The sequence below is a fragment of the Podarcis melisellensis genome, assembly GCF_964234715.1.
Source record: "Podarcis melisellensis genome assembly, chromosome: 13".
Classification (NCBI taxonomy): Eukaryota; Metazoa; Chordata; class Lepidosauria; order Squamata; family Lacertidae; genus Podarcis; species Podarcis melisellensis.
In genome coordinates this window covers 35,576,603-35,648,691 of record NC_138545.1, presented here as the reverse complement: position 1 = coordinate 35,648,691, position 72,089 = coordinate 35,576,603, and the positions used below count along the sequence as shown (strand labels likewise).

At 45.8% G+C, this 72,089-nt stretch overlaps 1 protein-coding gene across 1 annotated transcript; it reads right to left on the bottom strand.

The window, feature by feature from the left end:
- Nucleotides 1-27,229: 27,229 nt before the first annotated feature.
- DLX4 (distal-less homeobox 4) lies at nt 27,230-59,654 on the bottom strand. The gene is made up of 3 exons (XM_081884410.1): nt 58,840-59,654; nt 37,340-37,533; nt 27,230-29,102 (listed from the first exon to the last, which is right to left on the bottom strand). Exons 1-3 carry the CDS (start codon nt 59,228-59,230, stop codon nt 28,851-28,853), a joined length of 837 nt encoding a protein of 278 aa, XP_081740536.1. The 5' UTR covers nt 59,231-59,654; the 3' UTR covers nt 27,230-28,850.
- Nucleotides 59,655-72,089: the final 12,435 nt, after the last annotated feature.

Genomic DNA, 72,089 nt, shown 5'->3' with positions numbered 1-72,089 from the left:
GGACAGAAAAGTTAAGCTTGGTGTATCAGACCAAAGGTGAGTCTGTTCCAGGGATGGAAAACCAATAGCCCTTCAGATGTGGCTTGACTCCAGCTCTCATCAGCCACAGTAGGCAAGGCCAATGGGAGTGGGGAGTCCCAACATCTGGAGGGCTACATGTTCCCCATCCATTGTGTAGCCCATCACTACAGGCAAGTTTGCATTTAGGCGGGAGGTTATGTTCCAAGACACTGTACGTTTAAGTGAAATCGCATACAGTGGTACCCTGGTTCTCATACTTAATCCGTTCTGGAAGTCCGTTCTAAAACTAAAGCGTTCCAAAACCAAGGCACGCGCTTTCCCATAGAAAGTAATGCAAAATGGATTAATCCGTTCCAGACTTTTAAAAACAACCCCTAAAACACCAATATAACATGGATTTTACTATCTAACGAGACCATTGATCCATAAAATGAAAGCAATAAACAATGTACTGCAGTCACACAATCAACCAATCCGTAGCTGAATTGGGCTTCACACAGTCACAAGAATGGGGGGGGAAAGAGCCGCAAATACAAAAACGCAAAATGGATAGCAAAAACAGACCTCAGTGTAACACTCAAAACGGAAGTGTAGCACTCAAAACAGAGCACGTTCTGCTTCCGGAAAAAAGTTCGCAAACTCAAACACTTCCAGGTTTGCAGTGTTTGGGTACCAAGTTGTTTGAGTACCAAGGCGTTTGAGAACCAAGGTACCACTGTACATTGAAAACACCACTGAAAAAGCCTACAAACACCCTCTAAACCTCTTGAAACCCTTGGAAACCCTTTTTTAAAGAAAACCAAAAATCCATCAAACTCCACCACAATAGCTCCCTCCAAACCTCCTTGCTCAAACTCCAACTCTCACAGGCCTCAAACGTTGGTGCAAGGGCTCCTGGGATCGCACTTGCAAAGGCTTGTGGAATTGCCAGATTCTGTTTTGTGCCATTTTTAAACTCTGTTAGGGCCTATTTTTGCTCCGCATCAATGGGGAGTTGCCTGTATTTCTCCAACAGAGGCCAGCCAATTGTTTTGGAAGCTCACAAAACGCCCTAGTCATAGGCTAGTCAAATCTGAGGCCAGGCCTAGCAGCACCACCAGGCATCCTCAAGCAGCTGACATGGTCCCATCATTAAACAAAAATAAAGATTAAACAACTCCTAGCAATGGACATTCTCCATCACCACAAGGCCCCAGAAGTTGGCTCAACTTGTGGGACTTTGCAAAGGAAAAATGGCCTCCTCTGGCAGTAGGTCAGAGGTCTTCTGTTATGTTTTAACAAAGATCCAGGGCAGAAATGGATAGTGAATGATGCTGTAGAGTACACCTACTAGAGATCCCCAGGAACTCCAGGTGCACAACACATCGTTGTATGAGGAGGGGGTTTCTTTGTTGCGCTCCCCAGTCCTGGAGCTGGCTCTGATGGAGATAACCATTAATAACCCTGAAGCGTCCTTGTGCAATGTAGGGCCATGGGAAGAATTTAAGATTTTCAGTTTGAAGGGCTGCTTTAAAGGACTGGGGGTGTCTGAAAGAAGGCGTCTCCAGAACCATCCCTAGAAAAAAGGGATAGGTAGATAAGAGTTTTCAGAGACTCTTTGACTGCTAGCTTAGCAGACGCCAAAGTGGTCGCCAGCAGCTACTAGATGCAACAGCAGGTAAATCCAGAAGAGCAGGTAAGTCTGGTGAGAGAATAAGAGACATTTGCAAGAGTTTAAAAAAATATATATGTTGAAATAGTGGAAAAACCTCACTAACGCTCAAGGACCCTTGATGGATTTGCAATAATGAGAAGCTGATGTGAGAGATCACTCTGAAGATCTTTACATTGCAGAGCTAAACGAGCTACCATGTCAAGGGGAATGGTATAAGCCAATCCTTGACCTGACTTTCTACATGCATGGTGTGCTTCTGTGTGTACATATTTGTTTTATTTATGGGGAGCATTCAGACATACAAATCGGTGGGTTGAGTACCAGGCTGATAGGCAGCAGGATATCTGAATAATCAGGTCATAGGTTTGGGGCAACTGAGAGAATTGCCACATTCTTCAGCACCTCGGACAGCTCCAAAGTGGCAGAGATGTTGCTTTTGTTGGAAGCACACCTCCACACTGCAAAGCAAAACGTTGCACCCACCAAATCCTCTGGGCTGCCATCTGCCCTCCATTTTAATTTAAATGGTTTCCAATCCCAGGGTGGAGACTGGTGGTGAGCTCAGCCAATTAGATGCCACCTTTGGTGTTGTACAGCCAATGAGAGAGCCAGGATGATGAGTGGGGCTGCTAGAACCTTAGCTGCCAATCCAGGGGTTCAGTTCCTAGCATGCGCAACACCATTTGCTCTTGTCAGCCCTGTATGCGGGAGCGGCCCTCAGCTGGGCAGGTCCCAGACTTGGATCCTATGGTCTGGCCACAATGGCGCCACTGAGAAGAAGACCCATGTGCAGAAGGAAACTTAGGTCCTGTCCTCCCCTCCCCTTGATAGGCCTGGATAGGTGGTCCCAGAATGAGAGTCCAGCACTGAGTCTGCTTCCTTGGAGAGTTCAATGGATCCCCACCCCGACACATTAAATTATAAGGTATGAGGGACAGTAGCAGTATAGGATCGCTGCCTGATGCTGAGGTCATAGGAGCACAGGAAGATGCCTTACTCTGGATCACACCATGAGCTCCTCTAGCTCAATACTGTCCCTTCTGAGTGGCATATTGTCCGTCAACTCCTTTCCAGTGGAGCGGGTGCCTACAGAAATTGGGCCCAAACCCAGCTAATTAGACACCAGGGGGAGCTAACAGCATGCTAAGGAAGTACTTAAGGGGGTATCATCCCCCCCCCACTAAGCAGAGATTTGAGCATACTCACTATTTCATCACCATCGTCCTTCCTTCCTTCTGAAGGTTCCCAGGGCAGTGCATAAAAAGGTAAAGGTAAAGGGACCCCTGACCATTAGGTCCAGTCGTGACCGACTCTGGCGTTGTGGCGCTCATCTCGCTTTATTGGCCGAGGGAGCCGGCGTACAGCTTCCAGGTCATGTGGCCAGCATGGCTAAGCCACTTCTGGCGAACCAGAGCAGCGCACGGAAACGCCGTTTACCTTCCCGCCAGAGTGGTGCCTATTTATCTGCTTGCACTTTGACGTGCTTTCGAACTGCTAGGTTGGCAGGAGCAGGGACCGAGCAATGGGAGCTCACCCCGTTGCGGGGATTCGAACCACCGACCTTCTGATCGGCAAGTCCTAGGCTCTGTGGTTTAACCCACAGCGCCACCCGCCTCCACAGAGGTATACTTAGGCTCATTTGCACCCTTGGCAATGAGCTGCTTCAGCGTTCCCTTCCCCCACCGCCCTTTGCACCCTTGGCAATCGCCAGGTCTCTGTCACATTTTTTGCACTCCCCTGGGCCTGGGCTCTTGGTGGGGGCCAGCCTGTCCCCACCAACAAGACCTAGTCAATAGCCTGGCTGCTATATTGGAAATGTGTTTTGGGGTGGGTATATTCTGCCACGCGCCACTGATGCTGTAGTAGCGCATTTGTGGCAGGTTTAAACTGAACCACGCAGACATCCTTCTGCATTTGGCCTCTGGGTAGGCAGTTCCCCATCCCTGCAATAAGGAAGTTGAATCCCCAGACCAGGAGACTTTTCCTTCCACTCTCCAGCCTCTGAAATGAAAGTCATTCGATTTCACTGCATGCTTTCCATCAGCATCATTTGCCGTCCCTCCTGTAGCTGGCCTACTTTTTTTATTGAGCTAAGTAGCGCTGCGAAGCTCTGCTGGATTGGGGTGGTAAATGTAGCAGAGCGATGGTTTGCTCCTTTGGACCTCCCTGAACCGGATTGGAATTTGTTGCCGTTCACCCCAAACTGACACCTCAGGAAGAGCTGGAAATCCAGATCGGAAAGCAGACAACTGTGTGTGTGTGTGCGTGTGTGCATGCCTTGTTTATGAAAAGTACTCCAGGCAGAGCGGCAGTGTGGCGCAGTGATTAGAGCAATGGGCTGGGCTGTAATAAACCCTGCTTCCAATTTCTCCTCGCCTTTGAAGCTTCCTGTGGAGCAGGTTGGCCAACTCTTTTCTTCTTGCAGTGCCGCCGTGCCTTTGCGTCAGCCTCCCCCAACTGGTGCCCTCCTCTTTGTTGTTGACCTACCGTCCTCATTGGGTCATGCGAGCTGGCACTGATGGCAGCTGGAGATCACGGGGATTGAACATGGGACCTTCTGCATGCAAGGCAACAGCTCTACCACTGAGCTACGTCCCTTCCCCAAAGCTCACTGGGCAATCTTGGGCCAATCACTTGGCCTCATTCTACCTCCCAGGTTATGGTTACCAGATTTTTTTTTCAATGAATCAGGGAACCCTTCCCCCCCTTTTTTTTCCTTTTTGAAGCTGAGTAGCAACAGGGAGTCAGTAGTGTCGATGTAATTCCTAATAAAAATGCTTCTGGTTTTTTAACAAATGTTATTTTTTAAAAAATCATTTCATTATATATCATCTCCAGAAAGCTTTTATTACCTTACAGGTCCACCACATGTGATAAAAGGTACCTTCTTTTTCTTTACATTTCCAGCAGGTATTTGTACTTGTCCTATACATTTTTGCCAGCTTGGTAGGAGTCAAATACCACCGGTACATCATTTTCATGTAATTCTCTTTTAAAGTACAACATGCCGAGTAAAGATAAATAAAGAACCTTCCCATGTGATGCTGACACAAATCCCCACACTTGCACTAAGCGACAGAACGATAGAACAATATCTCCATCTTTTCCCACCTTTTCTTTCTCCTTTCTCTTCCCCCAGCCATAAGATGTCCATGACATTGGTGTCTCATACTGAACATTAGCGAACTGTGAAAAAGACTCTTTGAATCGAAAGTGGAGATGCTCTATGTACTTTCCCTTGCCTATTCGTTTATTTTCTAACACAAGAAAATCTTCAATTAAAAACGAATTTTAAATATTGTATCGATTTGGAAATAATAGATTGTATAAGTGGGTTGTCTTTGTCCATGGCGTTTTCTTGGCAGGGATACTGGAGTGGCTTGCCGGTTCCTGCTCCAGGTGGATCATGTTTGGTCAAAACTCTCCACTATGACCTGTCCATCTTGGGTGGCTCTGCACGGCATAGCTCATAGCTTCTCTGAGTTATTCAAGCCCCTTCGCCACGGCAAGGCAGTGATCCATGATCACTGCAGATGGTGACAGCAGTCATGAAATTAAAAGATGCCTGCTTCTTGGGAGAAAAGCAATGACAAACCTAGATAGCATCTTAAAAAGCAGAGACATCACCTTGCCAACAAAGGTCCGTATAGTTAAAGCTATGGTTTTCCCAGTAGTGATGTATGGAAGTGAGAGCTGGACCATAAAGAAGGCTGATCGCCGAAGAATTGATGCTTTTGAATTCTGGTGCTGGAGGAGACTCTTGAGAGTCCCATGGACTGCAAGAAGATCAAACGCATCCATTCTTAAGGAAATTAGCCCTGAGTGCTCACTGGAAGGACAGCTCCTGAAGCTGAGGCCTCAGTACTTTGGCTACCTCATGAGAAGAGAAGACTCCCTGGAAAAGACCCTGATGTTGGGAAAGATGGAGGGCACAAGGAGAAGGGGATGGCAGAGGATGAGATGGTTGGACAGTGTTCTCAAAGCTACCAGCATGAGTTTGACCAAACTGCGGGAGGCAGTGGAAGACAGGAGTGCCTGGCGTGCTCTGGTCCAGGGGGTCACGAAGAGTCGGACATGACTAAACGATTAAACAACACATAAGTGGGTTAAAATTTGGAAAAATAGATTTTTAAAAATTGGCAAAACACACACACACAGAGAGAGAGAGGTCCTGGGGCTCAAACCAACAAGAAGCCATACTCTCCCTTGCCAGGCAATATTGCACTTCCTTGCCCAGTCCTGTCCCCAGTTGCTCTGAATGCAGGATGAGGCGATGAGTCTATAGAGGAAAAAAAAAGCCCTTGAGGTCTTGCCAGAAGAAAGGGTGTTTTGACATCAGGAAGGCTGACACCACATAAACAAAGAGCCAAACATCTGGGGGCGGCGAGCGCCTCGTGTTTGTCCTCCTGCACCCTCCCCCTGCGGGGGAGGCCTTTGGGCTGTGACTCACTGCAGAGGCACTCTGTGTCCTTGCCCCATGGAAGCACGGCTGTCATCTGCTTCGAAAGCTCTCTGCTGCAGCCCAAGGGTTGTTTATGCACTTTGGAGCTGGCTTGGGCAGGGACAAGGGAATAGGAATGAATGGGGAAATGGCAGGACGGTGGTTGCAGAGGTGTGGGCCTCAGCAGGTGCCCAGCTGTACCACCCCGGGAACAGCTGTAAAACTCCTGGGAACAGAACTATTCGACTTGAGAAAAACAGCTGGAGACCACTCTGAGCCCTAGAGATACACCACAAGAAGAATGAATGAATGAATGAATGAATGAATGAATGAATGAATTGGAACTGACCTCAAAGATCCTCTTGTCCAATGCAGAAAATTTACAGTGGTACCTTGGTTCTCAAACTTAATCTGTTCTGGATGTCCGTTCCAAAACCAAAGCATTCCAAAACCAAGGTGCTCTTTCCCATAGAAAGCAATGTAAAATGGATTAATCCAGACTTTTAAAAACAACCCCTAAAACAGCAATTTAACATGGATTTTAGTATCTAAAGACTACTATCTGTTCTTCTTCTTCTTAATATTCTAGCTATTCTTCTTCTTCTTAATATTTGGTTGGGAGCCACCCAGAATGGTTGGGAAAACCCAGCCAGATGGGCGGGGTAAAAATAAATAATAATAATAATAATAATAATAATAATAATAATAATAATAGTTACTATACTATACAGGGGTGCCAACTTGAATTGGGGGCTCCAGATAAGCCCCACCCTGCATAATCGATCACATTGCGCGCACACAATTTTAATGGCAATGACCATCACTTGGGCGGGGGCTCAAATATTTTATTGGGAGGCCCTAGGAGTTGGCTCCCATGATATTTTACACCAAAACATTCACACATTTCTTTGATTGTCCTTGAATCTTCCCCGCTCCACTTGCCATCCTCTCCTGCTGCACCAGGGTGACATGCCACACCCTTTGAGAACCACTGGGTTAAAAGAAGGGCAGAGGCCTTGAAGTTGCTTATTTACAGTTTGCAACGGGAAAGCAAACTGAGCAAGTGTTCAGGTCACCTCCCTTCTGCCTTCCCCACTGCACCGAGATGTGCTATATTTCAATGACAGTGGTTAATGTCTAAATTTGCATCAACGCTTTAAAATTAGCATGTGCGCATTCACTGCAAAGCTGCTCCCATGTGTGTGTCGCGTTCTCTCTTTGGGGACAATGCCTTAAGCGACCACCCTAGGAAGAATATTGGTGGAACCCAGCAATGTAGGGAAAAGTGTCGATTCCTGCAAAATAATACTGGTCCCCTTTCACTCCTAACTCGAAGGAAGTGTCCACACAAGGCTTTCACCATAGCCCTCGTCTCCCTCCTGCGTAGATGCATTTCTAATGCTGCCCAAAGTTGCACCTCCTGCTCTGGTTAACTTACCAGTTTTACCAAGCCAGCTGGCGTGATGCTGCCTGTCAGTGTTGCAGTGTTGCAATTCTCCCGCTCTGTGTACCGAATTGCAAAAACTGCAGTGGTGCACACATGCTGAGTGCACCTGTTTTCCTCTCCCTGATATTGCAGGGCATATGCTTTTAGGGGTGAAGCTGAATGAACGTTGGAAGGTTCAGGACAGATCAAAGAAAGCCCTTCGCACAGCGCATAGTTCAACTATGGAACTCCCTGCCACAACCTGATGACTTTAAAAGAGGATTAGACAAAATGTGTCAAGTAAATGTTGGAAGTGTAAGCATACTGAAGGGTCATATATATATATATATATATATATATATATATATATATATATATACACACACACACTTGCTGGACATGTAAAAAAGCTAAAGGCTTTGGGGAAATTATACATAATGAATTGAGGGAAATGTTCAAAAAGTCCTGAAGCTTTCAATAAATTTGTGTATGTTTATTCAAAACCTGCCAAGGAGTCCAATTCGTTTTGTTGTCTTTTTAAGTAATTTGTGAAAAGTTTATTGATTGATAACATGGTAGACCGATAATGTGATGATTTGTATAATTTTATAACATGCAGAGAACAATATGGGTTGAGAAACCAGAGAGAGGAGCTGAGGGAAGTCTCGGGGGGGAGGAGGATTTGAGGAGGGGTCGGTGTTTGTCTGCAGACAGCTTTCTGGGTCATGTGGCCAGCATGACTAAACCACTTCTGGCACAACAGAGCACCGTGAGGGAAACCAGAGCTCATGGAAACGTCGTTTACCTTCCCGCCGGAGCGGTACCTATTTATCTACTTGCACTGGCATGCTTTTGAACTGCTAGGTTGGCAGGAGCTGGGACAGAGCAACAGGAGCTTCAAACATTAACAGACTGTGGAGAAATGGCAAAACTGAAGGCAAAAATTAAGATGCAAAAGAGATGAACAGTTTGTGGAAGAGTGGAGACCCTTTTCAGAATACCTGAAGAACTGTTATAGTAAAATGAACATGCAGGCAGGGTTTAAATGATGAGCAGTGGGATGAAAACAATGATAAGTGACATGAAGGATAATTGTTTTGGGTTAAAGTATGTCATATAAAGCAGTAGTAGGAATAAAAACATCAAGGAAGTGAGGGTGGGAAGTCAACATTTAAGGGGGGGAAACCATATTGAAATATAAGTAAATCTGTAAAACCTTTGCAAAACAATTAAAGAATTATGTCTTTAAAAAGAGAGGGTTAGTTAAATTCATGGAGGAGAGGGTTATTAATGGCGACTAGCCACAATGGCCTCCACAGTCAAATACCCGTTACAGTGGTACCTCGGGTTAAGAACTTAATTTGTTCCGGAGGTCCGTTCTTAACCTGAAACTGTTCTTAACCTGAGGTAGCACTTTAGCTAATGGGGCCTCCAGCTGCTGCCGCCGCACCGCCACCACATGATTTCTGTTCTCATCCTGAGGTAAAGTTCTTAACCCGAAGTACTATTTCTGGGTTAGGGGAGTCTGTAACCTGAAGCGTCTGTAACCCGAGGTACCACTGTAGTGGAAACCACAGGAAGAGAGAGCACTCTTGCGTTTGAATCCTGCTTGTGGACTTTCCACAGGCACTTGGGTTGCTATTGTGAGAACGTGATGCCCAGCAAGCTCTTGTTATCCTCAGGGTTTATGTGCCTGCCTGCTAGGGAATGGGAAGAAATTTAACTCCGTTCACGTTTAAAAGCAAACCTACTTAATTCGCACTTTCAGAAATGATTCTCAAACAGAAAGACAGACAGCCTTCAAAATTCACGCCTCTCTGGATTTCGCAATGCAGCTCTCCAACCAAATAAATGTGTTCAGAAAACACAGTGGCTCCGCTCACAGACCACTTGAAATTGCCTTGGCAAACCATGTCATTTCTTCTTCTGTCAGTTGTAAGCAATTGTAATGCAGTTTGCTAGCTGCTGTATGATTTTTACTACAGTGGTAAAGGGTAAAGGGACCCCTGACCATTAGGTCCAGTCGTGACCGACTCTGGGGTTGCGGTGCTCATCTCACTTTATTGGCTGAGGGAGCTGGCGTACAGCTTCCGGGTCATGTGGCCAGCATGACTAAGCCACTTCTGGCAAACCAGAGCAGCACATGGAAACGCCGTTTACCTTCCCGCTGGAGTGGTACCTATTTATCTACTTGCACTTTGATGTGCTTTCAAACTGCTAGGTGGGCAGGAGCAGGGACCGAGCAATGGGAGCTCACCCCATCGCGGGGATTCGAACCACCAACCTTCTGATCGGCAAGTCCTAGGCTCTGTGGTTTAACCCACAGCACCACCCACGTCTCGGGTTGAGAACTTAATTTGTTCTGGAGGTCCGTTCTTAACCTGAAACTGTTCTTCACCTGAGGTACCACTTTAGCTAATGGGGCCTCCCGCTGCCACCACGCCACCGCTGTGCGATTTCTGTTCTCATCCTGAAGCAAAGTTCTTAACCCAAGGTTCTATTTCTGGGTTAGCAGAGTCTGTAACCTGAAGCATCTGTAACCTGAAGCGTCTGTAACCTGAGGTACCACTGTATCTCTATGCTGCACTTTGGGCTGCCCATGTGAGGGAGCAGCCAGCTCCCTCCTGCCCAACCACAGCTCTGCTGCTGGGTCAGGTCTGACCTGGGAAGGGGAGAGAAGAAGAAGAGTCGTGGCAGCATTGCCACCCCTCTCCTCAAACAGGCTCTCGGCACATCCTATGCGCTCCGGCCGGGTGGCAGGAGCGTATGCTCTGTCGCTGCACATGCTGACGTCAGGTGCTCGCGTCCCGTGGTGTGCGTGGCCCCAGTGCACAAAATTGTGGGTGCCCCTTCATGGAGAGTGTTGTGGGGGCCCACACACACCCAGCACCTATGCTTCTTATGTACAATTTTTGGAATAGAATGTCTTGAACTACTAAAGAGTTAATCCAAGGAGTAACTCCACACACACAGAGACACACACACACACACACACGGTTCCACGGAGCTTTCTCCTCTCAGGGCTGCGTGCAAACAGGATCCTTCTGCCGGCGGGTGGGCAGACAATGTGGAGACAGCAGCATATTTTACTACAACGAGGCTGCCAACTAAAGAATATATGAGAGAGAGAGAGAGAGAGAGAGAGAGAGAGAGAGGGAGAGGGAGAGAACAAGAATCAGGGAGTTGACTGACATGTTTAAGTCCATGCTGGGAGTTCGTTTAAAAGCAGACACATACGCACTGCACACCTTTGGTTGTTGCTAAAGATGCTTTGAAGAAGAAGGGCCACAGCCAGGGCCGGCCCTACGATGAGGCAAAGTGAGGCAGCTGCCTCAAGCGGCCAACACGGAGGTGCAAGGAGGGCACAGAGCTGTGAGGCCTGCTGTGTGGCCCCCTAGGCTAGCCTGCTGCCCTCAACAGCAGTGGAAGATGCTGACCTTTTGCCAGTATTGGAATCAGATTGAACCACCCGTCTAATTGGCTTCTGTATGCGATTTGGGGGAGGGCGCCATCTTGTCCTTCGCCTCAGGCAGCAAAATGTCTTGAGCCAGCTTTGCTTGAGGCTCAGTGGTAGAGCACCCACAGAGCTACTGCCAGCCAGTGTAGACAGTATGCAGCTCAATGGATCAACTGCTTGATTCAGCATCAAGCAAGCTGAATGCTCAATCATCCAATTTAAAAGTAAGCAGAATATCTCTGTATGGGTTTTTGGGAGAGGGCAGTGGTGGTGACTTGTATCTTCTTCTCCTTCTTTAGTGATTGAGAGGACAGATTCTGCACATGCTCAGAAGCTATATCATTATCATTACTTCACACCTGACCTTTCATGGTATGCAGAAAACAGGTTGCAGGCCATCTAACTCTTCCGTCCCCGTCCCCCCCCCAAAATGCCCCTGCCTCTCTGCTTTGCATTTCTTGGCCGGCTCCCAATATTTTGCAGGATTCAGTTTGTGTTATTCCTCCGTAGAAATCTCTAGATCTCACGTTCCTCCTGCTCGTCTGCTTTCCTCCACCCATTCCTGTCTCCTTCCTTGTCAGGCGCTTCCTCCGTTTCTCACTTTCGTTTGTTTCATTTGCATTTTTTTAAAACACACACACACACACACACAACAACAACAACACACAATTGAACAAACTCGGAGTGGCCTTCCTCCATCTAGTTCAGCCTTTGCTAACCTGGTGCCCTCCAGATGTTTCGGAACACAACTCATCGTCAGCCCAGCCAGAGGCAGGTAAGGCCAAGTAATTCTAGAACCATCTTTCCCAACTTGTAGACCAGATGTTGTTGGGTTGTAGTTCCCATTATTCCATCCTACACCATCCACCAGAGTCTGGCAACCTCTGGAGAGCACCAGGAAGGTACTGCCCCTCCCCTAATACCTCATAAAAATACTCCAACAAATATCGGGTTCCCTATCCCTGACATAGATAGTGCTGAACTAGCTATACCCATGGTCTGCTTTGGTACAAGGGTGGCGCTGTGGTTTAAACCACAAAGCCTAGGACTTGCCGATCATAAGGTTGGTGGTTCGAATCCCTGCGATGGGGTGAGCTTCCCGTTGCTTGGTCCCTGCTCCTGCCAACCTTGCAGTTCAAAAGCATGTCAAAGTGCAAGTAGATAAATAGGTACCGCTCTGGCAGGAAGGTAAATGGCGTTTCCGTGTGCTGCTCTGGTTCTCCAGAAGCGGCTTGGTTATGCTGGCCACATGAACCTGGAAGCTGTACGCCGGCTCCCTCGGCCAATAAAGCGAGATGAGCGTCGCAACCCCAGAGTCAGGGGGTCCCTTTACCTTTAAGCTTTCTATCTTTCGTGCAGGAATTACAAACTGCCACATGTTTTGAGAGCTCAGAGAACACAGATCATATCAGCTGCATAAGCAGATCATTCCAAGCCAACACGAAACAGAAGGCCCCAGAGCCTTGGGTTTGAGTGACTCAAAGGTGGGCCTGTCGGGTCCCTAATCCACTTTGCCGTTCCTCCTCCCTCCCACTGGTGTCCCCAATGTCCTGCCATGACAGGAAGCTGCTATGACAAGGGAAGAGAGGCATTCTGCCCAGGGGTGACAGCCCAAGCTCACCTCGCCCTCAGAAGAGCCACGTGCCAAACAGAAGTTGCCCAACTTGTTTCGCTGACGAGGCCGAACGGTGACTTGTTACCAAACCGGTGGGACAGAGTGGGTGGCGGCTACAGCCCAGAGAGGGAGAGAGAGAGAGAGACAGTGAGACAACCAGGGTGCGGTTAGCAAAATCCGGGACATCCCCTCCCAGTTGTCCTTGCTTTGTGGGTGTGTTGCTTGCCGGCATGGAAGAACTCTCCCCCTAACTCTGAAATATTTAATAGGCACAGTAAAGGAAGAGGCTGACTCTAGAGTCCTGGAGGAGCTTTGGAAATTAACACATTCTTTTTTTGTCGCCGTTCCTGCTCAGGACGGAACCCAAATAGTAAACCGAATTGGCAGGTGTCCAAATTACAGCTGATTTAGACTGCAGTCACTTGCCTGGGAGTAGGGAATGGCAAATCTGTCAGTTTTCGTTTTCTCTGCTTCTCATTTTTTCCATATTTTCAAGCATGTATCTTTTTTTAAAAAAGTCCCTGTGAGAATTAAATCAGCATTTCAATGTCGAATTTCTCCTAATGCATGCAGTGCAGTATGCAATTTTGCCTAATATACACATTTTTTGCCAGACATTCCCCTAGAATATCACATGTTTTATTCATGCTATTTTAGCTTATCTGTGCATTTGTAATAGAGCCCCAAAGGCCCACCAGCTGGTGCAAAATAGGAGAAGACAGACATAGCAGGCTTACAAATAGTGCTGAGTGAATCTGTAAATTTCAGTTTCTCTCTGTTTCTTATATTTCCCCATCCCAAATCTCATTCTCCCCATTTCCATATCAGTGTGTGATTTGCACTTTTGAAAAGGAAAGGAAAGGAAAAGGAAAGGGGGAGAAGAAAAAAAAGAAACAAAAGGCATTTTGAAAAATTCATCAGCATCTTATTACAAAATTCTCCTAATGTTCACATTTTTATACACTTTTTTTGTAGAGCACGTACTACCGAAATAATGCATTTTGTATGATATTTTCACTAACAGACACATTTTTAATGGGCACTTTACCCCAGTATTTGCATTTTAATATGTGTTACTTGACTGGATAAGAGCATTGCAAAATTCGGAGAAGTGTGAATTTTGAAGGGTGACTTTTTTCCAGGAATAATAATAATAATAATAATAATAATAATAATAATAATAATAATTACCATGCCAATCTGGCTGGGTTTCCTCAGCCGCTCTGGGCGGCTTCCAGCAAAATATAAAAAATAAAATGTCAAGCATTAAGAACTTCCTGATACAGAGCTGCCTGTCTTCTAAAAGTTGTGTAGTTCTTTATGTGCTTGACATCTGACAGGAGGGTGTTAACACAGGGAGGGTGCCACTGCCAAAAAGGCCCTCTGCCTGGTCCCCTGTAACTTCATTTCCCGCCATGAGGGAACCGTTAGAAGGCCCTCAAAGCTGGACCGCCTACTGTTTCAGAAAGTGTGGACAAGATTGCCTTTAAATACGAACAGAATCAAATTTCTCCTCCAGTCCTACTTTCAATTAACTGTGCTCCTAGCCTCCAGCCTGGATCAGTGACTGAGGAGGGGCCAACAGGTTAGAAGGACGGTTTCTGACTGTCATGTAGGACGATAACCCTCAATAATGGGAGACTACAGTCCTACTGGGGGGGGAGTGTCTGCACCACCCCAAGTGAGAGATGGGGTGGGTGCTTAGATGTGTGAAGCTTGAGTCTTGGGTCCAAACGACAGGTGCATTGTCTGGAAAATGGTGATTTTTAAAAAACCAAAAAACCCTGCTTTTTAGTTTCTGTGTTAGGCATTTCTCTCTCCCCTGTTGAGTTTAAAGCTGTTAAATTAGGCTGGTGCACTTGTACTGAATCCATGCAATGTTGTATGGCCTGATTTTGGGGTTTGTTTGGGGCTGCGTGGGTATTATTCATTTCTGATTGTTTCCAATATGTCTTTGGAATGTGTTATACATTATATTCATTTGATATGTCACGAGCCCCTTTAAGCACTGATTTGTCCATATGCCTTCTGTTTTTGCTCTTCAAAATATGGCAACCCTGCCTGGACTAAAAATGAAACGGCGATTCCTTAAGAAAAGCACGCTTTCATTAACGGTGTCTCTGTGCATCTACGGTATGCATATATACTCTTGAAAAATAAATAGTTATAATGCTAGTGTAAATTGTTGAGAGAGGGATATTTTAGAAGAAGAAGAAGAAGAAGAAGAAGAAGAAGAAGAAGAAGAAGAAGAAGAAGAAGAAGAAGAAGAAGAAGAAGAGAAGAAGAGTTTGGATTTGATATCCTGCCTTTCACTCCCCTTCAGGAGTCGCAAAGCGGCTAACAATCTCCTTTGCCTTCCTCCCCCACAACAAACACTCTGTGAGGTGAGTGGGGCTGAGAGACTTCAAAGTGTGACTTCAAAGGTCACCCAGCAGCTGCATGTGGAGGAGCGGAGACGCGAACCTGGTTCCCCAGATTACGAGACTACCGCTCTTAACCACTGCACCACACTGGCTTAGGCAGAGGCGGAGCTAGCGTCCCGCCCACAGAGGCCCCAACGACCACGGCGAGCATCCCAGGGGGTGCAGCGAGTGGCGAGTGTTCCAGGGGACACTGCCTGTGGCAATGTCACCTCCCCTCAGGTATGACACCCAGGGCAGACCGTGCCCCCCACCCACCCCTTCCTCCACCACTGATTTTAGGACCTACACTAGTTGCGATGGTCATTTGTTTTAAACTGTTTTTAATGTTGTGTTTTAGATTGCTCGGACCTGCCCTGGAACTTCATGGTGGAGAACGGGCAAATAATAATAATAATAATAATAATAAAGAATGAATCTTTATTTGTGTCAGCCATTGGCCAGAGCAATAAAACAACAATACGGCATACAAAGGATAGAAATAAAAAAATCTATTATATAAAATACATTTTAGGGTTTTGAATCAGTAGACAAATAGTGGATCTTATTCTAATTGTCCTGGCTAAAAACCTTGCAGCCTTTGCTGTCACCTGCTCATCTTGATCTGCCAAGAGAAAGGACACTGTGGCAGTGGCTGGGTGACCTGGAATGGAGAATAAAAGAGGGGTGATAATTTCATTCCTCAAGGCTTTATAAACAGTGCAAGCCGCCAGAAGGTACTGCCATCTCCACAGGGACATAAGCATATTTCGTGTGGAATCTGTTGGAATCGTCCCTCAAGTACAGCTGAGGGTAATAATAATAATAATAATAATAATAATAATAATTTTTTTCTACCTGTATCCCTTAGGCTGTAGGTTGCAGAGCAGGCCATTTCCATAATTCAATGCAAATGCTCTGTATAGCCCTACTTATTCCACTGCTGGCTAATTATTTGCCAGTTCGCTTCCTAAGATACTGATTAAAATTTGCATTCCATTCTATATTCAGTTGCTCAATCAGATAATTTTTGCTTAATAATCCTGTGTCAGAGATCGGCTACACTGAGGATACACAGCTAAACACTGATCTTTATCTCTGGTTAATGCTCCCGCTAACAACAAAAAAAGACAAATTGATACTATTCCAAATTGCAGACGGTTCAAATGTTGCAAGCATATATACTCTACCATACAAAGGAGCTAAACAAAGACGTCTTCTTCTTTAGTCATAAGGAGGAGAGCTGCTTAAATTGTGCTAAATTGCATTGCACACAAAGACAGCGCACTTTCTGTTTTAGTTAGCCTCATGTGACCTCCACAACGGCACAGGGAGGGAAAAGCAAGGTATTATATTTGGTCTGGTTCAAGATGAACCCACACCTCCAGAACGTTGGACGTGGTCCAGCCAGACTGAAGCACACTGTGGTCCCATTAGTTTTAGAGCAGAATTAAGCGCACACTTGCCATGCTTGTATGTAACACGCTACAACACGAAGTTAAACTGTCCGGCACACGCTCCCTGTTGTGCTTCTCCTTTCATGCAGTTGCATAAGCCAACCATGACTAGGCATGATGTCCGAACCGGAGATCATGGTTTGTTTGGCCCTAACAAACCATGGCTGCCAAGCCAGCAACAAACTTATTATACAAGGCTGGATGGCCATTGTGGTTTCTCAGAGCAAAACAAAGTATGAGCTCAGACCCAGGTGTCTTGCTAAGCAAGCCTGGTGGTGGTTTGTTTACCTCCTCTGCCACCAATGTGATGTTTTGGATCAAAACTCCCATCAGCCCCTGCCAGCACACCCTGGGGCTGTTGGGAGATGGAGTCCAGAGTTTCTGAGGGGGGCGCCAGTTTACATGTTTACATGACTGGATAATGAAAATAGAATACAGAACGGGGAGGTATGAGGGAGTCGGGGAAAGTAGGTTGAGAAAATAAGGTTTGAAATTATACTTGTTGTTTTTGTTTATGTTTGTTTTTATTGTTGTTGTTTTGTTTTTATATGTTCTTAATTGAAACTTCAATAAATATTTTTTTTTTAAAAAAATACATGTTTGCATGAAGGGAGGAGTTCAGTGAGGGACAACCTTTGGGCCTTCAGATTTGGGGCAAACACTTGGGCTGGGCTGGGGGTAACTTTTTAACTCCTTGCACGTTTTCTTCAGGTACCTCAGAAGAATGGGGGTGGGGACAATGAGAAGGAGTCTCTTCCATTGATAGTATCTCTTTCCAGTCCTGCCTATTCCTACCTCCTGCCTACCTAGCAGTTTGAAAGCACACCAGTGAAGTACAGTGATACCTCTGGATATGAACAGGATCCATTCCAGATCCCCATTCGCATCCCGAAGCGAACGTAACCCATGCCTGTGTGTCTGTGCGTGCGTGAGTTGCGATTTGCCGCTTCTGTGCATGTGCGTGACGTCATTTTGACCATCTGCGCATGCGCGAGTGGCAAAACCCAGAAGTAATGCTTTCCGTTACTTCCAGGTCGCCGCGGAGCGCAACCCGAAAGCGCTCAACCTGAAGCATATTTAACCTGAGGTATGACTGTAGATAAATAGGTACGGCTGCACCGGGAAGGTAAACGGCGATGGAGTGAGCTCCCGTTGCTCTGTCCCAGCTCCTGCTAACCTAGCACTTCAAAAGCACACCAGCACAAGTAGATAAATAGGTACGGCTGTGGCGGGAAGGTAAACAGCATTTCCATGCACTCTGGCTTCCATCACAGTGTTCCTTTGCGCCAGAAGCGGTTTAGTCATACTGGCCCCATGACCCCGGAAAGCTGTCTGTGGACAAACACCGGCTCCCTCGGCCTGAAAGCGAGATGAGCACCTCAACCCCATAGTCGCCTTTGACTGAACTTAACCATCCAGGGGTCCTTTACCTTTCTTTCTTTTTTTACACATACATTTACACCCTTTCTTATTCACAAGGGTTTTCTCTACTTGTGGGGCTGTAAAATGGATAGCGTTTTACAAGCCGAAAGTTCAGGCGAAGTTGCGCAAAGAATTAAATCCTTGTTTCTTTGTTCTAGATTGAAGGAGGCTCTGCGTGAATCTTAATATTTTTTCCAGCGCAATATTATACACAGAAGAAATATACAAAACAATGGGCAAGGTGACTTACTGTTGTACCTCAAAATGCCCCAGAATAAAGTTTAAGAGTTGTGCGACATCAGCTCTAGCCACCATAGTTGATAGTCAAGGATGATGGGAAATGCAGCCCCAAAACTGTTGGAGGCCCGCAATCTCTGCTTTAAAAGATGCCTAGGATATAACTGTCTTAAGGCGTTTTGGGTTGTTGCTATTTTCACGTGGTATTTGCAATCACATACCAGCAAATTCAGCTTGTGCAATTGCAGTTGGTTGGTTGGGAGGGTCTTGAGTAACAAACCCTCTTTCCTGAAAGACTGGACTTTTGGTGATAAGAAAAGTGGACTGGGATAATACTATGACCTATCATGTAACCTCCCTGCAAACAAATCAGATTCAATGCTCAATAAACGGATCGTCTAGAAGCACTCTTAATGAGCCTATCTCAGCCCAGGGAGATACTTTTTTTTTAAGAAAACAAAACATTGGGGTACTAAGGCGGCTTGTATGTGGGAGCAGAAAACAGTCCAGTGCTTCACTAGGAACTATTTATTGCTACAAACTGCCTGGAAATTCCAGAGGACGATCAGACTAGTTCTGCGATGGATCTCCTAACTCCTCTCAGCTACTACAGTTCCTGGGACCCTTTGGGGGAAGCCATGGCTGTTAAAGTGGTATAAGTGTGAGTCGAGAAAAAAACTAACCTAAACAGAGAGCAACCCACCTGTTCTTTAAAAGACGGAGGTTGCTTAGACTAGGTTGAATCTATACACATTAAAAAACACTGTGAAAATGCTTTTTTAATCATCATCATCATCATCACAACGTTTTGAAAAATATATTGAATTTGCCATAGCTCGCCATCGCCATCCAGTGTCACATTTGTATATTGCACTTTGCAACACACTTAAAACGTTCTATTTGCAGCTACATAGCTGAGCCCTATATGCTGGCAGGGAGAGCACATTCCATCCCTCGCCCTGATCTCATGCAGATTCAGCTTAATCACATGCGGGTGGCAAAAAGAGGAAATAGAGGAAAGGGAAGGAAACCCCTTTTGGCTCTGGCTAGGCCCACGTTTGAGGTTGGGTCCACCCACTAGCAGCAAGTGGTGCGTTGATCTCCCAGGAAATATGGCTCCTAAAGGAAAAAGTTCCCTCCCCCTGCTATAAACACTTGCCTGGGCCTCAATGGGGCTTCGTTCTGAGTAAAGTATGGGATTTCACTATTTTACACCATATTTTTCTGTGTATAAGCCTAGGTTTTTTGTTTTTACCAAAAAAATAGGTTTAAAATTGGGACTCGTCTTATACACAGGTAGTGCTGAGGAGTGTTTTCTTAATTTGGAGCCCGCCAAAATAGGAGGCATCATACATGGGGGCGTCTTATACATGGAAAAATACGGTATATGTGTGTGCGCGTCCTTTTAAGAAAACAATTACTAGTCCTCAAAGCTAGCAAGCAGGAAACCAGGCTGGCAGAAAGCAATTGAAATAATTCAACCTCTCTTGTTTAAAACCTTGAGGCATCCTCAACACTAAATTTCTTTATTCACAAATAGAGTCATAACACTCCTTAACATAAGCTGGTATCTGTCTTGGGAGAGAATGGAGGAGTCCGCTTTTGGGGGCGATGTCAAACTGTTGGAGAGTTACAGCACCTGCTGTGGCTGTAGAGACGGATGCAGGAGAGACATGTTTTGTTGCAGCTGGGGCAAATGAAGGCGTCTCATTGTACTGATGCAGATATGCCATTGCGTTTCTAACATTACTTGAGAGGAAAATTAGGATGCAGGTTTCGTAGCGTTCAGGGATAATGGGGGGAGGTCACAAATTCATTGATGTCTACTCACAAGTAAGATAAGATTAATATATATTATTTTAATTTACTGTTTCAAAAATTTACTGAAGCCGTAGAAAGCTCCCACCAAAGTTTGAAATTTTTTTTTTTAATGGAAATGCAAAATAGTCCCACCTTGATCAAACGATTAAGAAATGACAAGCACACCCAACCTTGTCATGACGCTTCAATAAATAGAAACATGGAGAGCAACTTTATATATTTTATTTTATAGCCTCTTCTGTTTTAATGCCCCCCACGCTTGTCCCAATTAACTTCCACTCCAGGGAGACATTTATGTTAGATCTTATCTACCTGCGGCATGTCTTTCGCTCGCTAAGGGAAAAAACCAACACAGCAAAAAAAAAAAAAGAAATGTTATCTTGAAATTGCTTTGACAGCTGAGAGAAAGGAATAAACTTTAAACACACACATACGCACACACCTTTCCTCCGTGATGGCTCAAATGAAACCTGACAACTGTGTGTGTGTTAACCTTAGCTCTACCATATTATTTACTGACTATTTATGGGAGAAAGGAGATTATGAAAATAATTTCCCCAATGAAAACAGGGATGTCAAAAGGAAAAGTGGGATATTCAGGGATCAAATCAGAAACAGGGATGGATTCTGTATATCTGGGACTGTCCCTGGAAATTAGGGGGGGTCTGGCTTTATAGAAAACTTGCCCTCCACATGTATTTCAGTTCCGTGGCCATTTGCTACGGTGGGCATATTTCAGCCAAATTTAAGTGCAAGGCATCCTTTTGAGGGTACACTTACGATTACAGTCAGACCTCGCTTGTCAAACGTAATCTGTTCCGGAAGCCTGTTTGGCTTCTGAAATGTTCGAAAACCAAACTGCGGCTTCCCATTGGTTGCAAGAGCTTCTTGCACTCAAGCAGAAGCCGCGTTGGATGTTCGGCTTCCAAAAAAATTTCAAAAACTGGAGCGTTTACTTCCGGGTTTTCGGAGCTTGGGAGCTGGAACATTCCAAAACAGAGCCGTTGGGGAACTGATGTTTGCCTGTATTTATGCTCCTGATTGTATTGAGCCATTTATATATAATCCCACTTTCAATACTGTTACATGCCAGCCTGACCTCCAAGCCAGGGCCGGATTGAGGTTTGATGAGGTCCTAAGCTACTGAAGGTAATGGGGCCCTTTATATGTCCAGCTGTCCTTTGTCAACAACAAATTGCCACTGTTTTTCGTGTTGAATATATGCTATATGGTAATTTATGGACCTAATAGGTATCTAAAGCCATTTGCCCATGTTGCCATGCAACCAGTCCATGCAGAATGTAGGCACCCTATATACAGAAAGGAGCAAACCAGTGATATTTTAGGGAGCAGGCTAGCAGGCGGGGCCCACGACTTACGTCATAGGAGCCTACACAACACCAAATACTATTGCTGTATGTAGGTTTTATTTTATTTGTTTTTTATCTTATATTTTGGAAATGTACATCCTGGTGTTTTATTCCTTTAATTTTTTTGGGTGGGGGGGCAAGAGAGTGGGGCCCTAACCAATAGCTTGTTTAGCTTATATGTAAATCCGGCACTGTCAAGTCCCACAGGGCCCTAGTCTCTTGTGACAGAGCGTTCACAGCCGAAAAAGCCCTGGCTCTGGTTGAGGCCCGTAAGGAGTCTCGCTGCGGCATTCTGCACCCACTGGAGTTTCTGGGTCAGTTTCAAGGGCAGCCCCACGTAGAGTGAGTTACAATATCTAGCTTCTCTATTAATCACAGCTTTGGATCTAGCCCACGGCAAGACATGTCTCTGTCCCCAGCTCTTCCTTCTCTAGCTTCCAGCTCATATGCGCAGCGACTGTCTAGCCCAGCTGCCCTTTTCTGTTGTTTCTCCCCTAGTTGCAGCTACTGCAACCCAGCTCATCCCTTTGAAGTCCTCCTCAGGGCACTCAAGCCGGTCTTTGTCTTCAAAGAAGCTTGCCCAACCAGTTCCCGGGCCTTCCCTGGCCTCATAACAATGCCATTTGTGCTGGCAACAGTTTTGGGGCAGCCGCACTGCTTCGTGTCATAACTTCCTGCTGAAATCCTGCAACTTCTCTTACTGAAAAAACCTCTTTGGAGAAGGGGAATCGCGCCACAAAATCGCTTGAGATCACAGCAGCCCAAATGGCCACTCTTCTCTTGCAATAGAAAACAGGGTGGTTTTGTTCCGGGACACTTGAGATACACTAGGATTGCTTTCTGTCAATAGCAAGGCAAAGACTGGGATCTGATGTTCTTTGAGGGAAGTTAAATGAATTAAAATGTTGGGCTGCAGTCTCACAAATCCTGAGTTCGAATCCCCAAAGGAAAAGTGGAATATAAATGTAAGAAAATAAAATAATAATAATAATAATAATAATAATAATAATAATAATAATAATAATGATGATGATGATGATGATGATGTGTCACTCCGTAGTTTGCCAGGGGGGTTCAATGACATCTCTCCTCTCCGTGTGTGCCCCTACCCCAAAGCAGTACATCTGTTTCCACAAAATATGGATTACAATGCCTGCATTGCTTTTCTACTGTCTAGATATGGCTTGGCTTTGAAGTTTGGAGAGGGGCAGCAGATTGAATTTTTATTTGGTGCCCACTTTACGGCTGTTATTGTCTTCCTCGGCTTTCTAAGTCAAATCTTGAAGTAATTAACTTTTCAATGGCTGCAAATTGGGGGGGGGTGAGGGAGGGAAAGAGGCAGCCCACCTCCCATAAAAAGCTAAATTCAAAAGCCTGCCTGTCTTCTCTCCCTCTGCCCCTCCACTCCCCCCCTCACTTTAAACCCCAAATAGCTGCAACCTCAGTTTCATTTGTCATATGCCCCCATTCAGGTAATTGCAGAGGCCGCAGTGGAGGTGAAAGAAACGAAACTGAGACCGTGTGTGAGGAATATAAAGGTCCTTCTTATTCCAGAAGGCCTATTGAGGGGGGGGTGAGTCCAGTGACCCTGACGAAGTTCATTGGGGGTTAATTACACGGCAGAGATAATTTGGAGGTGTCTGCTCTGACCTGTGAATTATGAAAAGAGCCAATCCAGAAGTTAAGCCCGCCTGTCAGTCTGACTCGAACCCTGAACCCCGAATGGCTCTCATTCTTTGAAGGGGTACACACACCATACATTTAAAGTGCACAAACCCTCCAAGAATCTGTGGACTGTAGTTTGCTCCTCAAAGAGCAGGTATAGGCAAACTTGACCCGCCAGATGTTTTTGAGAGAGAGAGAGCCAGTGTGGTGTTGTGGTTAAGAGCGGTAGTCTCATAATCTGGGGAACCGGGTTCGCGTCTCCACTCCTCCACATGCAGCTGCTTGGTGACCTTGGCCAGTCACACTTCTCTGAAGTCTCTCAGCCCCACTCACCTCACAGAGTGTTTGTTGTGGGGGAGGAAGGGAAAGGAGAATGTTAGCCGCTTTGAGACTCCTTAAAGGGAGTGAAAGGCGGGATATCAAAACCAAACTCTTCTTCTTCTTCTTTTGGCCTACAGCTCCCATCATCCCTGATCACTGGTCCTGCTAGCTAGGGATCATGGGAGTTGTAGGCCAAAAACATCTGGAGGGCCGAGTTTGAGGAAGCCTGAGCTACAATGTACAGCATCTTTAGCAAACTACAGTTCTCGGGATCCTTGGGGGGGCGCTGTAAATGTCCTGTGTGTCTTTCTGTGTGAAGCAATTGCCGGCCTGTGTGTGTGTGTGTGTGTGTGTGTGTGTGTGAGAGAGAGAGAGAGAGAGAGAGAGAGAGAGAGAGAGAGAGAGAGAGAGAGAGAGAGAGAGATGGATGGATTTCTGCCATGGCTACCGGCCAAAAGTCATACCTGCTGTATGACTAGAGATTCCAGGAGCATGGAAAGAGGCTACACAAGTGACTCATTCCTTACACACACCTTCGGCACCATGAGTGTGTGAACAACACCCTCCATAATGAGGAAAACATGCTCTGCATATGATTTGAAACACTCGATGGTTAGGGCAGTTCTTTCCCCCAGGGAGTCCCTCCCCGGGGATTGTGGTGGGGCTAAGAGGAGCAGGTTCTGTAGGGACAACCCAGAAGATGGCAGGCCACTTCACAGTAGTGTCGTACCACTTCAAACAGCCGTGCTTTCCCCCGAAATAATCCTGGAAAATGTAGTTTGTTAAAGGGTGCTGAGAGTTTTGCCACGAAACCCTTGTTTCCCAAAAGGAACTACTGTTCCCAGAGTGCTTTGACAATCAATCCCTCTTTCCAGGCAACTGGGAATTGTCGTTCTGTGAGGGGAATAGGGTTGCAGAACAACTCTCAGCACCCTTAACAAGTTCCCAGAATTCTTTTTTTTGGGGGGGTGGAAATCAAAACTGTTTAATGTGGTAGTAAAGGTAAAGGGACCCCTGACCATTAGGTCCAATCGTGACCGACTCTGGGGTTGTGGCGCTCATCTCGCTTATTGGCCGAGGGAGCCGGCGTACAGCTTCCGGGTCATGTGGCCAGCATGACTAAGCCACTTCTGGAGAACCAGAGCAGCACACGGAAACGCCATTTACCTTCCCGCCAGAGTGGTACCTATTTATCTACTTGCACTTTGACATGCTTTTGAACTGCTAGGTTGGCAGGAGCAGGGACTGAGCAATGGAGCTCACCCCATTGCGGGGATTCGAACTGCTGACCTTCTGATCGGCAAGCCCTAGGCTCTGTGGTTTAACCCACAGCGCCACCCCTGTCCCTGTTTAATGTGCTATTGCAGTGTTTTAGATGTTCAATGCCGATGCAGCCCAAGTTTAAGGTGGAGATCTCTACCCAAGAGAATTTTTATTTTTTATGCATTTGATGCATTTTTCACACACACACACACCTCATATTGTGGCATGCAGAACCCTGGTGGGGGCTACATTGTGTAGACTACAACATTTAAAATGGTCACCACATCCTGTGTGGCAAGCAGACAGGGAAGAGTCACCCCAGCATTGGAGGAGGAGCTTAATTCATTCACCATGTTTTGCATATGCATAACTTTACCAGTAGAAGTCTGTGGCTTGGCTCATTTTCTTAAATTATTTTGTCTTTTTTTATGTGTTTTGAGTTCTCCGCAGTTGAGTCACCAATTGCCCTAGTGCTCCTCATCTGTAAAATGGATAAATGCTTTCTAGATGCTTAATTCCCTTGGCAATATGTGCTGCATGTGTGTGACTTGAGCTGAAGACATTTGTGGCTCAGAGCTCATTTCCTGCATCTTCTGCTTTGCATGTATATTTCATCCCATTTTCTGGATGTGGCAGAGTTGTAACCTGGTTCGGATTATGATCTTGCATGGCCTGCTATCGTACAGTCATGCTATGCCCGGTTACAGATTTGTAAACTCATACACTGGAAGGTTTCATTTGCCAGCAGAACATTTTCTGAGCCTGCCAAGCTCCGCCTTGGGCCCCCAAAAAATTATTTCAAGAACTGGGGATCCTACTTGGGCAATAATTGATTTTGGTGGGTATGAGCGAAAACACCTTGCCTGCCTCTCAAGAAACACAGGGGGTGTCATCATACTGAAGGAAAATCTAAGTACAGTGGTACCTCTGGTTACGAACTTAATTCGTTCTGGAGGTCTCTTCTTAACCTGAAACTGTTCTTAACCTGAGATACCAGTTTAGCTAATGGGGCCTCCCACTGCCACCGTGCCACCAGCACACAATTTCTGTTCTCATCCTGAGGTAAAGTTCTTAACCTGAGGTACTACTTCCGGGTTAGCGGAGTCTGTAACCCGAAGTGTTTGTAACCCAAGGTGTTTATAACCCGAGGTACCATTGTATCACTCTTATTTAGTCCAGACCTTCAAGAAGCAAACACCCCAAAGGGACCACATCTTGTGATGATCTCTTACCAGTTTGCAGGAAGTACTACTCTGCAGTGACGTAGCATGGGTAGCCAGCGTCCGGGGCAAGGCAAGTGTCCTCAGCACCACCTAGCAATAGGCTGAACCAAAGGAGCAATAGCTCAACGACATGCCCAAGTGGCAGCTGTGGTGCCCCAGGAGCATGGAGCATGGCAGAGAGTGGGACGGGGAATGGGTCGGGAGAGGGTATGTTTCTAAAGCCCTATGCAGAGGGTGCCCTATCAACAGGCCATCACCCAAATCCACTTCTCAGTCCGCCCATGCAAACATCGGGAGATTATCTATGTGAGGGGGAGGGCACACTAGGAAGCTGGATAGCTCAGTTGGTTAGAATGTGGTGCTAATAACACCAAGGTTGCAGGTTCAATCCCCATATGGGACAGCTGCATATTTCCTGCATTGCAGGGGGTTGGACTAGATGATTCTCAGGGTCCCTCCAACTCTATGATTATAACTTTCTCTTTTTTCCCCTTTCGAAATTTTGCGCCCCACAGAATTTTGTGCCCAGGGCAACCACCCCTATGGCTCACGCTATGCCACGGCTACACCACATGATTGTGTGTGTGTGTTACAAAGCCAACCATGGGTTTCTTCCTAGACCGTCAATCAACAATGAACTATTAGTAACACTGGTAAATCTAAAACTTCAGTGGTGGGGTAGAATGCAGGTTTGCAGAGATACCTGACCACATATTCTAAAGTAAAGGTCGTGATCCTCTAACTGCTATAGGACTCCAATTCCCATCAGTGCCTGGCAGTCAAAGATTATGGGACCTGGACCCCAACTACATCTGGAAGGTCCCCGGTTCCCCATGCCTCATCGAAACTCATTGGCCTTCCAGAACCTGGTGCCATCCAGATCTTTTGGACTTCAATTCCCATTAGCCCCAACCACCATGGCCAATGGTCAAGGGTGATGAGAGTTTAGTTCAAAAAAGAACTTTCTGACAGCAAGAGCTTTACAACAGGCATGGCCAAACTTGGCCCTCCAACTGTTTTGGGACTACAACTCCCATCATCCCTAGCTAACAGGACCAGTGGTCAGGGATGAGGGGAATTGTAGTCTCAAAACATCTGGAGGGCCAAGTTTGGCCATGCCTACTTTACAAGAACTATAAAGGAGGAGCTTGACAGCGTTTGTTTGTACAAAAAAAAATGATTTATAGTTTTACATTCTGTTTATAAATTGAAAACAATACAATATACCAAAAGCTGTATTTCAATAAATAAAAATGTCATTATGCTTGGCAAAGTGGGGGGGGGGAGGGAGAGAGAGAGAAAAGTTAAATTAGTTTTTTTTCTTTTTTCTTTTAATGGTTTAATTAAATAGCCTCCAGTTATTTGCTGAAGGTGGGGGGAGGGGAAGAGACTTCATGTTGTAGCTGAAACAAATATGAAAGATCCTTTTTTCTTAAAAAATAATAATATGGGAGTGGGGAGAGGATATGGAGATTACATTCCACAAACGTTTCATTGACTGTAAACATAATCCTGGCTTTAGCACAATTTTTAATGAAAAAATATTTTAGTACAGACAGACATGGAAGCAAATTTGGCTTTGAAGAAAGCAGTTGGATATTTTAAAAAATATATATATTTCCCCCCTGCTTTTAGCAAATTGCGGCTCTATGGGGATTGGCTACCTAGAACTATCACCAATTTCTTTTGCAGGTAGAAGGTGAATTGAACCAAATTTGATAGGTACGTTCTTGCCAGTTTTAACCCCATGAGAATATCCAGCCTAACTTGTATCCTTGCCCCCCTCCCCATTATGAAATTATGCCAATATTTAGGCTCTCTTTCCTACAGTGCTTGGAGTGAATTGTTTTGATTTTATAATGTTCACTGAATTGGTTCCAAAATCTCTGAAGCTGAAAGCCATTCCTATAACTAACAGGTGAACTAAAATCAAGTTTGTTTTGGGGTAGAGCTTTGAATGATTTCTGGTTCATTCTCTTTTTTATTTATTTTTATATTTTAGACTCTTTGGGCCTTTAAGTTTATAGAACATGATATTTGGGGCGGAAATAAATGAAACAATTCTCATTCCACTCTCTGTGTGTGCATTGACATTTTCTGAGTCTTAAGTATATTCTATACTCCAGCACCGCAGCTTATAACATTCTGAATCGGTTTATTTTGGTGTGTTGTTGTTGTTGAGGATTTGGACGGACTTGAATTGAACTGTGAACTGAACTAGTTTGTCTTGTAAAGGGAAGAACATGAACTGAAATTACTTCCTTTTTAGACATATAGAACTAGAACTAGTCCCTTAAATAAAAAGAACTCTCCAAGCGCTGCTTTCTTGCCTGTTTGACCAGTTAATCATTCCTTCTCTCAGGTCCTTGCCTGGAGTAGATCTCCGTGCAGCTCAAAACTTTGCTACACTAACTAGGATTGCCAAAAAAAAAAAAAAACCATAAAGATTGCAATGCTCCTGTGCCTTGAGCCTCTGCAGGACAAGGCAGAAATACAACAGATAAAGTCCTCCCGTCACTGAACCTCCAAACCAGCAACACCACTACCTGTTTATTTCCTGTCTTCCATCAATACTGCTTAAGGCACAGAAGCCTTGCTGGATGAGAAGCCTTGCTGGATGAGAGGGGGGAAGAATGGCAAAACCTGACCTCTTACCAACACAACTAGATCTGACGTAAGGTCCATGTCACCCATGAGCCTATCTTTGGAACGAAAAACACACAAGCACCTCTCTTGTAAATTCCCTGATGAAGAGACGCCGATTCAAATGGGACCCTGACCTTCCATTCGTGTTTCAGAGCTGGGGGTTTCTTTCCCTAACTTTGCCTTACACAACCTGCCATCGTTGTTAAGATTTGGTCCCTGGACATGTCCGTTCGAAGTCCATCTCCTGCCAGGGATGTTCTCACCAAGAGGAAAGTGCTGGTGATTCCTTCAAAGAAGCCAACTTCTCCCTCCAAACTCCATACCCTCCATTCGCCTGTTCCGGGGACCCTGATCAGCACTTTGGAGGAAGAGATACATCGAGGATGGGCTGATGCTGCCAACGCCCCTTTCGTCACATCACCGGAGGCCTCCCCATGGCGTCTTGGTGCTGCGGTTGGTGGTACCAAGGTCCAAAACTGTTGATGTAGCTGCTGGGAGGCAGGGGAGGGCCTTTGCAGGCCATGGGGATGTCCCAGAGTGGGGGGATGTTGGGGGAGCAAGGGGACAAGGATGAGGAACTGTGGAGGTGGTCATCTTGGATGCTGGAGCCCTGCTTCATAATCTTTTTGAACTTGGAACGCTTGTTCTGGAACCAGATCTTCACCTGCGATAACAGAGAGGGAAAGGTGTAAACAGAGCATGCAGAGAAGCAGCCTAAATTTATTTCGGTCAATAACCAGTTGAGAGAAGCGAAACAAAGCTAGGGGAAAGAAAGGGAAAAAGTCATCAAGCAAGTTCTTCCTTCTTGAACGCCCTTGCTAAATATATATATATATATATATATATGCAGGTTTTGGTGTCCTCGGGTGTCTTCCCGTGTAAAAGTTGGGGTGTCTAGGCGACGTTTCGACGAGGTCTCACTCGTCATCTTCATGAGACCTCGTCGAAACGTCGCCTAGACACCCCAACTTTTACACGGGAAGACACCCGAGGACACCAAAACCTGCATTCCTGTACCCGTGAAAATCTACGAAAGCAAATATATATATATATATATATATATATATATATATATATATATATATATATATATATTTCTCATCTTAAAGGTCTTCCCCCACTTTGAATTTATGAATAGTGTTAGGTTCAAGAACTGTAGTGCGGTCGAATATTGAATATGCAAGTCAACACTTGCCCCAATTGTCTTAAAGTTCTCCAGCAGCACTCAAGTTGAAACTCAAATGTGAAATCATTGGGAAAATTCTAAAGAGTCAAAATTTGGATGCAGAACTTCTGCCAGGTATTGAATTGTCTTGACATTCCTTTCCCTTTCCAGTCTGTGTTGAAGTTGCCATATATGGACTCAGCCAGATACTGAGACTTGGAGTAACATTCATGCAGGAAGGAAGCCCATTACTGGTCCTACCTGCAGCCTGACTCTGCTTAAGACATCTAATCCTATGCTCCTACGCAGTGTGGGGATGCCTATGTCAAACCACTTGTGTATAATATTCTTGAATGGCACTGTCCTGCTACTGTTTCCACCAAGGGCAAAATCGTGGTGGTATTGCTGGTAGGATTCAACTAGCCCATAACATCAAGACAAAGACTTCTACTTGTGGGCTGGGCCCTTAGCCCTCCAAAAGAGTGATTCTGTTTTAAAATGAAGGTAAAGGGACCCCTGACAGTTAAGTCCAGTCGCGAACGACTCTGGGGTTGCGGCGCTCATCTCGCTTTATTGGCCGAGGGAGCCAATGTTTGTCCGCAGGCACTTTTTCCGGGTCATGTGGCCAGCATGACTAAGCCGCTTCTGGCGAAGCCAGAGCAGCGCACGGAAACACCATTTACCTTCCTGCCGGAGCGGTACCTATTTATCTACTTGCACTGGTGTGCTTTCGAACTGCTAGGTTGGCAGGAGCTGGGACTGAGCAACGGGAGCTCACCCCATCGTGGGGATTCGAACCGCTGACCTTCCGATTGGCAAGCCTGGGCTCAGTGGTTGAGTTGGAGGGTAGGCATGGACACTCAAAGCAGCAGTACAGTAATGTGTGGCGGGGACTGTGCCAATAAAGGAACTGCATCTAGAGAAGGATACCCTAGAATTCATTGCAGCCTGGTAACTATTGGATCGTGTGGCATGGCCTCTGAGGTCAGAAATTTCCAAACACTTTAAGTCAACCTGTGATAAGCCGGTGAATGGATAATCCTGCCTCAAGGCAAGGGGCTGGGGTTCCCTTGCCTCTTGGTGCCTTCCAATCCTCTTTCCATCTGCCTTAATTTCCTAGTCTGTAAAATGGGAATAATCGTGCCCTATCTCCTAGGGCTATTGCAAGGATTAAAGATCAGGGCTTGTGAAGCATGCTGCATATTTTGGCAACCTCCAGCAGCTACTTGCCCCTACTTGCCTTTTTAATACGCTCTGTTGCTGCCTGACCCCAGCTAACTTTTTCAAGAAGTTCTCCTCCCCCACCTTTTCTTCCTTCTTCTCCACCCCCCCCCCCAAAAAAAGCTGGTTGCACAATGGCATTTGTGGAAAGATCAGAGAGGGCAAAGTGTAAACATTGGTCTTCAGGGCATTTTTGAGGAGGTGGAAAACTACTGGAGGGAGAAGCAGTAGAAAAATATGTGATTTATCCCTCCAGAGTCTTCCCTTCTTATGTGCTACATTATCCCCGTCTCATCATGTTGAAAACTTAGGAGTGTAGTGTAGCAGGGGGAGCAGATGGAGTGTCATATATTACTGGGTAATAGTTTAAAATACAGAAGGAGAGAAACAATGGGGGGGGGAGAATCTAGTGTCAAGCACCTGTAACTTTGGGGAAAATTTTTTTCCATGCAAAAGAAGATTCACTGGAGGCTAATCTTCCTAGTAACCGGTTCCTCATAAGTGAAAAGTAGCCAGAAGGATTGGGACTGTGATTCCACTATGATTAATAATATGTATTTTTAATTTATTACCTGTCCTCAATGCCAAGGTCCCAGGGCAGCTTACAACAATTTAAAATGCACTGCTAATACCCTGCCAGCAACGTACACCTCCCTTTTGCCCCAGCTGGGGCCACGAGGTGGTAGAAAATATGTAGACTTATTGTACACCTTCCATTTGGTGAGCTTTTAAAATAGGTGCCGGGGCTAAAGGCCAGGTTGAAGCTAATGGGTCATAGCTCAATGGTTGAGCATGCATGTTGCACGCAGGAGCTCTGAAATCCAGGTCATGCTCACATCTTACATTTAAAGCACTCTTATAATACTTCAGCAGTCATGGCTTCCCCCAAAGAATCCTGGTAACTGTAGTTTGCTAAGAGTTCTGGGAACTGTAGTTCTGTGACCAGTGGTGTAGGAAGGGGGGGTGCGGGCCGCCCCGGGTGTCATCACGTGACAAAATGGCAAAAAATATGTGTTTTTGAAAAAATAACTCCTGCACCCACCACACCCCCCTTCCTACGCCAATGCAGGAACACTCCCCCCTCAAGCGATTTCCAGAAACCAGAAGCATTATGCCTCCAACTTTGCAGGCAGAGCACAGTCTTTATGGCTAGTAGCCTTCGACAGCCTCCTCCTCCATGAACCTGCCTAATCCAGAGCTGTAGCTAGGTGAGGAGGGGGGCACTGGGCATCACACCACGGGGCCTGCAGCGTGCCTGAGCCATGCGTCTCTCCTGAGACCCCAAGCACCCAAGTGGCTAGCTAGGCCGCTGTATGTGACAAGTCTCTTAACTACTCTCTGCAACCTCTGCAAATTATGGCCTCCCAAGATTCCTTGGGGACGCGGGTGGCACTGTGGGTTAAACCACAGAGCCTAGGACTTGCCGATCAGAAGGTCGGCGGTTGAAATCCCTGCAATGGGGTGAGCTCCCGTTGCTCAGTCCCAGCTCCTGCCAACCTGGCAGTTTGCAAGCACGTCAAAGTGCAAGTGGATAAAGGTAAAGGTAAACGGCGTTTCTGCTCTGGTTCACCAGAAGTGGCTTAGTCATGCTGGCCACATGACCCGGAAGCTGTATGCCGGCTCCCTCGGCCAATAAAGTGAGATGAGTGCCGCAACCCCAGAGTCGGCCACGACTGGACCTAATGGTCAGGAGTCCCTTTACCTTTAGTATTCTTGGGGAGAAGCCAATGTGGTATAAGATATAGTATGGATGCAACCTAGATCTCAGGGATCTCCAGATCAAAGAATCTCAGGGAGCAGGAGATGTGAAAACCCCCTTTTCGCTTGAGACTCTGGAGAGCTTCTGCCAACAAGGGTAGACAATGCTGGCATAAGGAAGTTTTGTCTGCTCCAGCTGCACCATCAGCCTTTATTATTGAACATACACACAGAGAGAGCCTGGGACAGATTATTTTCTCCTGAGAAAGGGTGGCTTAGAAGAGGGATCCTTGCTCATGGTGTGAAGAACTCATCCCACTTTCATCCCCGGAAAAGCAGGTCCTGCAGGTTGTTGCTTTGTCTCCAAAACCTGCCAAACCTGTTTGTCCAGAAGGGAGGTTGGGAGAAAATAAATGTGCACCCCACAAGAAGTGAAGACTCCCTGAAACCACCTCGAGCTCTCTTTTAAAAGAAATATATATATATTGTCCACCATGGACTACCCATGAGGAAGTGGATTTAGGTGACAAGGCTCAATTTTTAAAAACAACATTATATTCAAACTAAGTTTTCTTTCTCTCTCTCTCTCTCTCTCTCTCTCTCTCTCTCTCTCTCTCTCTCTCTCTCTCTCTCTCTTAAGGGGAGGGAGGGGCTAAATTTGCCCCAATGCTGGGGAAAATATTGGAAACCATAGTTTACAGAATGTCACATACTTTAAATGCATGGTGTGTATGAAAACTGTAGCATATATGCATCACAGAACCCCACAGACTTGTTCAAGGCCTAAAACTAAACCTCTTTGGTTCTGATGAAGTTTAAGAGAAGAGTATAGGCTCATCTTTGGTGCACCTGGGAAGACAATTTATTTGTATAATAAGTTTATACCCCAACATTTTTGAGAGGGGGAGAAACCCTTTCCAAAGAAGCTAACAAGAATGCAAAACAAAACTCAATTGATCATATAAAACATTTTTTTAAAGAGTGTAAAACATGTAATAATAATAATAATAATAATAATAATAATAATAATAATGGGTGCCACACTTTACGACCAGCACATGCAACACAAAAATAAAACACTGAACAGAACAAAATGAGTTTTTGAAGCCTACTCAGATACAAGCCAATACAGACAATATCCTAGGTTACTTATTTTGGCTGAACTTCATGCAACACAGTGTCTAAATGTGCAAGCTGAGGATGCTTGTGGTGTCCAAAGTATAGAGGAACTTTTTTGCACACCCAGAGGAGGAGAACTATCTAAAATCCTTGTTCCCACAAGTGCCTCACACTGAGGCAAGAGTCCTGACTTTTGCTGTTACTCTTTCATTCCACTGGGGAACCAGAATTTGTTGCAGAATACCAACTCCTCCCCTGCCCAAAAGCCAAAAATTCCATGGGCTAAACTATTCTAATTTTAATCTGTTTTAGCATGTTAACTTTTGTACATTTTAAAGCGCTGTTGTAATTTTTTTTCCTTGATTTTATTGCTTTATCTTTTCATAAACTGCTTTGAGGTTTCTACAAGCGAGCGGTGTGTCAATTTTATGACATAATACGAGTCCTCTTAACCTCAGGATCGTGGGTTTGAGCCCCATGTTGGGCGAAAAGATTCCTGCATCGCAGGGGGTTGGACTAAATGACCCTCATGGCCCCTTCCAGCTCTTATGATTCTGTGAAATACACATATAGCACCTTTATCTGCCAAGCAGCCAATTGGGGGAGCTATTCAGTTTGGAATATTCCATGTGCTTCAGCCCATAGCTCCTCAGAAAGAGACCAAAACAAACTGCTGCCTTTTTTTTCCTATTCACGTTTGGTTTACCTGCTAATTCTGATATCGCACAGAGGAAGAACCCCGTTTTATAACGCTTCACAGCCCTACAACACAATTCCCTGCCCTCACCCACCCCACAAGTTCTCAGCGTGCAGATTTGGCAGGTTCTTACTTGACTCTCTCCTTCTCTGCCTAAATAAAAATAAATCTTTTTTATGCCTCTGGCTCTGGGCTCACCCCTGACATCTGTCTGTCTCGAGCAATCTCCTTAAGCTGCTCAACCACCTGTGAGGAAGGGCTTCTGGGTGAGTGGAACAAACTTTCAAGGGTGCCAATTCCCCTAAAATCCCCCAAACTGTGGGCAAAACCCAGGGGGCGAGACTCCAGCCCGAGTCCCATGGAAACAGACATCACCGGACCGTGCCTTTGGATTTGGCGCACCAAAAGGGGAGTTCATAAGCTTTACCAGTTGAATATACATGGTTGTTGTCATCCTGGCAGGGATCCCGTGCTTCTTAAATACTGGGGGCACAGCCAGAAATTCAACAGGTGAAGCATTTCTAGCCACAGGGGGAAACCATGTACTTCATTTCCACTCAACCCCATTCCCACAATCCTCCTGTATGTTCCTGAGCTTTCTCCATTCGTGTCTTGCCTAAGGAAGAGTGCAACACCTTCCGGGCAGAGAACACCTCACTCTGCTCGGCACCTGCCACAGTCACTCACACCTGCGCAATAAAATGTCACCACTGGCGCAAAGTGTTGCTGCCCAGGATTCCAGCCTCTCCCTTCCCTTCCCTTCCCTCGCTCCCTCGCTTTCCACCACCTCCCTGAAACCGTCCATCAGCATTCCACAGCCACTGAGCGTGCTCAGTGCGCGCTCGGCTGCTATTGGGTCCCACACTACGCAATGCACCCTCCCCTAAATGCATTTCTTGTACTTCCGCAAACCTCTCAAGCCTGCTGTCACCTCTTTCTTGTCCGTAGGCTGCACAGTTGTGGCTACGAAAGGAATGACACACACAGCCATAAGCTCAGAAATGGAGGGAATGGGAAACCACGGTAACATTTCAATCCAATTTCAATTATCAGAAAAATTATTGCATTTTCTACTAGAATGTCAAAGTGCAAGTAGATAAATAGGTACCACTCCGGCGGGAAGGTAAACGACGTTTCCGTGTGCTGCTCTGGTTCGCCAGAAGTGGCTTAGTCATGCTGGCCACATGACCCAGAAGCTGTATGCCAGCTCCCTCGGCCAATAAAGTGAGATGAGCACCGCAACCCCAGAGTCGGTCACGACTGGACCTAATGGTCAGGGGTACCTTTACCTTTACCTTACTACTGTTACTAGATAGCTACTAAAGAAAGACTGGACTATCACAACTAGTGTGATGTAGTCAATGCCGGATTTATGGATAAGCTAAATAAGCTATAGCTTAGGGCCTCACTCTCTTGGGGGCCCCCAAAAAATTACAGGAAAAAAACCCCTGGATGTACATTTCCAAAATATAAAATAAAAAAAACAAATAAAATAAAACCTACATACAGCAACAGTGTTTTGTGTTGTGTAGGCTCCTGTGATGTAAGTAATGGGCCCTGCCTGCTAGCCTGCTCCCATAAATATCACTGGTTTGCTCATTTCTATATACAATGGTACCTTGTTTCTCAAACTTGGGCTTCTTAATTGTATTTCACTATTAATATATTTCTTCTTAATTGTATTTCAGTTCATCAATTACTTTGATAAAATACATATATTGTCATGTGCCAATGGCTTTAGATACCTATCAGGTCCATAAATTACCAGATAGCATATATTCAACACAAAAAACAGCGACAATATGTTGTTGACAAAGGGCAGCTGGACATATAAAGGGCCCCATTACCTTCAGTAGCTTAGGGCCTCATCAAACCCAAATCTGCCCCTGGATGTAGTAATTAAGAGCAGGGTTGGCGGGGGTATCTTACCTCTCTGTGATCTCTAATTCTTGTTTCCGTTCTGTTAATTCTATCCAGTGCTATTTTTCTAGAAAAAGAGGTGCCAGAACTCACCATGAACACCTCCCTTGGTCTCTTATAATGGCAATGGCATCCATCTGAGGGGTGCTGGAAATGAGTTCTGGTGAGTTCAGGCTGAAAAAAATGCCCTGGTTCTATTTATATTTATGCTCTGCTTTTTGAGGTTCCCCATCTTGGATTAATGAAGATGCAGGAAGGTGATGGGCGGAAAGTGAAGGGCCCTGCGTGAGGGGCAGGGCAGAGAGGATATTCCAGGGTGGTGGGAGACTGGGGAAAGTGGGGGGGGGGGAGGAGCTCCCAAGCGACAGCTGGGAGATTTCACTCTTCTGTGCATGGAATAAGGGTTAAGATATAATTGTGATAAAGGGCCTTGCATTCCTTTCCTTTCCTCTTTATTTTCTTCCTTTTCTTTGGAAAAAGAAGGAAAGCTGTCTGTAGACAAACGCCAGCTCCCTTGGCCTGAAAGCAAGATGAGCGCCACAACCCCATAGCTGCCTTTGACTGGACTTGACCGTCCAGGGGTCTTTACCTTTATTCTTTTTTTTTTTACACAAGTATTAAAGTCCTCTTTCTCACCAGGCCACCCTACATGTAAGGTAAAGGGACCCCTGACCATTAGGTCCATCTCGCTCATCTCACTTTATTGGCTGAGGGAGCCAGCGTACAGCTTCCGGGTCATGCGTCCAGCATGACTAAGCTGCTTCTGGCGAACCAGAGCAGCGCATGGAAATGCCGTTTACCTTCCAGCCAGAGTGGTACCTATTTATCTACTTGCACTTTGACGTGCTTTCGAACTGCTAGGGTGGCAGGAGCTGGGACCGAGCAACGGGAGCTCACCCAGTCACGGGGATTCAAACTGCCGACCTTCTGATCAGCAAATCCTAGGCTCTGTGGTTTAACCCACAGCACCACCCGCGTCCTTTACCCTACATGTGGATCACACCTAAAACTCCTAGAAACCTGGGGGTGAGGGAAGTTATGTTACAGATAAATGAACCAAAGGAAATTTGCAACATCTCACCTGGGTTTGGGTCAAGCCCAGCTGCGCTGCTAGCTCGGCTCGCTCGGGTAACGCCAGGTACTGGGTTTGCTGGAAGCGCTGGTTGAGGGCCTGGAGCTGGAGACTCGAGTAGATCGTGCGTGGCTTGCGGATCTTCTTGCCTTTGCCGTTGATACGAATTTCTCCATTCTCAATGATGGTCGATTTCTCAAGGTCTTCGAAAGCAAACAGAAAGGTGAAAGGGAAAAGGAAGTAAGTAACTGGACCCAATTCCAGTGACTGTTAACATATAACCAGACAAGGATTTATCCAGGATTTGAATAAATGCATGCAACCACCAGGACGGGGTGTGTGGTGGGATCCTGTTAAATCTGTGGTTACATCTTTATAAAAACGAATTCCAAATATCGTTACATTTGTCCATGGCAAGTCTATGTTTGTGCACAACTTGTTCATTTGTAGCAAGCTTATCCTTATTCTCCATCCAATCATTAAAGGGAGATACATTTTTATTTTTCCAGTTCATAAATACCATATTAGATTAAGGTCTGATTAACTACAATAACAAGCCCCCACCCCCTTTTTTTAATGTACACAACATCTTTTTTTCTGCTTTGTTTTCTACATGGGTCCTGTTTCTTGTTTCTTCTTCTTTTTTGTGTCTTATCTTACTCTGTGAACTTGTAATTTTGTAGTTACAGATAGGTAGCCGTGTTGGTCTGCCATAGTCAAAACAAAAAAAAATTCTTCCAGTAGCACCTTAAAGACCAACTAAGTTAGTTCTTGGTATGAGCTTCCGTGTGCATGCACACTTCTTCAGATACACTGAAACAGAAGTTTCCAGACCCTTCTATATAGTGAGAAGGTGGGGAGGGGTATTACTCAGAAGGGTGGTGGGAATGGGTGATTGACAGGCTCATCACAGCTATCTGCCAATCACCCATTCCCACCACCCTTCTGAGTAATACCCCTCCCCACCTTCTCACTATATAGAAGGGTCTGGAAACTTCTGTTTCAGTGTATCTGAAGAAGTGTGCATGCACACGAAAGCTCATACCAAGAACTAACTTAGTTGGTCTTTAAGGTGCTACTGGAAGAATTTTTTTGTTTTGTAATTTTGTACTTTTTAAATTTTTCATATTTTTTTTTAATGAAATCTGTGTTTGTATCATCTTCAACCCTTGCTTGAAATGGCACCAGGAAAGGGATTTTTTCCCTTTCCAGTGAGGATTGTACAATCATAAGATTGCAAGATGTGTATACAGTGATGAAGGGCGTATTTGGAAAAGGGTGCTTTGTGGTAGCTACTCCATCTGTTGTTGTTGTTGTTGTTGTTGTTTTGCTCATTAGCATTTGATGCTGAAAACACTGCTATTCACACAAACTGAATTTTCAAATCAGCCAATTTGTGCATTTTTAATTTTATGTATGTATGTATGTATGTATGTATGTGCTTGAAATGTGGTGAATGCATCAGCACAGGAGCTGGAATCGATTTCCAAGAGGGTGGTATAGGAATCTTAATCTACCTCAGAGCCCCTGATGTCCTCAAAGACCTTGATGATGCCATCAAGCAGGATTTTGGGGCAGACACCCAGGGCCCCAGTCAGCAGAATGGCCAGTTTTGAAGTGAACAAAGGTAAACCCACTAACTTCTAAAGAGAGTCTCTGTCCCCCCCCCCCAATAATAGCATTGTTTGTTTGTTTTTGTTTCTGGTGGGATTTTTGGTTTTTCAGAAGTTTACAAACATACAAATACCAGACACATAACTCACAAGTAATCCAGAACAGCTATGAATTTGCCCCCTCCCCTCCTTTTGTGGTTTTTTCTTTAGTTTTAGTTTTTTTATATACTGCATTTTCCACATAACTCCCTCTTTAAGTTATTCTTTTATTTCTCTTAATAATCATTTTTTATTATACTGCTGGTTTTAGGTTAACCCTGCTGATGCCAGAACTTTTCAAATATTCCACCTCTTCCTTGGTTGGAATAATGTCTTCTTTCCACCTCTGGACAAATACCGTTCTAGCTGCGGTTGTAGCATACATAAACAATTTTATAAGGTCCTTTGGAATCTCTGCATCTACCCCTCAATAATAGCATGGAGTCTGGAGTCTCAAATTACCTAGCTATACCACTGCAGTTACGTGAAGAAAGCACTCTGCACATGCTCAAAAGTACTGTGTTCACATGTCAACCCGCAGGTGCAAAAACAAATCTGAAAATGCCCACTGTTCCAATTAGTCTCAGTTCAGTTCCTAATTCCTAAATGGAGAGGTGACACAAAGTCTCAATTTTTATGGTAGGTGGGCAGGTTGTGGTGACTGCATGTGGCTCTCTGTGTACACTCAGGAGCACTCTAGTACTAACTCCTAGGGGCTGAGATATTAATTCACAAATCTGAGGGATTTGAGAGTGGGGCCCTAAGCTATAGCTTGTTTAGCTTATATGTAAATCTGGCACTGGCTAAGGGGGCAGGAAAATAGCTGCAGACATTTTTTTTTAACCCTAAAATGACTATGTGGATCAACTGGGCGTCAGGGACCGGGCATTCTTGCACATCCCTTCCTGACTACCTCCCTTGGAAAGTGTAGCTGTCATCTGTCTTTTGAAGGCTCCTTCAAACACACAAGTCATCACTTAGTTGTGCATCAAGCAATGGGCAAGGATATCTGAACAGGGCTGAGATTCCAGTAACACAAACATACAAAGGCAGTCAGGCATACAGAAAATGGCTGCCTCCTCGCTACACATTTAAAGCCCTGCTATGTCATCACTTCTAGAAGCTATGGAGAATCTTGAAAACTGTATAATTTTCAGAGTGCTACATTCCTTCTTCCCAGTGATCTTTGTGATTCAGGGGAAAGCAGCCGAGTCGTCTGTGTGCTACTGGATTCCCATTGCAGTGAACAACAATATTGTAGAGGAAATAATCAGGGTTTGCATGTTATCACAGAATCTCCATGTTAGGGTTGGCAAATTTCAAAAAGTGAAAATCCAGAAACAAAAGTTTTTAAAAAAAAAAAAAAAAAAACAACCCCGTTTTTGAGCCAAAAACTACATTTCTGATGTTGGTTGCCATATGTCTGGTTTTCCCCGGACATTCCAGCGATTCCCACCCAGACACTGTTATTGATGGCCAAATCCCCACTACGTCCGGGAAATTCCGGGTGTAAGACAACCCTGCTCCAAGTGTCCCTATTTTCCGGGGACAGTCCCAGATTTACAGAAGCTGTCCTGGTTTCTGATTGGATCCCGGAATATCCTGCTTTTCCTTAGGACATCCCTATTTTCCTCAGAGAAATATGGCATCAACGTTGAGTGAGTTTTCTGCACTCCCACAGAACTACATCTCCCAAGACCCCTTGAGAGACCTTCAACCATTAACCCACTCTGCAGTGTCGATGTGACGATATATGGACCTTCAATGTGCTTCTTTAAAAGGTGCCCAAATCTACTTAAGGGACTCGGAGCATTTAAACACTGTGCAAGGATTTAAGCCCTGCCGAAACGCAAGTCTAATGGGCAGCTGGGAGAAGAGAGGGGGCGACAGAAGGGCACCGCCATTAACATTTTACGGCAAAATAAATCTCCTTGCATAAAGGTGTTTCTGAACTGTTTCCTATCAACAGATAGGAAGAGGAATCGTGGTAGAAAGGGTTGAAGGAATGAACTAACAGAGCAATCTAACCCCGACCTGAAATCAAGGTCAGATTTAGGTTTGATGAGGCCCTAAGCTACTGAAGGTAATGGGGCCCTTTATATCTCCAGCTGTCTTTTGTCAACAACAAATTGTCACTGTTGTTTTTTTTAGTTGAATATATGCTATATGGTAATATATGGACCTAATAGGTATCTAAAGCCATTTGCACATGTATTTTATCATAAAATACGGTACCGATTTTATGTAGGTACCCTATATATAGAAATGAGCAAACCAGTGATATTTTAGGGAGCAGGCTAGCAGGCAGGGCCCATTACTTACATCGTAGGAGCCTACACAACACAAAACACTGTTGCTGTATGTAGGTTTTATTTTATTTGTTTTTTATCTTATATTTTGGAAATGCACATCCAGGTTTCTTCCTCCTTTAAATTTTTGGGGGGCCCAAAGAGAGTGGGGCCCTAAGCTATAGGTTGTTTAGCTTATATGTAAATCCAGCACTGCCTGAAATGTTGGATGTGGTAGAAGTGTCTCCCTGCCCAGCCCTGCTTGGCTCTGATGATGGGAGTCTTCTACTGACTGTGGGGGAGCCTTGCCAGCAAGGAGCACCCCAGTTTGCCTACCCAATTGTAGCTGGGCAGAAACTACTGCTAGCAACCATTGGTAGCCATCAGAACCTCCAGAATGGAGCATTTGGGGGGCTGCAGCCCCAGAGTAGGAACAGGATCAGACTACACTAGCACCTTCAGCTCTTGGCTGAAACCGAGCAGAGTCCCTACAAAAGGCAATTTTCCAGGGAAGCTTTGGCAACCTGTAGGCACCTCCCCCTTGCCTGGCAATTCCGGTGTGGTTAAAAGGGTTTCGCTCGGAGCGAAGGCAGGAAAGGTTGCCACGAATCGGCTTTGCGATGTCAGCACATGGCCGGATCTGGTTGGCTATGTGATAGCGCTGGCCAGATCTGATTGGCTACATGATAGTCCTGCGACATCCTCACGGTGGCTGAGTCTCAATCACATCACCAGGAAAAAGGAGCCCCAGTTTAGGCAATGACTAGAAGGAATGATATGTTGAAACAGCTGCCAATCAGCCGGCGAACAACAGCCGAGGAGATGAGCGTGGGGGAGTTGGGAGGACATTTTGCATGCATATACAAAGCTCCACGGTCAAAATGTGTCCATTTGATGCAACCCTGTGAAATTCAAGTCTGTGCCGCAAAATTACGGTATATATATTATAATAAAACCATCTCTGAAGGAAACAAAATCATTAACATACTAAAGGGCTCAGTGCCATGTTACATTAAATTCAAAGTGTTCAATGTCATCAGCGTTAAGAGTAAGGATAATGCAATTTTTTGATAAGCAATTTTTTAAAAAATGATAAGCAATTTTCATTGGATTTCTTTTAATGTATAGAGGGTGCATTAAAGGACTAGGGGAGGAAGGGTAATTTAACCCTTCCCTCCCTAGTCACAGCCCCATGAAAATCACCCACCCTGCACAGCAATTACACTTAGACAAAAAGCCTCCATTTATGCCAAACTTTCAACTTTAGAAATTCACATTTTCCATATCTCTCTCCCTTTTTTTATAGCAGTCTCATGGAGAACAGGCAATTTAAAAAAATCATTTACCAAGTACAAAACCTAAGGATTATAATGCCTAGTTGATCAGCATGATTTTTCCTCCTCCGTACTTTGCAGTTGCAAAGCCTATTCTGTTTTAACAATTCTGGTCTTCTTTTTTCTAAATGGGAACAGAAAATCTAGCACACATTCTCAGTTCTTTCCAACCCGCCATACTCTGCATAAAAATTCCAGACCTGATTGTATTATGCAAAAAAATTCCTCATTATATTCCTTGTTTTTAAAAACCTGCTCCTTTCCCCCCCCAAGGAGGAGAGAGTAATTGAGGAGAAGAAAGCAGAGTCCAAAAAATGCAAACAATTTCAGGAAAGAGTCGCTGTCCAATCAGAGGCCTTGTTTTCCCTCATCTTGGCTTGAAACTGTGTCAGGGGAAGGAGGTGAGGGGGAGAGGTCCCTGGGCAGTGCGGCTTTTAATTCTCACCGGGGTGAATTTTAATTAAGAAGCTCAATTGATGTGCAAAGCAAAAGACAAGCTGTTAGGCTTAACGAAGAACACTCCCTAGGCGCCTCCATAAACCACATCCATGTGCTACTGTTGAAGCCACAATAGAGAAGACAAACACTTGCAGAAGACAGAAGTTTTGGCAAGTCAGAGAAAGATTCAGGGCAGGGGGATCACACAAAAAACGGCCGCTCCCTTTAACTATCAAGATGTGCATATACACAGTTAATTATTATTTCTTTACCTATATGCCGCTTAGATGCCAAAGTGGCTTTACACATATATGCACAAACAGTGCTTTTTTTTTCTTTAAAAAACAAAAAGTTTAGGGGGTACTCTCATTTTCCTACTCATATAGAAATACTGCCCCTCACTGAGGCCAAACTTAGATTCACAAAATGTTTAGGGGTATGCGCACAAAGACACACATTCTCTCTGTGTGTTCCTGCACATACACCATACATTTAAAGCACATTGCCCTGTCCCAAAGAATTCTGGGAATTGTAGCTCAAGCCTCACCAAACTGCAGTTCCCAGCACCCTTAACAAATTCTACAGTTCCCAGAATTCTTTGGTGGCCGTGCTTTAAATGTATGGTGTGCAGATGGTTTTTGAAACAATAAAGCCACATGTCTTTATTGTGTTTTTCAACTAGCAAACAAACAAAATGATGAAATAACACCCTGTAAGAAAGTAGCTGCTGCTTGGGGGGGGGGGGGTTTGACTCTCCGCTTTTAACATTTTTTCAAGTCCATTGCACAGAGGGGGTTGAGATGTCTTGTTGCCTAAGAACTGCTATCATGGCACAAAGATGTTTGTGTTGCGCCAGAGGCTCAATACTGCCTCGATCACAAGCCTGGGGTGCATTGTCAGAAACAAGGAGGATAGTCTAGGAGAGAGAAGTGGGATGGGACAAAATTCTGGAGAATTCGTGTTTACCATCGTTTGCTGAAAAGCATCTACCTGCTATATTGCAAGGGATCTTGGGACCCATTGCTATTGTCTCTCCAACTGCCGACTTCAGTGTGGATCCCATAAGATCCCATCTGGGGCACATAATTCCCCTGTTTGTTTGCTTGTTTGTTTGTTTAATTTAAAATCATAATACAGTGGTACCTCAGGTTAAGAACCTAATTCGCTCTGGAGGTCTGTTCTTAACCTGAGGTACCACTTTAGCTAATGGGGCCTCCCACTGCCGCCACACGATTTCTGTTCTCATCCTGAGAACACTACTTAACAAAGTACTTAACCCGAGGTACTATTTCTGGGTTAGCGGAGTCTGTAACCTGAAGCGTCTGTAACCCGAGGTACCACTGTAGTGTCTTCTCACCTCCACACACACACAAACTTCCCCCCATCTCTTTTCAATTATATTCTGTCTATTTATGCAGGAGAGCTTCTCCCCCCTTCCACCCCAACCACCTTTAATGCTTTAAAAATCAAATGTTGGAGGTTTAACTTCTCATCACAATGCTCCCCACTTCATTCTCCCAAAACATCTTTGTGGGGCACCAAGTTAGAAGTTAAGCCCTGCTGTCTTGCCTCTCACGTTAAGAGTGCAAAGCACTGCAGTGACATAGATCTCTGCTCAGAAACAAGTCTCATTGAGTTCCATGGGGCTTCCTCCCTAATTAGCGGGTACAAAAAACGATAGCCTAAGTCTGTGGTCCTAAATCCAAAACTGGACAGGAGTTAAGTCCTACTGAAATCTGCATACTCATGCCTAAGTAAATGTACATAGAATTGGGCTGGAAAACTGCTGTGGTTGCTGGTTAGACCATAAGATTTGGCACCTGTTATGGTTAAAAGCCACCAAGACATATAAATGTTGATGGTAAAAGCATATAAATAATACTTTTGGCAAATAATAATAATAATAATAATAATAATGATGATGATGATGATGATGATGATGATGGCTTCTGATGTTATGCAAAACATAGCCAAATGTTTGCCAATAAATCTTTCCTATCTTGGTAAAAGATCCATGTTAGTTGATCTTAAGAGGGCATGATCCATTTCATTAGCATGAATGATGCAGAGATAGAGTCAGCAGAAAGAATATTAAAATCCACCAGGCAGAGAATTTAGTTTCCTAAGATAAAACTCAAATCCACACCCAAATTCATATTATTTTGGGTTCCTATCTTGCTCTCACCACCATCATCCCAATAGCGTATCCAAATAAATGTGCCTAGGGTTACAATCTTAGATACATCTACTTGGAAGTAAGTTCCCTCAAGTTCAATGGAGCTTACTCTCAGGTAAGTGGGTGCCTGAGAGTAGCAACTATTCCCTGCCACCTCCCCTGTTTGCTCTGCTAATATTGCCCTTCCCTTTAGGGCCACCACAAGGATTACTAGGTCTGTAATTACTCTTAACACTAAGCAATATTATGTACACGCATTGTGATTTTATTTGCAGCCTGATTACCATCTGAATTTCTGTATGACAAACTATACAGATGAGGATCATACCAACACTACTTAATAATACCCAGTAATAACATTTAAGAAATCTTCCACCGGATCACATTTCACAGCATATCCTTGCCAATTAACAGAACCACTGCACTGGAGTAACATAGCTAGAGTTCACCCTTTCTCATAATCTTGGTTTCCTAGAACATAAATTCATAACAAGAGCTTGGACATTTTAATCCTTTGGGATTTCTATCTTTATGAGCTCATCTTGGCCATCTGAAATCCACATTCTTCCGGGGTGTGTTACTTTCCTTTATTTTTTTACAAAGCAAGAGCTCTCTGTCAGAGCAACACGGTAAGGCAGAAATGCAAGTGGTGTAGCTTCAGCCCATCACCGCAGCTTCCGGCTCAGAGAAGCTTCACCTGTTGAATTGGGCAGATTAATAAGTCCCTGTGGTTGTGTTATATTTTCACATCTTGGCAGACCAACAGGGGGACTGGACAGGATATTTGATCCAAGACAGGTGTGAGAATCTTCTAAAATAAGGAAGGGGAAGCATCCCCCCCCCCCCGGAAACAGTGTGGGATCTGATCCTATGCATGCTTACCTGACTTTATGAAAGGGGCGGTCTCTGTTGCTTTTGCAGTAATCAAACTGGGAATGAATTCACCTGATTCACATTCCTCTCTAAAAGGATTTACAGAAACCTGAAGCAGCACCTATCAGTTGCGTCAGACGCCTTCTAAAAACACAGGTTTCCATTTCTCCTGGGCCATAAAATTGAATCCCATTTTTATTTTTCGAAATCCCCCAAATTCTGATTTTATATGCTTTTATACTACTGTTTTTTTTATGTTGTATCGGTTATTATTTTTTTAAAAACCACAATAATTGTGTTCATTTTTAATGCTGTACAGCACTTTGAGCTTCTTTATAAAATATTAGTATTAAAACACACACACATATATATATATACACTATATGTGTGTGTGTGTGTGTGTGTATACATATACATATATTTATACACACATACATATATGTGTGTGTGTGTATACACACACACACACACATGCATTAAATAAATAAATGATTCAAACACTGCACTGACTTGGAAAAAAACAACAATAATGGCAACTGGGGGCGGTGGGACTAGGACAACTTACAGAAAGTAGGAAGAAGTAGACCTGCCTTTCAAGTCTAAGGCTGCAAATTTATGCACACTTACTCAGCAGCAACTTCCACTGAACTCAATGGGGCTTGTTCCTGAGTATTCATGTACAGGCTTGCATTATAAAGCTGCAAAATCCTATGCATGCTTGTCTGGGCTAATTTCTGACTAAAGGCAGAGCCACACTGCACAACTGCCATTACTTGGGAGTAAGGCCCATTGACTTCCAAAGAAATAAGCTTAAAATGGAAAAGCTGGGATCCTAGCAGAATTCCAAGGTAGGAATTATTCAGAAAGGATCAGAGCCCCCCCAAACTTGAAGCATGGGAAGCCCCCCCCAAAAAAATTATAATTTGGCAGAATATTTGGACTATATGATTTGTATAATTTGGAATATTTAATGTGATTTGATTGGATTGTTAAAATGGAAAATTTAATAAAAAATTATTTAATAATAAAAAAGGATTTATTTAGAAAGGGTCTGAAAACTGCCAGTTATAAACTGCCAGTTATATCATCATGCCCTTGTACAAAGCTAAGGTGAGACCCCATTTGGTAGGGCATGGACAGTTCTGACTGCCTCATCTTAGGAAGGATATCACACAGCTGGAAATGGTTCAGAAAAACACAACCAAAAATATCTAGGGGATAGAGAAAACTCCACCATGAGGAGCAGCAACAAAACTGCTAGCACAAGTGCAAAGCTAAGCATTAGATGACCAAGGGGTTCCTTCCAATTCTACAGCTGGAATTAAAGGTAAAGGGACCCCTGACCATTAGGTCCAGTTGTGACCGACTCTGGGGTTGTGGCGCTCATCTCGCTTTATTGACCGAGGGAGCCGGCGTACAGCTTCCGGGTCATGTGGCCAGCATGACTAAGCCGCTTCTGGCGAACCAGAGCAGCGCACGGAAATGCCATTTAGCTTCCTGCCAGAGCGGTACCTATTTATCTACTTGCACTTTGACGTGCTTTCGAACTGCTAGGTGGGCAGGAGCAGGGACCGAGCAACGGGAGCTCACCCCGTCATGGGGATTCAAACCGCCAACCTTCTGATCGGCAAGCCCTAGGCTCTGTGGTTTAGACCACAGTGCTACCCACGTCCACACTTAAAAGATAAAGGTAGAGGTAAAGGGACCCCTGAGCATAAGGTCCAGTTGCGGACAACTCTGGGCTTGTGGCGCTCCTCTCGCTGGCCAAGGGAGCCGGAGTACAGCTTCCAGATCATGTGGCCAGCATGACTAAGCCACTTCTGGCAAATCAGAGCAGCACACGGAAATGCCATTTACCTTCCCACTGCAGTGGTACCTATTTATCTACTTGCACTGGTGTGCTTTCGAACTGCTAGGTTGGCAGGAGCTGGGACAGAGCAACGGGAGCTCACCCCGTTGTAGGGATTCGAACCTCCGACCTTCTGATCGGCAAGCCCAAGAAGCTCAGTGGTTTAGACCACAGCACCACTGCGTCCACTTACGCAGGAGTAAATCCCGACGTAGACGGTCAGATTTACTCCTGAGTAAAGGATGCAGTCATTTCTCGGGACTGTCAAGCCCGGGAGACCTTCGTTCCCGGTAAACAAGCGTCGGTTCTGGCTGTCAATCCCGGAGTCGCAACAGATCTCAAAGTAAACAAGCCGCAGTCACTTCGGGAGCGGGAGCTTTGCAGGTGAAGAAAGTTATTTGTTCCATAGCCAATAATTGCATGGAGTGCAGGGTGTTCGGTTACCTGGGCCCGCCCACGTGGTCCTCCCCACCCCTCTTCTTCCCCTAAGGAAATTTATAAGAATTTTTTTTTAGGGTTGTACTTTGTTGATCTCAGTTAAAACTCACGCACACAGTTTCATCAAAAAGATCCTCTGTTCAGGTTTTCTTCCTTTTCTGTTGATACCAACACAACCGGTTAATGTTATCAAATAAACGCGATCGGCCTTGCTTGGTTAAACCAAAATACCTGGATTCAAATGGATTAATAATAATAATATCAACACAATTTGCGGAGGTGGGGACTCCGAATTTCACTAATTTAACTGCAGGCTGCAGTTTAACTGGCGAATATTGGGCACGAACCTTTATTAAATATAATTCGCTTCTCTCTTTTTTTTCCTTTTTTTTTTGGCCAGCTTATTCTGCAACCGACCACGTGCTTACGCGGGAGCAAATCCCCTTGAACTCAATGGGGCTTACTTTTGAGTAGACTACTCCTGTCCGCTCCGTTTCTACCGGAAACGGTCTTCAGAAGAAAATGACAAAGCGATCTAATCCGAAATCGCAGGGCTTGTCTACTGAGAATGAAGCCCCATTTGTTTTCTATGGGATTTACTCCCGAGTAAAAGCGCGCGTGGCGCGCAAACTGCGCTCTCACTCCCGTTGGATTCAGTGGGAGTTATTTGCGCGTAAACGCGCGTAGGAGCGCGCTTCTTATCTGCTTGAAATCGAGCAGTGCAAAACAGCGGCGGAGTTATCCTGCGCAAACCCCACCAAAGTGAAAAGTAAGCTCTCTTTTCCCTCCTTAAAAAAAAATAATAATACACAATTCTTGTGGTTTTATAAACCGGTTGAAGACGCCGCTTGTCTTTGATAGACGAGGAGAGACCTAAATAATGACCGCCTACACTCAATCCACGAAGTACGAGATGTCAGCTAGTCAGAAAGATTAAAGTGCCGAGCCCTTAAGGAATAATTTAAGTTGAAAAGAAAAATCAAGGCGCCTGACCCTGTGTCTATGTTTTTTTAAAAAAACCAGTTTAATAAATATAAACACGAAGAAAAAGAAAATGGAACACCGCCCCTCCAGTCTAAGAAAAGCCTTAATATTTCTGCATCAATTAGAGCACGCGTAAAACTGGATTCAGACCAAGGCTGCAATGCTGTATTTAAGCACACATTTACCTGGGAGTAAGTCCCATGGAGTCAAATGGGGCTTGCTTCAGAGTATACAATGGCTAGGGTTTGAGGAGTTGCCATCGAAATCAGTTGGAACTAAGCCGTGACTTGAGCGATTTAAATTGTTAAGACTGTAATTGAAGGGGAACAGTTCGGTCTGGATCCAACCGAGGATTTTATTTTAGTTTATCGATTGCCAGATTTTGCTTGGATGGCTGTGTTCTGTTATGCTGAAGGATCTGCTGGGTGGGGGACGTGGATTGGCTGCGTGTGTAAGGAGTAGATGCACGAGGATCGAGGCCCTCAGAAACTTAAACGGGGGAAGGGGGAGATCCGAATGTGTGCGTGAATATATAATCTATATAATTTCTAATGTATAATTATTATATTTTATTGTTATTGTTGTTATTATTGTGCTATATAATGGAAATTTTACCTAAAATCCTGACGTTTCCCACAACGTTTATGATCAGAAGTGTCTCTGATCGCGAATGGTAAAAGCCAGCTATGGACTCCTTTGAATCACAAGCGATCGATGTAAACACCGACCTTGCACGCACACAATTGATTTTAAGAGACCGTCAAGGTGACGTCTCGGGGCACAAATCCGCCGGTGGTTCTCCTGCAAATCAACCTCGCCTCTTGCGCAGGAGAACTTCCGGTCGGAGCCTACAACGCAGGTGCCTCCCACCCCAGGAGAAGTTGACCGTTTCCCTGCTGTCTCTAACACTGGGGTTGGTAAAAAAAAAATGGGTGGGGGATCACACCCGACTAGCCGCTTCTTAAACTCTTGATTCTCTAAAGCAAGAAATCTCGTCTGCCCGTATTGAAACACAGGTGCCGAAGTCTTGATTTTAAAGACTTTGGAGACCGCCTTTCACTGCACAAAAAACAAGGCGGTTGACAAAATAAAACCAATACCGTAATAAAACCAGATATCTGAAGTTTAGCAGAGCCAGGGCGATGAATTATTCCCTGAGAGAACATGTAAGGGTATTTTTTTTGGGGGGGGGGGGTGTCTGTTTGTTTCGCTAGGTGTGACTAACACACCTGCAACCACAGGTGCCCTTCGTGTTAATATATTACTATTGTATATTATTAATATACAACAACTCTAAGGAGAGATGACTAAGTGGGACCATTCGCTCACCTAGCTCAGTATTAAATATAATGGCTGGCAGGTTGATTTCAGCATGGAGATTCTCTCGGTCCTGCGTAGAGATTTATTATTATTATTATTATTATTATTATTATTATTATTATTATTATTATTATTATTATTATTATTTTAAGCATTTATTCTAAGAGATTGCCATACACTTGGATTCTGTCAAGCCGTCTTGAAATTGAAGGGGGCTTCCGATGCGTTTGGAAGAAAGATCTCAGGGCCTTATTCATTCATTTTCTAATTTTTTTAAAAAGGAGGGGGCGAGGAGAAAGTCTGGAAACGAAAGCGCCCTTCAAGAAACTTTAACACATCCAGAGCGGTCGCTCGGATGATTCATGGAAATAACGATCCGTCGAAAGCGCAAACCTGCAGCAACGATTTGACTGCATGAAATCATCTTCATTTCACCATGTCAGGTTTTAAATCGAGATTTTAATTAGCCAGGTTTGAGGACGCTCAGGAATTGGAGCTCGGATTAAATGGAACCCTTGAAATTAACCACATAAGAGCACTTTTCTCCTTAAGGAAGAGCTTGCTTTGCCAGCCGGGAGGAACCACAAGACTAGCCCAAGAAACCGAGCAGAAACGAAGCAGCGAAATTAACCTGATATTTAACACCGCCTAAACTGCAGGCCTTGGGGGGGGGGGGAGGGAATGCGCAGCGGGTGGAAACGGCGGGGGTTTCGGGTTCGCTCCAAAACGCGCGCGCCCAAAGCCAGATCGCTGGTTTTAAAAACAACAGGTGAGCGATTTCTTCTTTCTTAAAAGCGCTCTTTAGCTCGGATCGCCTCTGCTCCACTAAAATGATCTACAGGGCGATCCCGCGCGCGCTTCCTCGGAAGGAAACCCTCGTGCATGCGCAACGAGGGTTTTGTTTTTAAGCCTTCTGCTCCTCACGGCTCCTTTCCGAAGGAAAAATAAAACGGAGAGGTTATTAAATGGTTAAAATAAATTACTTGGGACGCACAGACCGAAATTATTCCATGCGGTGTCTCTATTCTCCGCGAACGTTTCTGGGGTTCCTGGGATGAAGCCAAGCGGACTCCTGGCCTCGCCTTTTACTTATTCCAGGGACCGGTGTGTTTTCTGCCAAGCTCTTCCGCAGTAGGCGTAAGAGCATGCTTTTATAATAATAATAATTTTTAAAACCCGATTCAATTCGGGTTGTCTTGCCTTTCCATGCCCCAAAACTCATTGCACTGGCGGATTCGATTTTAATGCTGATTTTAAACGCCCTCATCTGCTGAAACTTAAATATAAAAACATCAAAAGGGCCGCTATGTTGCCTATTTTCTTCTTCAAAGCCAGAAAACCAGGACTTGCCAGGGTTCCGCGCTAACGTTGTGTGTGGGTTTTTGGTGGTGTTGTTTTTTACATTTCCGACACACCGCAATTTATGGCACTACTTTCAATTAATTTTATTATTATATAATTGAAAGTCTTAATACCACATTTATTATTGTATTTGTTTTGAAAGGGATTTTGCAGCCGCCTCTTTCCCCATACCACAAGCCTGTAATAAAAGAATCAGCCTCCCTTGGGGGGGGGGAATCATTGGCGTCAACGTTTATTGGTTTTAAGGGCTCTTGGTGAGTGGCGTTTTAACGCATTTGTTTGTAGGCCGCCTTGGGAAGCTTCGGGCTGAAAGGCGAATCATTAAAATAACAACGACAACGGAATTACCGTACTTCTAGGATTTCTTTTTGAAGCCAGGGTTCCCCGGCTCATACCACATGCTACACGGAAGCAAGTCCCACTGCATTCAATCCAACTAAATGCACACAGGATTGCAGCTTTAAAACAGGTCACTTGGATTCTCCCAAGCGTTGCGCTACTGGTCTGCAACCTTTTCCTGCGCAATCCGCTGAACTCGGTGGATTTACTTCCGAGTAGACGCGCATAGGGTTGCACAGTTCCTCTTCTACAAGCGCGCACCCGTTTAAACGGAAGCGATTTGTGGGAAATTGCGCGCTTCGACGCAATGCTTCCAAACCATTTTTAAACATTGTTTTTATTAATGATTTCCTTGGGTTACAAAAGTACGTACATTGTCTCTGTTTTCAGATCATAAAGTCCTTTCTACAGATCAGTTGTATTCGATGTGAGATATTAATAATTCTCAGTATCCCAACAGAATTGATTTGACAGCCTTAACGCTGCAGTGCAACACACTTTACCTAGGAGTAACCCTGTTAAAGTCCATGGGGTTTACTCCTGAGAAGAACAAGAAGGTCCGACCTGCTATTCAATCAGATTCGCAGGGCAAGGCGGATTGTATACCTGCGCGCCCATTGTAGTCCGCCTTGCTCTGCAAACATGATTACACTCGGTGTAAAAACAATTCTAATAAATCGATCATGTTGTTTCGCTAGACTGACGCGCCACCCTAATCCCATTTACCTAGGAGTAAACGGCACGACAAAGGAACCACTTCTCCTCCAATTTGAGAACTAATTTCCCTCTTGCCTAACGAAGAGCTCTGTCATTCGAAAGCCGCCACAACCTCCTGTTTCTAACCAACAGCAACTGGTGCCATCAAAAGCCAGGACCGTTTGACACCTCTTAGCTGACCGCGCTTCGTCAAGTAATCTGTTCCTGGGATTTCAGCGGGGCTTTCTCGCCAGTAAGCACGTATAGGATCGCGCGCAATCAGGACGCAACCAGGCGGCCTAAGTCTTACTGATCTCAATGGGCGTGGGGAAGCTCGCGACCTACCCAACATAGTGCTTTGGGGCCAAGACCCACTGGACTCAAGAGGCGCTTACTTCCGAGTAAACGGGCCCAGCAGCGAGCTGGGAAGCGCCGACGGATAAGGCGATCCTTTCTGTCCTGAGGCAGCGTTCTGGGTAACTCTGGGGTGGCTGCAACAAAAAGAAAACCGAGGCCACGTGTTTTGTGTGTTTGCGCGTGGGGTGGGACGGAATCTTATGAACGGTCTTTCTCCGCTAGCCGCGCCAGCTAGGAAGATCCCTCTTAATTTTGGGGTCTTGGATTGCATGATTAAGCGATATGGAAGCGGGTTGCCCCTGTGGCAAGTAGTAATCATCGCCTCCTCGAATTGTAGCGCCACGGCGCGTTCCAAAGCTCATTAATTAAGCCGCCGGTGCGTGCGATCTACGCCGGCCTAATAAATCAAAATTGCTCTTCAGCCAAACAGAGAGGGCAGCGCTTGCAAATGGATTTCCGTGGTGCTGCAATTCTGCCTCAAATTACCATAAAGACATCTTCTATCTCCCTTGCTGATCTTGACAGGTGCCAATTAAAAAGAGTGTTTGTGGGGGGGGGTGAGGGCTGGGGATTCAAATATATAAACAAGACACGCTGCGAGGAAACGAATTATTGGCTATAATTCACGGCTTCTTTTGAAGAAGCGGCGCGCGGGGGGGGGCGGTTTGAGAGCTGCCTGGACTCCTCGTTTCAAGAGGGCAGCCAATTGTTCTTCGGGGATGATGGAGAAGCCCTCTGTGCATGCTCAGACGCACTGTTATTGCCTGGGCAGTCAAGGGGGTAGTAACTCAACTCCTCCCCATGTCCAGCTATTAAGATGAGAAGCATTGCTTTGTCTGTAAATTTAATAGCATACATATTCCTTGAATATAAACAATGCATATTCCTTGCTTGGGCAGTGGAAAACGCAGGCCGAGAGAGCCAAGCGCGGGAGCCCATCCGTTTCACAGCCGTGTTTTCTACCACTCAGGTCCTACAGCTGTATTGAAAATGGAAATATATTACAAACATTCTGCTGGGGCGACTGGAGATGTAAGAAGTGGTGCAATCGAAAAATCCCAAGTTCACACACATACTTAATAATCAAGAACTGAGTCGAGTCTAACTTGGATTTTCCCCAAGTTTAGCATTATGGACCCAGTTTCACAAAAAAAGTTGAGCAGAAACTCCCATGGAAGGGGGCTTAATTTTATGGGTTAATTTCAGTCCAGACTATCTAGCTGAAAATGGCTCAGCATATCCTGTTTCTAAAGCATCCTTTTTTCAAAATAAAAATAAATCGGTCATGTAGCTGATTCAAGAATATTCTTATGCATCTTTTTAAATCTTATGCATAAGACATCATTTTACCACTGCACTCTGAAGCACCCGTCCCACCCCAATTCATTAACATATGAAGGGGGGGAGGAGGACTGGCTTGGAATGTCCTCTGTCTAAATCACATTTAAATAAAAAAATTAAAAGTATAAAAGTTAGCATTTCCATTTCAGATTTAGAACAAAAATATCTAAACAACAGACAATGTTTTCAGTTACAGCGTTCATATGTTTCCCATTTATGAACCACCGGATGACTTTTAAATGGCTTTTTAGAAAAAGGAAAAAGAAAGATCAATTGCTTCTTTTAAATCCAATAATAATTTTTCAAAATGCAGCAGGCCCTAAAACAAACAAAACATCTACAAATCATCCTTTGCAGTTCAGAGTCTCAGGAATGAATCCATCTAACGTTCTTTTTTCTTAGGTTTGGGAGCTCAGTTTAAAGTCAAGTTGGTTGGGGACGGCATGCAACAGAGAAGCCCCTTTGCAATGCAAAACATGTCAGAGAAATATTAATATATTTGCATGCCCTCTTTGGAAGAAACCAAGTCAAGCAGTTTCCTATTAAAGGATTCTGCGGAGTTTGCCTCGTCATCTGAGAAAGCATCTGGGTTTTGTCAAAATTATTTAAAATGCTACCCAGAACGGATAGGGACTCATTCCAAAGATATCCCTTGATAGTATGTCAGAAGGAGGGGAGAGGAATGAGAAAGAAAATTGCCCATCAAATGTGTCAAGAAGGAGCTGTGAATGGAAGAGATATAGGTAAAGGTAAAGGGACCCCAGACCATTAGGTCCAGCCGTGGCCGACTCTGGGTTTGCGGCACTCATCTCGCTTTATTGGCCGAGGGAGCCGGCGTACAGCTTCCAGGTCATGTGGCCAGCATGACCAAGCCGCTTCTGGCGAACCAGAGCAGCACACGGAAATGCCGTTTACCTTCCTGCTGGAGTGGTACCTATTTATCTACTTGCACTTTGTGCTTTTGAACTGCTAGGTTGGCAGGAGCAGGGACCGAACAACGGGAGCTCACCCCGTCACGGGGATTCAAACCGCCGACCTTCTGATCGGCAAGTCTGTGGTTTAACCCACAGCGCCACCCTGGAAGAGATATACACCCCCCCCCCAAAAAAAACAAAAGAAAAGTTTTCCTAAAGTACTGGGGGTGGAATATATCTCTCCCTGCATGGTGGAGCCACAGACTGTATCCCATTTCTGACATAAAGTAAGTGTGTGTGTAGCATCCTGTCTTGGAGCTGAGGAAGTGTCTTGGATCAAAAGGCACTCTGCCCATGTGCAAAGGGTGGAACAAACTGAAAACAGCCAGGGCTCAGGCCCAGAACATCAGTCTAAGGGCTGCCATGAGGCTTGCTGGGTGGCTGAACCTCCCTCATCCTCCTGTGGCAAGTTATTTACACAGCACCATCCAGGTACATGGCAGTTTTACAGAGCAATACAATCAAGAGGCAACAAGGCCTTGCCTGCAGGCGCTTTCGATCTGAACAGAGCAGGAAACAGGAGAGGACTGAAGAGAAGAGGGTTAACAAAGGGTGATTGTGAACAACTGCAGTTAGGAGAGCTCCAGCTTCAGGAGGAGGACTAAAGGGGTTGCCAAAAGCCTGCACACCACACATCTAAACCCCTCCTATCCTCTTTGTACCTTTTCTGAGGCACTTGTGACCCTTCTGACCATTTGCCAGACAGGGAGACTGAGGCAGAAAGACCAGGGCTTACCCACAGCAACCTATGGGTTAAAGGAGAGGTGCAACAGCATCTTGGGCCTGGAAGGAGACTGGGGGTGGGGGATCAATGTCTCCAGAATTTCCCTCCCCACCTCCAACAGTCCTGAGACATGGATGTTGCTGCACAAATACTCTTAAGTGTATAAGAATAATAGAATTGTTTAATCCTGTGATTAAAGGTAAAGGTAAAGGTATCCCTGACCATTACGTCCAGTCATGACCGATTCTGGGGTTGCGGCGCTCATCTTGCTTTATTGGCTGAGGGAGCCGGCATATAGCTTCCGGGTCATGTGGCCAGCATGACTAAGCCACTTCTGGCGAACCAGAGCAGCGCACAGAAACACCGTTTACCTTCCCGCTGGAGTGGTACCTATTTATCTACTTGCACTTTGACGTGCTTTCGAACTGCCAGGTTGGCAGGAGCAGGGACTGAGCAAGGGGAGCTCACCCCGTCACAGGGATTCCAACCGCCGACCTTCTGATAGGCAAGTCCTAGGCTCTGTGGTTTAGCCCACAGCGCCACCCGCGCTTCAAATAACATTTGAAGACGACCGTAATGATTTTAAAAACCAAAAAAAAAAACCCACCAAGAAACCAAATACAGTACTATCCTATTTATAAAGGGTATCATGAGCAGAGGAACTTATCCCCAGTGACTCCAAGCCCCCAGTTATGTTCAGATAACTGCAAAGGTTGTTGCCCCAAGAGGAACGCTCGTTGTCCATAGAGATTTAGTCATGTCAACTACTCCTGGTGATGTTTTTGGTGCCTGTCAGGTGGGTTGCCGGGGGGGGGGGGAAATGCCCTAGCAGCCCCTCCCATGAGCTTCTCTGCAGCTGGTGGCCAGAGGGAGAGGTTTATTTCAAGTAAAGTATCTGTATCCAGTCTTGGTGGACGGGAAAGAGACCTGCAAACTGCAAAGGATGTGCAAGGAGCTGTACACCACAGTCCTTGTACAGTCCCGGCAGCCAGCAGGCTTCTGATTTGCACCTAAGAACACAACTGAATTTGTGAAGCTGCCAACTGCTTCTCTACCGCTCTAGGTCGGAGGGTTGCATCTAACCAAGTCCATTGAAATTAGTGGTTCTCAGTTCCCTAAGTCCAACAGATCAAATCAGAGTACAGCTGGCAATGGATGGAAACCAGATGGTTTTCCTAGAGGGTATACAAAAGATAGGGTCCTCTGCAACACCCCAATCAAAAGTGGGTCTTTTCCACAAGTGATCGATGCTGGTTTGAGATCTCCACACTTGCGAATGTTGACTGATACAGGGCAGAAATCAAGAGTGAGAGAGACCAGGTGCTAAGCCATTGGTACATTGGTCTCAGTGCAGGCTTGACGCTGAATGAATCCTAAATCCGATTTAAAGTTCACAACAGGTTCTCACTAGGTACCCCTCCCCATCCTCGCTGATGATACCGTGGCACGGGGGTGCCAACTTGAATAAAATAATGGGGAGGGGGGAGGCAGGTAAATCCCGCCCCACATAATCGATTACAAGACAGTGCACGCACAGTATTTGAATGGCAATGCCCATTAAGGGGGGGGGACCTTTAAATAATTTGTTGGGGGGACCGAAGGGACCTCAGCCCCTAGCAATTGGTTCCTATGCCGGGGCAACATTTTATTTATATGCGTGTATATATTAAATGCGTGTTAAATGGGGGTTTGATGGAAAGGGGAAACGAATTGACCAACACTGCCAAATTTGGCATTAAAAGCCACGGGAGACATAGGGTCTTTCCCCCCGAGTTCTGCCTCCCCAGCAGTGGCGTAGCGTGGGTTGTCAGCACCAGGGGCAAGGCAAGTAATTTGCACCCCCTAACCCGTGGATTTGCACCCCCTAACCCTAACCCTAACCCCCAGATGTTGCGCCCGGTGCGGCCGGCCCCCCTGCACCCCCCCACGCTACGCCACTGCTCCCCAGTCAAAAGATCAGCTCCCCCAACTCATCGCTCTCCCTCGCCTCGAAGTCACGTCAAGGCATCCAGATTCGCGACCCCTTTACTACGTGTCCTTTTCAGACTTTTTGTGCTTGCCCACGGAAAACGGGGGCCTTGTAACCCCTAGCCGTGACCGGCGCTTATGCCAAGGCTCCTTACACTAGACGAGCAAGCCCCTTCCAGCAGTCTTCTCGTCACTGCGCCGCAACCCAGCCCTTGATCCGGATCGCCGACAAACCGGATCGGCGACCGTGTGAACGGCCTAGCCGGCTACTCCGGATCAAGTCGGAGAAAGGTTCTGCGCCGGGGGTGCTTTCGCTGCCCCAGAGGGATGCTTCTCTCCCCTTTCCCACCCTTTCAAGACCCCCTCCCGTCTCCAAATCAGCCAGCCTCGCCTTACCCGTCTCCTCCAGCCTCGTCCCGTGTCCCAGGGCGCTGGAGGTCTGCTGGTAAGGCGAGTACGAGGCGCCGTGGTGGTGATGGTGGTGGTGGTAGAAAGCGTGGTGGGGGCTGCTGCCGGCTGCCCCGGGGTAGGGGGCGTAAGCCAGGGGTCTGCCGTACGAGGCTGCGCCGGGGGGGAAGGCGCCGCCCCCACTACCGTCGTGCGGCGGCGGCTGCAGCGCTTGCAAAGAGTAAGGGGGCGCCAAGCCGGGTTGCTGCTGCTGCTGTTGTTGCTGGTGATGGAGAGGCGGAGAGGGAGGTGGGGGGCCGAGCCCGAAGTCCAGGAAGGACGCCTTGGACGGGTCCGGAGGGCCCAGCAAGCTCTCGGCCAGAGAGTTCATCGTCATCATCCAAAGCTCAGCGGGGCTGGCGGCAGCCGGACGGAGCGGACAGCGCCCAGGCGCAGCCGCATCCAGAGGAAGCCCCCCAAGAGCTGGGGCGGAGCGGGGTGGGGTGGAGGGGACTACCGGGTTCCAGCAGAGGATCGGCGGCTTCTGGGGGCGGCAGCGGCGGCAGCGTGGGGCCCGGACAACCTCATGCCTGGGGCAGCGACTCCTTCCTCCTTGCCCAGATCAAGCTAAGTCCACCGCCACTGCTAGTATTATTATTATTATTATGACTGTTATCGGTACTGATATTGATAACGCCGCCGCCGATCGCTCACGTCCAAGCAGCGAGCTCCACTCCTCGCCTCTTCCCAAAACAATAAAGTCCCCCGCACCAGCGCCCTCTCGCCCAGCCAGCTTCCCGCGAAAGAGACGGCGAGGGCGAAGAGCTGCCTAAGGGGGCGGGGTAGCTCCCTTTCCGCCCTCGCGCCTCCATTCCGCCGCCTTTCATCTCCCCGCCGAGCTCCGCCCACCGCCTCTCCCGGTTGGCTCGGGAGGCTCAGTGACGTCACGGAGCCCCCTAGGGACACCCCTCATTAAGCGCCGGCTTGAAAGGCAGCTGTTGTTGGGGTGAAGCCCCGCCTACCTCCTGCCTTCTCTCTCTCTCTCCCCCCCCCCGCACCCACGACACACATGCACAGGGAGCCTAAGTTAGGGATGCAGCTGCGACAGGTTGGGGCTTGTCCTATTTTCCTCGCCCATCTTGGAAAGAGAGGAAAGGGAAGTCCAGGGCTGAAATGTTTGTCAACCCTGCGAGTGGGCGGGGCTGGCTGGCAGGGAAGGAGGGAGGGAGGGAAGCAACAGGGGAGCTGGCTTGGGGAGTATCTGAAATTTCAGAGAAAAACGACACAGTAAATAATTAGGTCCGGCGGGGGAGGATGGGGGCCGGGGCTGAGATGGCGAAAAACGCCGTGTGGACAGGTTTGGACAAGTCCCCTTCGCCCTTCCAAGTCCCTCTGGGGAAATGAAGAGGAATCCAGATAGAAAAGTTTGTCAACACACTTAGGAAGGTGGGGGGGGGGGGGAGAATTCCCTTAAGATTTAGTAGTTAAAAGAACTGTAGAAAGCATAATACAATTGAAAGATGTGTTGCCCTATTGATGGGTATGGTTTCTCTATCCTTTTAATATAGTATGTTGAGTCAAGTATGGAACTGCTTGAAAGGTTTTCTTTAAAAAAAACAAAACTATCTCATTGTTTTCTGTTTGTGACTAGGACCAAGGCAGGCTTTCTGAAACTCGGCCCTCCAGATGTTTTTGGCCTACAACTCCCATGATCCCTAGCTAGCAGGACCAGTGGTCAGGGATGATGGGAATTGTAGTCTCAAAACATCTGGAGGGCCAAGGTTGAGGAGGCCTAGTCTAAGTGGTATGTGGTTTTCAACAGCGTGCCGTCACCAGCTAAACATCGCTGTTTGTTTACTGATATTTCATGGTGTCTGAAATAAAGATGGAGGCATTGACTGGCTTCACGGTTTCCCTCCACATTGTAATTTTTGCATTAGCACCCATCCATCCACTCACCCTGATTCACAATATATTGCAAGGTCAAAAATTATGAAACTGATATCACAAAATGCTGGGAGGAAAGGAACCCTGGTGGGGTTGCCAATTGGTGCAGCCACGCCATCCGCCTGCTGGGGTTGCCAATTGGTGCAGCCGCCCTCTTCCTCTTCAATTGCTGCTCCCCTCTTCCTCCGTCACTGCTGCCAGCCATATAGTTGGTGGGGCGCAGCTGGCAGGCGTGCAGGGAAAGGGGAAGCCACCGGCAAAGCCGCACAGCTCCCCCACTCGCTGGGGCACCCCTGAGAGGCCGGTGCCCTGGCACGACGAACCACTAAGCCCTATGGGAAAGACGGCTCTGGCTTGTTCAATTACCCAGTCCATCACTCAAAATACTGAAGAGTATATGATGAAATGAGGAAGACAGTCAAATCATAATTTGTACCAAAAGTAATCTCCTTCATGGATCACTGCCTTGCCGTAGCAAAGGGGCTTGAATAACTCAGAGAAGCTATGGGCTATGCCGTGCAGGGCCACCCAAGATGGACAGGTCATAGTGGAGAGTTTTGCCCAAACGTGATCCACCTGGAGCAGGAACCGGCAAGCCACTCCAGTATCCCTGCCAAGAAAACCCCATGGACAAAGACAACAGGCATATAAAAGTTATGATGCTGGAAGATGAGCCCCTCAGGTCAGAAGGCGTCCAACATGCTACTGAGGAAGAGCAGAGGACAAGAGGAAGAACAGAGGACAAGTACAAGTAGATTCAGAGCTGATGAAGCGGCTGGGCCAAAGCTGAAAGGTCGCTCAGTTGCGGATATGCCTGGAAGCGAAAGGAAAGTCCAATGCTGTAAAGAAAAATATTGCATAGGAACCTGGAATGTAAGAACCACGAACCTTGGTATGCTGGATGTGGTCAAAAATGAGATGGCAAGAATAAATATTGACATCCTAAGCATCAGTGAACTAAAATGGACGGGAATGGGCGAATTCAGTTCGGATGATGATCCATGGACCAGAGCACGCCAGGCCCTCCTGTCTTCCACTGCTTCCTGCAGTTTAGTCAAACTCATGCTGGTAGCTTCGGGAACACTGTCCAACCATCTCGTCCTCTGTCATCCCCTTCTCCTTGTGCCCTCCATCTTTCCCAACATCAGGGTCTTTTCCAGGGAGTCTTCTCTTCTCACGAGGTGGCCAAAGTATTGGAGCCTCAGCTTCAGGATCTGTCCTTCCAGTGAGCACTCAGGGCTGATTTCCTTCAGAATGGTTAGGTTTGATCTTCTTGCAGTCCATGGGACTCTCAAGAGTCTCAAGAGTCAATATATATATATTGCTTTGGTTCTGTTTGTCTCTGGGTGACCTAGGCAGATTAAAATTTTATACCAGTTTTGGTTTCTTCTAAAGCATCTTGGGATTGTAGTTGGTTTAGCATTCTTCTTACAGGGACACCCTCTGTAGCACTACAGTTCCTCTGAGAGGGACTGTTAAACCAGTTGAACTCTACGATGTGGCTATAAAACACAGGTCCCAGTTCATTTTGCCAATCCTGCTCCTTGGTCTCAAATAGCAGCCTGCCATATAGAAGCCTGCAGGGCAGTCCTGACCATGTTTTTCTCACAACTAAGTCCCTTCGAACAAGTTAGGTGAGCTTTTTGGTGATGGGCGGTTCTGAATGTATTTGGAGGGTTGCTGGGGGTGAGATTTGCAGTTGCAGCAAAAATAATAACATGCAAAGTTACTGATGTAATAAATCATTAGAATGACTACGATTTTTTTTCATGCTCCTGATTTAACTGCGATTGTGATGTTACTGCAAATGAATGCGCAAATGATATGTACTCTTTGATCGTTTTCTATAACAACTGTTCCTAATTTTGTATGTCATAAAAGATGGGGCTGTCTCTGCGGCACACTTTGTGTTATTTGCCCTGGCTACAAGGTACCTAAGTTTTGGCCCTGTTAAAAATATTCCATTTCAGAATTAGGATTCCCAACTTTAAAAAATAAAATAAAAGGATTCCATTCATGGGTGTGGCTAAGGGGGGGTGGCTGCCTTCCCTAAATCAAGTAAATGACCCACTTAATTTTTATGATTGTAAGTTGTTTAATATATATTTTTAAAATTGTGTTTCAATGCTATAACCCCAGGACCTTAGGGTAATAAATTAATAATAACAAATTAATTTTATTTGCTGTAAAGAATGGATATATGTATGTTTAACTTTAATCATGTCTTTGACACCCCCTTGAATTAGGTTCCCATGGCAAAGCTTGCCCGCCCCCACCCCCCTTGGTCCAGCCCGTTGCTTTAAAAAGTGACAAACAGCTCAGGCCGTGCGGCGGGTTTAATATTTCAGAGTATGGAAGTGACTTGGCTCTTGCCCCTAGAGGAGAAATGGGTGGAATGGAATGCCGTGCTCTTTGGAAATCCAAAGTCCTTCAATATCTGAGCACAGGAAGAAGGACTTTGTTGTTCCCGAGGCAAGGAATAGAACAGGCTTCCTCAACCTTAGCCCTCCAGATGTTTTTGGCCTACAACACCCATGATCCCTAGCTAGCAGGACCAGTGGTCAGGGGTGATGGGGATTGTAGTCTCAAAACATCTGGAGGGCCGAGGTTGAGGAAGCCTGGAGTAGAGTAAATGGGTAGGGATGGCCAGGAAGCAAATAGATCAGGTGGGAGGAACCTTTGGCCCTTTCTGAACTACATCTCCCATCAGCCCCAGTAAGCATGGCCAAGGGTCAGGGATGATGGAAGTTGTAGTTCAGCAATACCTGGAGGCCAAAGATTCCTCTGTGGAGGAAAGGGTTAGAAGGAATAGGTGGAAATGGCAGGGAAGCAGATGGAGAAACGTCCCAACAATGAGAACTGTTTGACGGTAGAGGAGGAGTTTAGATTTGATACCCCGCTTTATCACTACCTGAAGGAGTCTCAAAGCAGCTAACATTCTCCTTTCCCTTCCTCCCCCACAACAAACACTCTGTGAGGTGAGTGGGGCTGAGAGACTTCAGAGAAGTGTGACTGGCCCAAGGTCACCCAGCAGCTGCATGTGGAGGAGCGGAGACGCGAACCTGGTTCACCAGATTACAAATCTACCGCTCCTAACCACTACACCACACTGGCTCTCCAAACTGTAGAACAAACTGTCTCTTGAAGTGGTTGTCTGTCCTTCACTGGAGGTGTCTAACTAGTGGTTGACTGCCACTTGTTAGGGATGTTGTATTTGTGTGTCCCACACTGTAGATTCTGCATTGAGCAGGGGGTAGACTGAATGACCTCCCAGGATAATGATGATTTATCAGGTTTATATACCACCCTTCATCATAAGATCTCAGGGCGGTTCACAGATCCTTCATCCACTTCACTTGGTCCCCAAAATTCAGACCCTCCAAGTGTCCCTATTTTCAAGGGACATCCCTGATTTAGTGAAGCTGTCCCGGTTTCTGATTTGATCCCAGAATGTCCCACTTTTCCTTAGGATCTCCCTATTTTTATTGGAGAAATGTTGGAGGGTATGGAGTTCTCCGACCCCTGAGCCATCTGAAGGCAATCCTGTATAAGGAAGTTTTTTTAAAAAAATGTTTTATCGTGCTTTTATATACAGTGGTACCTTGGTTCTCAAACAATCCATTCTGAAAGTCTGTTTGACTTCTGAAATGTTCAGGATGTAGGACATAGTATACTATTTGAGGATTGGGAAAAACTTTGGAAGGATGGATTAAATTTTACGGCGTGTATAATGATAAAGGAAAATGTCATGAAGATGTTCTATAGGTGGTACTTAACACCTATGAAACTATCGAAAATGTATAAGGTGGACAACAAGTGCTGGAAATGCAAGGATAAAGAGGGCTCCTTTTACCACATGTGGTGGGAGTGTGGAAAAGTGAAACAGTTTTGGGGAAAAATTTACACCGAATTAAAGAAGATCTTAAAATATACGTTCACAAAGAAATCAGAAATTTTCCTCCTAGGGATACTAGGCCACGAGATAAAAAAGGAAGATTGTAGATTAGTATGCTATGCAGTTACAGCTGCAAGGGTAGTGTTAGCCCAGATGTGGAAACAGCAGGAAACACCAACGGTGGAGGAGTGGAGATCAAAGCTGTTAGACTACGTGGAATTGGATAAACTCACAGGAAAAGTCAGGTATATAAGAGACCAAAAGTTCATCAAGGATTGGGGAAAGTACGTAGATTATCTGGAATCCATTAGTGAGGGGGGAAAAACGCTAAAGGGATTCAGAGACGCACTGTGATAGACTAGGAGTTATTGTGTAAAGAAAATAGGAGATAGAGAAAGGTACAATGACAATATATGCTAAGAAATGTGTAACCTAAATCATTACTTCGAATGATTTTCGGGCAAGCTAAAGGAAGCCTCGAAAGGGAAGATTATGTAACACTGTTGATGTGAAAATTATAATTTTGTGTATCTTCTTTTTATCTTTCTTTTTCTTTTCTATTGTTATCTGTTTGTGTAATATTCTTTTTTGTTTAACTGTGTCTTAGTCTTTATCTCTTTCATGGAATGAAGCAATAAAAAGAATTTCCAAAAAAAAAAAAAAAAAGAAATGTTCAGGAAAAACCAAGGCATGGCTTTTGATTGGTGCAGGCGCCCAGGAAACAATAGCCGACAGCCGCATCAAATGTTCAGCTTCTGAAAAAAACGTTCAAAAACTGGAACACTTCTGGGTTTTCGGTGTTTGGGAACCAAGGTGTTTGAGTACCAAGGCATTTGAGAACCAAGGAACCACTGTATGTTGGAAGCTGCCTAGAGTGGCTGGGGCAACCCAGTAAGATATGTGGGGTATAAATAGTAAAGTTATCATTATGGAATGGGATGTCCCTATTTTCACCAGAGAAAGGTTGGAGGGTAGCAAAATTCATTTCAGCAAGAAGCATCATCCTGCTATAAGAAGCAGCCAAAGCAGCAGATACATTTCTCTGTCACTCTGCAAAGCCGTGCTGTCAATCACACAGTCTCCAATGAAGTTTTCATCATTCCTGTCCAAAAAGAGGCGGCTGTCTGCATTTTCAGAAACTGGTTGCTTGAGACGTAGAGTGCTGAATTCAGCATTGTGCAAGACAGACAGCATGAAGATCTTGCGAAGACAACGGCACAAAGCATACCTGTTATCACTCACATCGTTGACTCGGGGCCAAAATCAACCGTGGGACAAGAAAAGACAGTAATTGTCTTGGTTGTTTAAATGAACTCCAAAAGATCACTTACTACTGTTTGTTTAATCCTAATGAGAATCAGCCTCCTATGATTGCGCTTAAGTCTCTGCGGCGGCAATGCTTCTGGTTCATCCATACGTTGAAGACTCTCTAATTCTCAGAAGTCTAAATCATATAATGAAGAGGTGTCTTTGTTCAAGACTGCTTAGAACTCTTTACCCTGAATCTCAGTTGTGTAGGGATTGATTGTGGCCCTAATCAGAGATGTACACTCTGTGTTTCTTTTTTACCGTTGCTTCACATCTCATAGAGTCATAGAGTTGGGAGGGACCATGAGGGTCATCTGAAGTCCAACCCTCCAACAATGCAGGGCTCAGTCTTGAGATTGAGAGTCATGTTCTACTGACTGACCTATCCCAACAGTTCCCTACCTTTTAAAGGAAGTTCTTGGGTTCAGTATTGTTTCAAAGGAAACTTTGATTCTGTGGGATGTGAAACACAGAGCAGTCAAGTACAACATCCCTAGAGTGGACATAAAAAGGGGATGTCTGGACCAGCCAGTCGGAACTTCCTGTTTCCTCCTAGGCTAGGACAGACTTCCTCTGCATGTGACCAGAGGTAGGCGTGACCTCACCTATGAAGGTAATAAAATACCTTAGCGGAGGCCGCCATCTCTCTCTTTCTGACTACATTCATCAAAGAAGCAACACCTGCTTAGCCTTAGATGCTCTCTTGGCTTCCAGCTTGTCCAGCCAAGAGAGGACAAAGGGACATAGTTGTCAACCTTCCCTTTTTTTGCGGGAAATTCCCTTATTCCAGCGCCGTTTCCTGCTGCTTCCCGCTGCTATCCCGGATTGTTAGATATCCCGTAGACTGTCCCCGGGACAGGTGAGGCTTCTCATCCCTTATTTTCGATGCTGCTGATCCCTTATTTTCAAATCTGAAAGTTGACAGCTATGCAAAGGGACTATCTCCTTATGGGATACATTCCAGGTATATTACTTTTGTAACTTAAGTCTGCCTTCTGGGATCCACCTGTGAACAGAATGAGTGAGTGAGTAAACTATTTTTTCTACTTTTATAGAAGACTGTGCCATGTTTATCTTTTTATGAGGGACTAAAGGGGAAATTACCAAGGAAACTTATTTCAGAGGCTTTAGCGAGCCTGAGCAAATGCATCCGCTGTGCAAGTTTAAAAGGGGAATGCTACTCTGCTAAATTGTAGAACTTGTTAACACAAGTTGGAAAGGATACAATCAAACAATATATCCTCTCCTGCATCTCTGAACATTCCCACAGATTCCACCCAATAACTCCCAGATAAGGATGGGGGAGAGATGTGATTCAGTTTGCATTTACAGGCAAACATACTAATCCCACACTTTCTGGAACAATACACGAACCGAAATTTGCCCTTCTCTGAATTTTTGCTGTGTTGTTCTCCAGCCGAGTCATTTGTAAAAATACACATGGACTGTGGTTAAGTGTGCATTATATTAAGGAAAGCAGCTTTGCGGGGGGGGGGGATGTGTATATTAGGCACAATTGCATAGAAAAATGTGTATATCAGGAGGAATTCATACTAAAACAAATCTACACAAGGACCTAAAAATAATAATCGCAAACTGATTTGGAAATGTGGGGGGGCTGAATTTAAGATTGGGGAAAATGAGATGCCGAAATGGACATATTCTCTCATCTCTACTCCCAGGTAAATTGGTTCCCTTGTCAAACTGCTCTTACTATTAAGATTTTTATCCTTACGTTCAACAAAAAATCTACCCTCCTGTTAAATACCAACCTACTAGGTGTAGTTCAGCCCTCGAGGGCAGCAAGAGAAGAAGTATCTGCCCTCTTCGGTGTGACAGCACTTCTGGTATTTGAAGACTGTGATAGCTCAGGTAGATTGCAGTCTTGGGATAGCTGGATAGCGTAGTTGGTTAGAGCACGCCAAGGTTCCAGGTTTGATCCCCTGCATATTCCTGCATTACAGGGGTTTGGACTAGATGATCCTCAGCTTCCCTCTCAACCCTATGATTCTATAAGATAAATAAGCTTATCCTGAGCTGTACAGGGGCTGAATATGTCAGTACCAACACTTCAACCTTGGCTTTATAGCAGGTGGGCAGTCCGTGAAATCTTGGAAAGGGGGGATTTAAGGATACTTAGGGACGCGGGTGACGCTATGGGTTAAACCACAGAGCCTAGGACTTGCTGATCAGAAGGTCGCCAGTTCGAATCCCCGCGACGGGGTGAGCTCCCGTTGCTCGGTCCCTGCTCCTGCCAACCTAGCAGTTCGAAAGCACGTCAAAGTGCAAGTAGATAAATAGGTACCACTCTGGCGGGAAGGTAAACGGCGTTTCCATGCATTGCTCTGGTTCGCCAGAAGTGGCTTAGTCATGCTGGCCACATGACCCGGAAGCTGTACGCCGGCTCCCTCAGCCAATAAAGCGAGATGAGCGCCGCAACCCCAGAGTCAGCCACGACTGGACCTAATGGTCAGGGGTCTCTTTACCTTTACCTTTAAGGACATACTTTGTGGGACATGGGTGGCGCTGTGGTCTGAATCACTGAGCCTTGGGCTTGCCGATCAAAAGGTTGGCGGTTCGAATCCCCGTGATGGGGTGAGCTCTCGCTGCTCAGTCCCAGCTTCTGCCAACCTAGCAGTTCAAAAGCACATCAAAGTGCAAGTAGATTAACAGATACTGCTCAGGCGGGAAGGTAAATGGCATTTCCATGTGCTGCTCTGGTGTCAGTATTCCATTGTGCCAGAAGCGGCTTAGTCATGCTGGCCACATGACCCGGAAAAACTGTCTGCAGAGTGGACAAACAGCAGCTCCCTCGGCCTTCAAAGCGAGATGAGCGCCGCAACCCCAGAGTCATTTGCGACTGGACTTAACTGCCAGGGATCCCTTTACCTTTAAGGACATACTTAAGGACAAAGGACAGCTGCTCTTCCTTTAGTTACAGTAGCTCCTACTCAGAGTTGAACCTACCTATATCAGAGCTGAAGCAGATTGTGGCACAGACATGCACAGTGGTAGGTCTGATCTTTGCGATAGGTTATCAGCCCTGCCTTTGAGAAGAAGCCTGACAGCTCGAGGTGTGTAGCAATGCAAATGAGACGAAAAGGAAAGAACAGCCAAGCTTCAGCCCCAGTCTGCCGCTGGCAGAGCAATTAAATCTTGTCGGGTGTTGAGTTTCTTCAGGGGCCACTTTCAACAAGGGAAGGCAGGGCGAAGGCTCCGAGGTTTGACACGATAATTGCCCAGCCTGGCAATGGAAATCCAAACTCTGGCCTCTTTTGCCAGGAGAAGAACCAGCCACCACCTGTCCTTATTACAACCTGTCGACGGGGAGACCTTTTCGGTAGCCAAGCAATTAATCTGTTGGGCTTTGGTGTGTGTCTTCCTGCATGGGAAGCAGAGGGAGAGGAAGTCTGAAAACGCACACGTTCGCCTTGGTTGATACTACAACTAATCCAGAATGCGGCAGCTAGACTGGTGACTGGGAGCACGGCCAATATCATATAACACCAGGCCTGAAAGACCTACATTGGCTCCCAGTACTTTTCCAGGCGCAATTCAAATTGTTGGTGCTGACCTTTAAAGCCCTAAACAGCCTCGGTCCAGTATATCTGAAGGAGCGTCTCCTCCCCCATCATTCAGCCCGGACACTGAGGTCCAGCTCCAAGAGCCTTCTGGTGGTTCCCTCACTGCAAGAAGCGAAGTTACAGGGAACCAGGCAGAGGGCCTTCTTGGTGGTGGTGCCCTCCCTGTGCAACACCCTTCCATCAGATGTCAAGGGAGATGAAGAACTACACAACCTTTAGAAGACATCTGAAGGCAGCCTTGTACTGGGAGGTTTTCTAAAAAATGTTTGATGTTTTATTATGTTTCTGTATATGCTGGAAGCCACCCAGAGTGGCTGGGGCAACCCAGTCGGATGGGCAGGGGAACAAACAATAAAATGATGGTGGTGATGATGTACGCTGCCTACAGAAGCTGTGGAGGATGTGAGCATTGCATGGGACCAGGGCCGTCTTAAGCATATCCAGCGCTGTGGTGCAAAGATCCCTCCGGTGCCCCCCTGGCAACTCCAAAACAAGGGAGGGGGCAGTGGAAAATGTCCTCTGCCTCTCCCACTGCCCCGATCCCTGGCGTGGCGGCGGCGATCAAGCAGGAAAACGTGCTGCGCGCCACCTTTCGCCAGGAAGCAGGAGGAGGACAACGACTGGGAGCATGGACATCTTTAGCAGGTGCAGAGGTTTGGGAGGGAAGCTGTGTGCCTGCCAGCCATATAGTTGGCGGGGTGCAGCTGGCGGGCATGCAGGAAAAGGGGAGGCTGCTGGCAAAGCCTCGCAGCTCCCCCACTCACTAGGTTGGCTCTGAGAGGCTGGCGCCCTGGCGCAACGAACCACTAAGACCATTGGGAAAGGCGGCTCTGCGTGGGACAGTTTTCATGTGGGCTTCCTGCTCTTTGCTCACAAAACTCAGCAGTTCTTTCCATAGAAGTCAAGTGTAACGTGAGCATCACTCGCTGCTATGCAAGTCATGCATAGACTGCATGGGAACTAGAGCCACCTCCTGCATCAAAAATCATAGAAGTGGGACCCACAACTCAATGTTGTTGCCATTCATTTTGTTAAATTTATATACAGTGGTACCTCTGGATGCGAACGGGATCTGTTCCGGAACCCCGTTCGCATCCAGAAGCGAAGGCAACCTGCGTCTTTGCACCTGGGCATGCGCGGGTCACGATTCGGCACTTCCGCGCATGCGCATGACATCATTTTGAGTGCCTGCGCATGCACGAGTGGTGAAACCCAGAAGTAATGCGCTCCGTTATTTCCAGGTCGTCGCGTTGCGCAACCCGAAAATATTCATCCCTAAGCTACTTCAACCCGAGGTATGACTGTACCACCTTTTCCTCCAGGGAGATCCAGGTGATGAACATGGTTCTCCGCTCCAGATTTTATCCTCACAACAACCCTGTGAGGTTGAGAGACAGTGACAGGCCCAAGGTAACCCAGTAAGCTTCATGGCTGAGTGGAGATTCGAACCCTGCACTCGCAAGTCCTAGTCCAATATGCTAACAGTTAAACCACATTGGTTCTTGAGTTTTCAGCCCTCCTGCAAATCCAACCAGCCAGCCAGCCAGCTATGTCTCCTTTGAAATGCTCCATTCCATTACCTCCTCACCATTTTCACACACACACACACACGCACACACACACACACACACACACACACACACCATACCAGAAACAACATTTTGGGACTATTGAGTATACCTGCCCCAGAAGGCTGGTTTCTTTTTGAGGGAGGGGGCTCTTACATTTTCCCTCTCAACCATGCAAATCTTGTGGTTCTGCTTAGCATACTAGTATCATCTACATCTTATTTCTAACTTGGTGACCCTGTTTGGCTGCAATCCAATCGGCTCTCACCAGCTGAGCTTGCTCTTAGAGGGAGTGTTTTTCGTGCAAAAGCATACCATCATTCCTTACAAGTATGCAAGGGGAAATGTGGGCTAGTAGTCCTCACCTTTCAAATATATATGGCAAAGTAACAGTAGCAGGAACTTTGAGCAGGTGTTGAAATCTTTGTTGTCACCACATTTCACTCCTGTATATCTTGAGACAAGGGGCGTTTTAAGTGTTACTTTAAATTTAGGTCTCAGTCCCAGGGCCTGTCCTCAGCAATAAAGTTTTTAATTTCGTTTATTCATTCTAAGGATCGCAACCTCTTTTCCTCTACCAAATGGAGCTGCCTGGAGCAAGTAACAAAAGCAATCCATCATAAATTATAAAAACCACATCAAAACAGAGAACAAGAGCAGCAGTATAACCAGAAAAGAATTAATGACTTAGCATGGAGCCAAACTGCAATAAGAAGAGTTTATAATACAGACAGAAGGAGTGGGTGTGTAGAGAAAAGGATTCCTGGTATTCCATCTTTGCTTGAAAACCTTGCTTTTCCAGCAAGGGAAGAGGCAGAATATTCTCCATGGCAGGAAGCTTCACGTAATGGGGGCCACCACCGAGAAGACCCTCTCGCATCTCACCCCCCAGTGACATCAGTGCCAACAAAGCCTAGTGGCACGCAGAAAAGGACCTCATAAGAAGACTTCAGCTTA

Excerpts from the sequence above, each read along its gene's own strand:
- DLX4 (XM_081884410.1), bottom strand. The coding sequence starts at position 59,230 with ATGATGACGATGAACTCTCTGGCCGAGAGCTTGCTGGGCCCTCCGGAC. Across the intron at positions 37,534-58,839 it reads GACGAGGCTGGAGGAGACGG|ACCTTGAGAAATCGACCATC; the intron begins GTAAGGCGAGGC and ends TTGCTTTCGAAG. Across the intron at positions 29,103-37,339 it reads TGGGCTTGACCCAAACCCAG|GTGAAGATCTGGTTCCAGAA; the intron begins GTGAGATGTTGC and ends CTGTTATCGCAG.